The sequence below is a fragment of the Apteryx rowi genome, unplaced genomic scaffold (assembly GCF_003343035.1).
Source record: "Apteryx rowi isolate R43461 unplaced genomic scaffold, aptRow1 scaffold_839, whole genome shotgun sequence".
Taxonomy (NCBI): Eukaryota; Metazoa; Chordata; class Aves; order Apterygiformes; family Apterygidae; genus Apteryx; species Apteryx rowi.
This window is the reverse complement of record NW_020451137.1, coordinates 216,708-273,825: the sequence shown is the minus strand read 5'-3', so window position 1 is coordinate 273,825 and position 57,118 is coordinate 216,708. Positions and strand designations below refer to the sequence as shown.

Below are 57,118 nucleotides of genomic sequence, written 5' to 3'. Positions count from 1 at the left end.
GGGCCCTGCGCCCCTCGGCCGCGGCTGCCGCGGGCTCCGCGGGGGCTGGTGCTGGCCGCCTCGCGTGGGCTGGGAGGTCCCGTGGTACTTGCTGCTCCCGTAGGAAATCAGGCGGAGTGAGGCCCTCCTCCCCCGAGAGAAGAAAAAACAGAAATTTCCACTGTGAGCAGGGGGCTGTCCTAGAGCTCGCGCTTCTTCTGGTGCAAGAGCACAACCCCTTTTCTCCGATATAAGTAATAACAACCTACAGCTATATCCAGAAACCCAAAGCAGAAGTTCTTGCTGCAGGATTCCTCGCTGCGCTGTGCGTGTTTATTCCACAGAAGGGAGGGTCGAAGCGTAGCTCTAAGACAAACTTCAGCCTTCGGGCACAATCGATACTGAAATGTTGTGGTTTAAGGTAGCAAAGGCAGCGAGTACCAGAACATGCTACAGACTAACATGAACCACACAGGGAACCTGAGATATCTCTCTTGTTTATTTTTTAAATAAAGCAGTGCTTAGTTAATGTTCAGAGTACTAATAGCTTGTACTTGCTTTCATATACTTGAATTTATTGTTTAGGTAGGGGACTAGAGATTGTCAGTGGCAGAATTGATGCTAACGTTCAGCTTTTTCAATAGTTTTTCGGTTTGTGAGCTAAGATAACACAGTTTATGATGGTTCTTAGTACTAATGAGTTAGATTGCAAGATTGTATATTTAGATGAGTTAGAGAGAAACTTTTACTCTTGAAGGTGCTGGCTAATTTGTGCTTGAAGGGACAAGTGTAAAATAGTGATTATCAGAAGGAAAAAGGTTGCAGTTTAACCTCTGCTTTTTTACCTGGCACAAATTGGCACTCCTACTAAAGGTACCCTTTTTGTCAGCACAGCTGCCTCTGGAGTTTTGTGACCATGACCTGGGAACTGATCTAATTGCAAGCTAGCCATCAAAAAACATTTTTCCTTTTTTTTTTTTGCCTAAAAAATAATAGTAATCATATTAGGATCCCACCAAAAATCTCTTTGCCTAGTATCTGGTCTCCAGAGGTGTCCATAAAGCAAATCCTGTAGAAGTTAAAAAAAAAAAAAAATAGACAAGCATATGCGATGCTGCCATAGAATATTTCTCACAGCTTCTTTCTGTTTCAGCTCGGGAGACTTGATGAGGCAGATGTGTGTTTTTTGGTGTGTTTTGTAGCTCTCAGCAATGTCTCTTCCGTGTATTTGTCCCGGTCTCTTGTTGAACACATGTAAACTTTCAGTAGCCATAACAATGATAGTATCTTGTGGGGCCAGAGTTAGGTTCCTAACTGAAGTTTCATTTTTTATTTCTATGGGCAGGATTGAAACAAAAGATACTGGGATACATTTTTTGTTTTTGCCTGAGCCCTTTCAGGTAAAAGGGAAGTATTGATTAAGATTTTTTTTGTGATGAGAAGTAGCAGGAGGGTGAGAGGAAAAAGTTGAAGATGTCAAAGAAAGCGTTACTAAGTTGTGAATTTAATACAGATAGGATTCAAAATTATGACTGAAATTGTCAAACCAAGGGTGTTTTCTTTCCAGCAGATTCTGGGGCTTGATTGGGAAACAGTCTAATTCATGTGACTGGTGATTGTACAAGGAACAGAATAAACTTATGAATACAAAGCATGTAGATTTTATTGTCAGTCATAATGTGGCTTTGCAAGTTCATAGTAATGTTCTGAAGAATTTAAAATGAGCAAATGAAATACCAGTAATGCAGGTTTTTCTTCTTTCACCCCCCTGTATATTTATTTTGCTATTAAAAGAAAAGTAGTATTGTCATTCCTACACACTTGCAAATGTAAGATAATTCTCTTCTACAAGCTGGAAATTGGTCTGTGTTGAATGACTCAATTTTTAAGAAAAATAATCAATAAATTAAACCCGTTGACTACTTGTAATAACTTGGATAGTTTTGCAGTTTAGAAGACTAATTCAGCTGCATTTGCTGGAGTAGTATTCACTGTGACTGATGGAATAGTGAAAATAGCGTGGAAAGAGAAGAGGCTAATTCTCAGATAGATATATTTCCACTCTGGTACTATTATTTCCCTCTGCAGATTAATAAGGCAAACAGATCCTTTATTCTTTGGACTTCTCTGTGATAAAAAGTAAATGTATCATTGTATTGGACTGTGTAATCTCACTTCTCTGTTTTGTATTTTTTTAATGTCCAGGATTGTGTTGAAGGTTCAGTTTCTGTCACAAAACAGAGAACAGGATCCRTTGGAGACCGCCCAGCAAGACCTACTCTTTTAGAACAAGTATTAAATCAAAAGAGGCTGGTAAGTTCTGTTTTCTTAGAGGTTTTGAACTCAAACCAATAAAGGCAGCATAAGAGCATTTCAGGCAGTTTAATGTCTGTACATTACATGTGCAAATTTTCAAATCTAAAATACACTGCACAACAGATGTGTCTCAGCCTCTACACAGAGAATACTAAGATGACCGAATTTCTTGATCGCTGCCATGTTAACTGAAGTTAAATGGGCAAAGTTGATTCTTTAAGGTAAATAGTGTTTATAGTATAACTGAGATGTTTTTAACTTATTAATGAAACTTTTCTGTAAAGTTTCAGATAAAACAGTCATGGTCTTTAGGTCTGATGTAAGCTTTACTGTAGTGTGTTTTAAAAGTCCTGCATTTGTTATCATACTTAGAATTGGATGTATGTATATTGGCAAAACCATCTGCCTGTAAAAAGCTTACTTTTCATGTTTGTAGATGGCATGAATGGCATGTGCCTCAAGTTTTTAAATGTTTCTGTCGCTCCTGTAAGTAACTTTGAAGAATTCAGCCAAATGAAGGGAAGTAATTTGGTGCTTATTGTTGCTTTGGCTTCTTCATTGTAACTCTTTCTACTTTATCAATTTTTAAAACCTCCTTTCTCCAAAAGCTAATAGAACCATTTGCGTGTTCTTTCTGTTAGCTATGCAAAGCAATGTAACAATCTTCGTTAAAGTGCTGTAGTACTCTTCAGAAATTTGAAAATAAGTCTTTAAAGAAAAGTTACAGAAATCTTTAAGTAAACAGCAAAATTTTCTTGAATGCTTTCTCAGTAAAAGCACTTATTTAATGTTTATTTCTAAAACTTTGAGGGATATCTTCAGCTGTTCAATTTTAATAAGAAATTTTTTTTTAAAACTACATAGTTTATGTTTTTACATTATCTGTTGTTCTTCACGCCATGCTTACAAATTGTCCCCTTTCCTTGCTGATCATATTTATATGGCTTTTAATTAAATTTGAAAAGTTTCTTATTAATGAAATAATATTTTTGTAGAAATATTGCAGCCAGAAGCTCTTAAAATAAGTAGGTGTTGAGACTTTTTGAACAGAGTTATGTCAAGGCTCTTCAAGAATTGAGATTTCCTTGCAGTATTCTGGGAAGTGAGATTCAGATTCCTCTTGATCTGCTGCCTCCCCTGCCTCCTCTGACTTGGTTTCTGTTGTTCAGCATTATTCCTTCTAGAATTACTTCTTTGTTTTATGTATAGCTGCACAATGCAGGGCCTGGGGGATACATGATGACCTAGAAAGAATTTCCATAGCCTGTTTGCATCCACGGCTGTTCCATGCCTGGAAAGTTACTGAAAGTAACTTTTCAGTTAACTGAAAGTTACTGCATGTTGTTGGTAGCTGCCTGTAGGTTTATCACTTAGAAGTGCAAAGTACTTTGTACTTGCCACAAGGTTAAAATATGCACAGAAGAGACAGTTGCTAGCGTAATTAATATTTGTAACTTTTTTGTATGTTGTGTTAATCTCCATGAGGAGTGGCTTCTGTGTACGGCCCTTGTGTGCCTGGCTGTGCAACTGGGATAGCATTGCAACTTTTGCTGAATAAAAATGTAGAAAGCCAAGGCAAGGGGCACGAGAAGCAAGGATTTGTGGAGCTGTGGACAGGGAGGCTGCTGGTGAGAAGTGGCAGCTGCAGTAGGCAGTTTTGAGGGATTTGTGTTGAGAACTCTGAAGCCACCCTCTCGCTTCTGAGGCTACGACGGTTGATGGGAACAAATGGGGGAAGGTACACAGAAATGTCGTAAAACACCAGTAGATAAAGAGCTACTTAGCACAGAACTATCCTGTGCAGTGATGGGTCCGAGAAAGCTTAGTGTAAGCTATGGAAAAAAAAAACTGCACATCTGTTCGGTAAGCCTGTTTGTTAGTAACTGTTTTCAGTGGTCCTTGCTTATCATACCTATTCAGTGCTGCTGGAAGCTTAAGTTATATGCAGAATTTTTGTTTTCACTTGTAATCTCTGCAGAGTTGTCTCCTGATAGCTTGCAGTTCTAGACCCTGCCCTAGAATTTGCTGGTTCTTTTGAATGTGAATCTGGATTTCAGAGTTGCAATACTGTAAACTCTTTGGTTGCATTAATGAAATGACTGTGCACAATGAACAACCAAACCAGAGAATTAATCTTTTTATGCATTAATTTTTGAATGGATAAATTCCCAATCCAATTTGCCATATGGCCTCACAAACACATGTGCTGCCACTGTGCAGGACTGAGAAYGACCAATCAGAGCTGGACTACAGACTACAAGTGCTCAGGCCAGTTTCAGCAGTACTGCTGGCAAATATCCATCCACAGCTTTCAGCTTGTTTCTCTGGTTCCGCTTTTTGTTTTAAGAATTTTCTGTTCATTCAGTTTCATCTAAGCTGGCTTAAGAGGAGTGTACTTTTAAAAGGTCATACGCAGTGATAGTTGCTTCCATTGTCTCTGAGCAGTGGAACTTCTCAGCTGTATTTGTCTAATCAGTTTTAATCATCTTTTCCATTATAGGCTAGACAATGAGATGCAAATAGCTTTAGATACTTTTGTCTTTTGATTGAAGTCAAAAAGTTTTTAACTCATTCCTTTTGGCTGGACTAGTGTTCTGAAAGGTTGGGAAATTRTGGAATGCTCAGTGAACATAAGCTTTGTTATTATAGTATTTTTGAAACATCTGCAATGGAGAATATAGAAGTCAGCTCCAAACTGAAGCATAATTGAAAGGTGTTTGTTTTCTGTATGTCAGTAGATTACTTCTATTTGCTACTTAGTATGTTTTTTGTAATGTGTATTCTTTAAGTTCTGAATCTGCTTTCAGAATGTGCATGAATGCTGCTTCTGGTTACCTCCTGATGTCATGAAACAGTTTTTGGTTTTAGACTTCTGACTTTGACATGTTTTTGTGAGCATGTTTTGTCATTTTTCAGCATTTCATTGAACTCTCCTATTGGCAATGTGYGAATTGATTTAATGGAAAGATATTATAATACAATCAATGTGGTATGTACTTAAAGTGTCTGAGTTCTTTAATGTAAAATCTGCTTTTTCTTTCTTCAAGTCCCTTCTAAGAAGTCCAGAAGTGGTGCAGTTTCTACAGAAACAACAGCAACTGCTAAGTCAACAGGCTTTGGAACAAAGGCAGCCACAGTTTCAAGGAGCATCTGTGTAATCAGAGCAGATCGATGACCTACTGATGAGTTTTGTGCCGAAGGAGAAATAAGATATGTATTTTTTAGAAATATAAAGAATATCAATGTTAAAAAGGAAGATTAAAGTTGCTGCTGCTACGTATTTTACTTGTTTCTTGTTTGCACTTTCGAGGTTTTGAGCTGCTTGGGTGTCTGCAAATTTGTGAGCAAATTTGGAGGAGTCTAATTTTCCATTCTTTTAAAAACTTCATTTTAATGTTTTTTATATAGAACTGTGTTTATATTAGTAATGTTTAGCTGTACACCCTTTTCCTACCAAAGTCTTCCACTAAATGAACATTTTTCTATATAATGATTTACTCTCAAGTCACCCTTTGATGACAATCACTGAAGAAAGTCAGTTACTTTCTGTGGAACTTGTGAAATACTCCTAGATTTAAGCCAGTCCAGTGGCATGACCTAATAGCAATTGCTCAGGGATATGAGAAACTTAAGTTCACTAAGAATCTTGCACTAAAGTTTAAAGACAAAATGCCATCCAGAAATTGAACCAGTGACTCTGAAAAGTGCACATCAGGTGATCCCACTGCTGTATATTCGTTAGCTGCCAGTTGAGTAGGTTTGAAATGTTTCACCATTCTGCATAAAAATTTGCAGAGGGCAGTCTGTGCAGAGCATGTAAAGGAATTTGTGTTAAAAAGCCTCAAAAGGGTTAAATGGAAAAAATGCTTTTGAGAAGAATTAGAGGTGGAAAAAATATGCAACTGAGAGTTGGACCTTGCTTTGTGGAATTACTGCTAAGGACCAACCTCTTATGCATGAAATTATGTAATATAGCCTGTTTGTTTAAAAATGAGTGTCATTTTCATTTGTAAGTGGATAAGTTAAATTTTAAAACTTTTGAATGGAAAATAGCAAATGTATCCAAAAAGCAAAATGTAATTTATGTTTTTTTCCTTTATGTAGTCTTTCTCTTCTAAAAAGTATAATTAAGACTTTTTTATTAAAACAGCTGTTATCTGATCAACTCAAGTGCTGGACTTTTCAGATTTTCAGCCGGTTAAGATAAACTTGCAATTGATTTGGTTAAGAATCCAAACATATTATGTAGGATTTGAATCCCAAGGGTTTTTTTGGGGGGAGAGGGGGGATATTAAAACACATTTCCGAATAGGGGCTATTTGAATGATTGAGGTGGTTATTAAAGTACTACTTTGCTATTGCAATAGTTTGGTCCACTGGGGAATATCTGTTGAGGAGTATTTGCTAGTCTTATTATTTTTTATAAGGTGTGCTTTGCGTATGTATAGAAATTGTTCAGTAGGGATTTATTGTATTTAGCATTGTGCAGGTTGTTCCTTTAAAAAAAATTCCAAAAACTTTTTGTATCAACACTTTTGGACCAATAAGTGTTTAAGTAAAATTGTTGTGTTTTTAAAAAAAATCCTTTTTCTGTTACATTTGTTACTTGTTACACATTACTTTTTTTTTTTCTATACTAAAATGGCCAGCTCTGATAAGGTGCCATTAAAACTTTTGTGTTCCCAGGCTGTTACGATACAGGAAAATTTATTTCAGCTTTAAGTAAAATCAAGTTAGTATTTTCAGCATGTCTGAATATATGTGAAAAATTAAGWGGCTCAAATTACAGAAAGAAGTATTTTCTGTTGTTTTAAATGGTCAGCTTATGAAAGCGTGTAGGCAAACAGCTCTGATTTAACTTAGTTTAAAAAATGAAGTAATTTTAGGTACACAATTTGGTTCTTTTAGGAGTTTCACTGATTATTATTTTTATTCTGTAGCTTTCCCAGTTTTGATTTTTTTTTTAACATAACGCCATTATTAAAGTTACTTTTTAAGGAACAGATGTGGAAGTGTAGAACGAAGTGTGCTTCAAAGTAAAGTAAACTATAAAAGATAGTGTTCGATCTTATCAAATGAACAGGACTAATTGTAGTGAAACACTCTCAGAAATTTAAGTGGATGATATACCTTTCAGCATATCTATTCAACACCTTTTAGATCTTCATGATACATCTATCACTACATTTTTTGGAGGCACTGTACTTTCAACTTTCTAAATATTGTTTTTACATGTAATTTTGTATTTGGAGTCCTCACCTGTGATTTGTTGTTCTAATTATTGTAGTTGCACTCTATTTAAGTGTTTTCCATTTTCTAGCATTTTCTCTGAAGCATTTTGTATACTTTTTTTAAGTAGTCCTTTTTAACAATTTCCTTTTCACTAACAGAATGGTAAAACATATACCCTTTGCATTTTATACAATATGCTTGCTTTAGTTATGAACTATGAGAATAGAAACAGCTGGATCTGGTTCTCTATATAGTGGGGTGTATGTCCAGCATGTATACGCTGGAATTGTTAGTTTTCCCTATTTCTCACTAGTTTAAACTCAAGTCAGTTCATCTGCATCCAGATCAGTTGCCTGCATCAGGTGTGAATGTGGCCACAAAGCTTCTCAAGCATGTTAAGGACCTGGAAGGACCTGCCATTTATGAAAATATGATTTTTTTGAATGCATATACTATTACGGTGTTTTGGGGAAGTAGTACATGACAGCGTGAGAGAAGATGTTCTCTTGTCTGAATCATTTGTGTGTATGTTTTTTTTATCCAGAGGAAGAGACTTGATAAATTAATTATGTTAAAGCAACATATACAGAAAATGGAAGGCTAGAGCTGATGGAGCACTTGGGGAATTCAGAGATGTGTGCTCATAATTATCCAAAAAATCAATATTCTGGTATTGCCTAATCCTGAAGGCACCTTGACTCACCAGACACCTCCCTCTTTCACCAGAGGTTTTTGTGTCCTGCAGTGTTAGCAGTGCTCTTGTGCCCTGCCCCAGTCTGAATCAGTTAACCTGTGTCTGTTTTGAGCCCAGTTGTGGTGAAGGAATGAAAGTCTGGCTGCACAGAAGGAAGCCAAATGCAAGCATCATCTATTTTGCTAGGTGTGGCAGCGTCTTAACGGTTTTAGAAGTCTAATCATTGGATGGAAATCCAAAGCCTAGAGCTAAGGCTCTGTGCTGTTTATGCAGAGTAGTGGAAGAGTTGGAAGACTTAGAAAAGTGATCCCCCATAACTGCATGTTAAGTGTGGAACTGTCCTTTCCACAGCTGAGGAAGCTCTGGGGAGCTGTTTCTGTTTTTTTTCTGGGTTGAAAAACAGGGGTCTATGGCAATTCTTTGCAAAGAACAAAAAGCGCATGAGGGGGAGGTAACACCGCCCCTCTTTTGTATAAGGGCTGTGAGAACATTTTTGTATAAAATGGGCCTTAATGTTATCTGCAGTCTTGGGTATTTGCTTCCCTGGGGAGAGGTGAGGATATTCTCCATTCCTTTTAAAGCTGGCCTGTGCAGTAGATCTGGAGGGGAGGGGATGTACCCAGATGCCTCTGATAGATATACCCTGATGTACCCATACATAAAGCCTGATATACCACTGATGTCAAGCTTTTGCTGAAGAAAGGAGAATGACTCTTCCTTGCATCTAAACCAATTTAAAGTTAATAGCCTGAGCTGAGGGGACACCCAAGGTGTAATTTGTTTCTTTTATATAAATAAATAAATATATAAAAGAAACAAAAAATATATGTATATTTACCTTTGTTGAACTTCATGCGGTTCCTGTCAGCCCATTTCTCCAGGCTGTTGAGGTCCCTCTGAATGGCAGCCCTATCCTCCATTGTCTCAGTGCTGTCATCTGCAAACTTGCTGGGAGCGCACTCCATCTTATCACCCGTGTCATTAATGAAAACTTTAAACAGGACTGGCCCCAGTATTGATCCCTGAGGGATGCCACTGGTAGCTAGCTTCCAGTTGGACTTTTCCTACTGATCACTATCCTTTCAGCCTGATGGTCCAGCCAGTCTTTAACTTGCTTTATCACCCACTTATCCAGTCCATATGTCACCAATTTCAGTATAAGGATGTTATAGGGGGGTTGTGTCAAAGACCTTGCAAAAGTCAAGATATATACCATCCACTGCTCTCTCCTTGTTCACAGACCCAGTCATTGCATTGTAGAAGGCAGTCAGGTTGGTCAGCTCTGGTTTGTCCTTGGTTAATCCTTGCTGGCTGTTCCCAGTTACCTTCTCGTCCTTAATGTTCCTGGAAATACGTTTGAGGAGGATTTGCTCTATAACCTTCCCAGGGACTGAGGCCGTAGTTGCCTGGGTTCTCCTTGCCCTTCTTGAAAATGGATGTGATGTTTCTGTTTTCCAGTCATTAGGAACCTCCTCTGATTATAAGAACCTTTCAGAGATGATAGAGTGAGGCCTTGCAGCGACATTGGTCAGCTCCAGCAGCACCCTGGAGTGCACCCCATGCAGTCCCATGGACTTTTGTATATCCAACTGGTGTAAGTACTCCCTGTGTCTTCCTTTCCTGTGGGTACTGCTTCACTCCCACAGGTTCTGCTAGCAGGCTTGGGAAACTGAGGACACAGGGTAGGTCTTACCAGTGAAGACCAAGACACAAAAAACATTGAGTACCTCAGTCTTTTCCATGTCCTTTGTTATAAGGTACGCTGCCTCACTGAGTAGTGGGCCCAAATTCTCACTGGGAACATACGGGTGGAAAACAAAATGCAAGAGATGAAGATTGAATCTAATAGTCATGTTGGGACTAGTAGCTTTCTAGGATGAGATTTATCTTCGAGTGAATAGCTTGCTCTGGTATCTGTCACAGTTTATAGAAACAACATCTGGTGCTCGTTAGATTTCACAACAGTTGCTTTTGACAGTTTATCAAGGAAACTATTTTTCATATGCTTTCCTTAAACAATGAAGTGTACAAGCAACTGAAAATCAGAACTTTGATGAATTCCTGAACATTCTGTCAGCAGTAAGTTATATAGGCTCATTTTGCAAGCACTTTTACAGCTCAACTATTATCTGTTATACTGCAGATGTGCTGAAGTCAGAATTTTTTTGTATTAATTTCTTATCTCTCAGATCCAAGGTAAATTATAAATCGAAATGACAAGTAGATCTGATGGAAATCCTTATCTAGAGAAATTTTTGCTTAGCATTTGCCACTGAAATAAGCAACCCACAAAAAACATTGTATCCTCCATGTCCATCAAACTTTGATGTATTTTTGGAAGCTGTAATCAAATACAAGTTAGTTGGTTCAGTGCAGTAAAAACTGGTTGATATTCTGTCACCTGGATTAGTTCCAAATTTAGATTTAACCAAAGGTTCTGTGGTTTTTTTGGTTTTGTTTTGTTTTTGCTAAGCTTTCCCTGTAGGCAGTGACAGTCACAGTGCCACATCGACATATGCAGTTCCTAGCTTTGTGCTAGGCCATGTATTTGTTAGAAGGCAGATGAACCAGATGGATCTCAGGACCCAGGGAGACATGCCTATCCCAGCCCGATAGGAAGCTGCTTCAGTTTTGAGTTCTCTGGTTCAGCCAGTAGTGAGATGGAGAACCTATTCCTAATACGTGCATGCGCACACACACTACTGGCATGGCTGGCCACACAGTGCAACAAAGACAGTGCCTTTGCCAGCACCAAGATGATCACCCAGCACTCACAAGCATGACCAGCACAGATGGCCTGATCCTCTTTTTCCTCTTCCGATCTCTCCTCTCCGCTAGTGGAATACACACACATGCACTACAGGTCTCGCCAGCAGCTGATCTTGGACATGCAGGGAATCCAGTTGCTGGCCCCCAGCCCCTGGTCTGCACTGGAGCTGCAGGCCCCCCAGGCTGGCACCTGGCTCTAGACCTCTCCTCCTACTTGCCAGCTAGTCTGGCATGAAATTCACTAGCGTTCACACACACAGCCTCAGAATAGAGAGTGCAGCCAGACACAAGAGTCAGGAATAGGAAGACAGGACAGGCTTGAGTGAGCAAGCACAGGACAAGCAGACCTGTTTACATACCTAAACAGCAACCTGTTTACATGCAGCTGGCCTCTTTATCTCCTTTTCCCTCTATTTTCCATCTGTTTTTCCATGATTGTGGAACACTCCCTAATCCACCTTAATCTCTCCTTTTCCCTGCCATCTGTCCTTTYGCTATGTGGAATCAGGAGAGAATTCGGGAGGAAAGGGGGCACAAAGGAGAAACAGTCCCTGGCAGACAAGGCACACCACCCTTTTGCAACATGAGTAACGAATTAGCTGGTGAAGGCCAGACAGCTTGTTCCAGCTGCAGGGCAGAGGAGGGAGCGATATGGAGGTATCACCCTCCGCCGCTGACCACAAAGGGTTGCATCCCAAAAAATAATTGCTGCTCACAGACTAAGTGTTGACCTATAGTACCCCTAGCCTCCTTATCCCTGCTTACCCTATTAAAAAACACACCCCGTGCTGCATAGCGATATGTGAATAAGGGGGGGCATACCCCCAACAACCGCGCAAATGGCAATCTGGCCAATGAAGTGTGACTGCCGCACTTCCACATCCCACCTTCAGCAACTATAAAACAGAGGACAGYCCGCTAAAGTTTTTGGAAGGGAAGAAAACCGAACCCCCGACCTGTTCACCGGAGATTGCTGCCGAGCGAGCCTCCTTCTCCCTTCCCCCAAATGGGGACGCCTCTTTGGTAAGACTTGCGCCTCCGACAACGTCGGATGTTACCCAGGGAAATATATTATTATTGAAAGCGCTTAATTGTTAGTTTGAGCTCAAAGAAAGAAAATTTGTAGCAGCAAGTGCATTTATCAACGGCAATTCCGAACCTGTTGTATCTGTTGCTTTAATAAATTCTTATTCTYTTCTACTTTGCGAAGCTGACTCAGTGAAAGTCCTTGAACAAGGGGCTCTGGCAGGCAAACGTAAATTATAAAGATAAGGAAGGGCCTTCCTTCCTTCCCTCCCTTCATGCAACACCCTAAATATCCCATAATGTTTTGTACATCCCCCAAATCCTCTTAGAACACTCCATAATAAGTTTTACACAGTCCTAGCATTCTCTTCCCCCTGTATCCCATAAGAAGTCCTATTCCCCTGTAGGCATTAATGCCCTCTAGTTTGCATGGCTTTCTTGACTCCTCTGGGTGGGTTTCACATCGGAACAATGGTTGAGTCATTCCCCTCTGATGGTTTTTGGGAGCAGCTGGGTCAGGGTGCTCCCTTCTTACCAGGGGGTTGCTGGGGTTCCTCCACCTGACATGGTTCCTCTGATCCTCATGGTCTCCATGTTTACTGCGATTAGCCTTTAATCAGATAACCTAACAGTACTATTGCAGTGCACATGCCATAACTTGGGAATTCTTAGACCAAGGAATCAAGGAATTGTATTTTATCTAAATGGTTTCATCAGGGTGGGTTCTTTGACTAGTTTAAGAAAGATGAGCTTCAGTTTCTTTGAATTACTTACCATACATTAAACAGAAGTTCTCTGAAGGAGAAGGATGTGGCTAAACTGAAGTCGGTGTGCTTTGACAGTGGGGCAGCACAGGGAGTGTTTGTTAGGACACGTGTTAGTTTGAACTAACAAATGAAACAGAGATGTTCAGCACAGAGCAGCCAAGCTTCCCTGTGCTTCTGATGGTCTGTAGTATTAACCTTGTAGAGGCTGGCATGACATCAGGAGATGTGCTGGTAACACAGCTGTCCTGCTCAGGCAGTGTCAAATGTGCTTCCCAGGTTGTGTGTGGACCCAGCAGATGTCCAGGTGGTTCCAGGGCCATTATATGTATCCTACTTCCTTGCTTCCTCTATTACAGAACACAAATAATAAATTGTAGGAAGATTAAAACTTGACTTGCATAACAAAGACTGGTACTATACCTCCTTGAGCAGTTCTAGACCTGCATAGCTGCAAATCTGTCTTCCCACTAGTGCAAATCCACTGGTTCACCGCCAGTGCTTGTCACAGGGCAGCAGCAGTGCTCAGTGCTTTACAAGCAGTGCTAAGTGCCTGCTCAGATCAGTGCTGTCTCCTCTGGAAATAAGCCAAACATCCACTTGAATCTTCAAATCTACTACAGGAAATTAGATGAGGGATGCATATAAAGTATATATATAAAGTATTTATAACATGCGGATTTTATGTCACTATAATTTTCAATCCATTTTATAGTGTTTACCATCCCATTTTTCTCAAAATATTGTCTCATCCTGTGACCCTTACTGAGTGAAACCTTTGATTCCTCTTGCATAAGACTTACTTGTATGAATAAAGGCTTTCTAAATACTCTTGTTCCCAAAATCATTAGGAGTCAGACTAGGACCTAGAGCTTTTTCAAGGCCAATCTCTTTCAAAGAGAAAAAGGAGGAGGGAACAAGGAAAAGAGTTTTCTCAAATCAGAAATAACTTTATTAACAGTAAAACACAAGACATGAATAATCCCTTTTACAATAGATTAATTCCAGCCAAAGAAAATGGAGTGTGTTAAAAAGTGTATCGTTCAAACATCAGATTAATATATTGACTTCAGGATGCCTCAAATCAAATGCAACAGGAGGAATGTTTGTGAAAATGTCCACTTGAAAAGCAGTTGCTATATTTTTCTTTATATGAGAGGGCATGGGATTGAGTACTCTGGAGCTGCCCTGATCTCCCAGGCTCCTGAAACTAAGTACATCTCTGAGATTTTTCATTCTCAAGAGGCAAGAGTCCAAGGAGCATTATTTATACAGTGATCTACACTGTTTTACAGAATATCAGTAACTGTGAGTAATACTTACTTCCATCTTCCAGATGGCAAAGAAGTTTTGCCTTGGTTGTGATGGAAAACGAGAGGGCAGAATTGTTCATAGGCAGAAGCGATACTATTAAATCTTTATGTACTCTTATGGTTTTTCTTCCGCTCAACCAGATTGTGATAGCTAGTACTTAACACAAAAAAGCACTCCTTGCTCAAATCCACCATTTTGGCCCCTTGAATGCATACATCCTTGCAAGATTATGGCTTCATTGACCCCCACAAAAAAGGCCTGTTTCTTCACTTTGTTATCCCACTGCACAGGCAGTACCGAAATGAGGGAATAAATTGTTAACACTGCATTATCTGCAGAAAATATGTTGTGATACATTTAACTTGAACTTAGAAAGTATTATAAATAATTAAAAACTGAACTCCAATTGCCCGAATAAATGAAGAAAATTTATCTAGAGGTGCATTATTTCTGCTCGTCATTATGTTTGTTCCCTTGCTCTCTCATTTGCAAAGCATCACATGGATAAGACATAACACACACTGTAGCATCAAAAAATCACTTTGAAACAGATGATGTGCTCACTACTGTGAAAGTGCAAGGGGTTAGACTTTACCAAGTTTTCTTCTAGCTTTTCTTTGCTCATGAGGTCTGTATTTAAAATTATTTTACTGGTTGGTCTATTTCTTCCTATGCTATTCATATGCAATATCATTTGAGGACTAACATGGAATATAAAATAGCAGCATCCATGGATAATAAAAACACTATGACTGAAGATCTAAAAAATGTTCACAATTAGCTGCAAATGTTCACATTGGCTATAATGGAAGAGTAGCTGACTCTGGAGGACATAGTGGTTATGTTTACCTTGCATTTTGAGACGTGGCCTGCAAAGTAGATTCATTATCTGTACAGGCAYCAAGTTTGCAAGCATGGGCCAGGTGCAGCTGAGTGTGGCAACAGTATGGCAGCACACCAAAATGCACCCTCGGGCAAACCATTGGCAGGCTGTTTGGGAGGCTCCAGGGTGGGCAGGTAACAGGATCTGATGTTGCACTATGCTCCTGGCCACTCCTGGCCACCCTGGGGCTTCCTGTGAGTAGATGATTGATACAAACTAAAGGCTGTATTTTGTGCTGGTGCATGACACACAGAAGAGTCTGTCTGCACTAGAGACACAAGGCAATTTCTCTCTGCTGAACAAAGACTTATTGCCCACCCAGGCTTTCTATACCTTGCAGAAGGGTACAGAGAGAATGACTCCTGGAGCAGCAGTCAGGAAGAAGCCCTCTTTCAGTGACTGCAATGAAGCCTCCAAGCTGAGAAGTATTTTGTTTAGATTTAAAGACTCATATAATCTCTCCCGCTACTGCAAGATGGGACCAACTCTACCAGGCTCATTCTTGACTGATGGTTATCTAACGTCTTACAGACTCTCAGGGATGGACACTTTTCATTCTTAGTTCTTGTTATAAATATTATTCCTTAAGAGACCCAACTTTCTTGGGCTATGAGGGCTTCTGCTGATTCCATCTGATTCAGGGCACTACAATCTCCTGCCTATGGAGGAAGTGGGTTGTTTTTTTGCAATTCCCAGGTAGCCACTATATAATCCATGTCCTTTAGTCATGCAGTTGCTAGCCAGACTGCAATTGTATTTAGGGAGCATGCACCGGAAGTGCTTGTACTGCCCTTGAATGGATGCCCAAAGCTGAACTCAGCACCAGTCCTGCGGAGAGGCAGAGGGTGATCTTGCAAGACAGTCCCAGATGCAACCAGAGCCAACTCCCTGGATCACATGGGACACCATTTGCCTTAACATGCCTAATGGCTTATTGGGTGGCTCGCACACCCAGCCAGGCAGTGTGAATAGGAAGCACCAGATCAAGGCATATGGCACTCCACATGTTTAGGTGTGACTGTAACAAGCTCCAGGGAGCACAATGGTTGCCTAAGCACATATTGCCTTGATACTTCCAGGGTTGACTACTGAGCATATCTAGTCATATGCCACCCCCCACACCCCCCAGTCCCTTCACCCTCTCAGTGCATCTGTGGCTACAAAAAACAACCRTGAACTGTAAACCCTCTATAAAACCTTCTGAACCCCTTCAGTGGAGTTTCCACTCACCCAGAAGGGCTTGGGTTCAGATGTTCAAGTAGCAGCCTGTTTCCCAGGTCCTCCAAAGCAAGGAGCTCTCTCCTTATGCTTGGAGAGCACATCATGTTCAGTACCTTTCTAACTGATGGTACAAATCTATATTCTAGGCAGCACTTCTCAGCTTTGAAAATTATATTTAATTAATTTACCCTATGACTCATTAATCTTTCATTATTGTGTCTGTTTCTGGTTTTACTAAGCTAGGTTATGGTGTGTTGGGAGGAGAGGTGAGTAGTAAATAGGATGTAATCTTTCTTTCCTGCATTGGCTTCCATCGTGTAGTGCTCAAGCATTCATGAAAGCTTTAGCTGCAGCAGAGAAGTCTCTAATGAGACAAGAAAATTAGCTTGAGACCCTTCAAAGTCCACTAAATTTGATCATGCTTCTTTATAAATCATTCTATCCAACCAAGAAGCAGATGGGTTCTCTGCCTTAGTTGCCTCTGTAAATCCAGGGGGCTTAAGACCTCCTCAGTCACTGGTGAGACTTTCAGAACTCAAAGACAAAAAGATGAGTGTTACATGCCAGGAAGAACAAAGGCAGATTAGATAAAGCTACAGTCACAAACCCCTGACTTTCTCCATTTTAAGAGCTGGGCAGTGGAGATAATGTTTACCGTGAGAGATGTTTACATTGCTGATTTTATACTGAGAGAACACTAATATCTGGTAACTCTACCCTGCACTGAACTCATGTAGAAATAGCTGATGCTGTTTATGTTTCAGCCTGAAACTGTCTCTGCTAATAGACAGGTCCTCGTCTGTGGCAACCTGTTATTATTGAATCTCTGTGTAGAACCACAGAATAATGTAAGTTGGAAGGGACATCTGGAAGGCATCTAGTCTGATGCCCTACTCAAAGCAGGGAGCACTTAGAGAGGGCTGCTTGAGGCCTTGACAGTCTTGATATAGTACCTGCTGGAGAGACACTGAAGGAATTTCCTTGACACCAGTCGATGTTACTTGGGGCCATAGTTCCCCTTCACATAATCCTTCAGACTGAGCAAGGCAGAACATGAAATAATCATGAGGAGTAAAAATGTTTGTGGCTTTACAGTATAGCAAGTACACTGTAGAGCCCTTCTCCTTTTGTGAAAACTCAGCTCAACCTTTGCCTTCAAAGCACACAGGCCTGCCTGGACATGCTGTGGGTAAAAACACCATCAGATATAGCTAAGTGGGTTGTCTATGATGAAGGGTTTGACGGGGAGGCAAAACACATGCTCCACTCACACAAAAATACTAGTCATTGCTAATAACATACCTGGTTGTCTATTATAAGATTATGGGACTGAGAGTCAGAGCAACAGTACCACTGAATGTCTTCATGCAGTGTGCCAGATTTGCTTCAGACACCTCTGGATGCAAACGACACATTATCACTGCTGCTGCTGAAGAACTGGCAGCAATTAAGTAATCTTCTTCTCTGGACTGCTTAATAGGAAAACAAGTGATCTGAGTACCAAGATGAAATGTGCTTTATGCCACTGGCTGGTCAAACTCCTATCACTGCCTGCTGATGCATGGTACTTCTCCATAGACACCTTCAAGCAGGTTTGAATTGCTGATGGCTCAAAAAACATTAGCAAAAAAAGGTCTTCAGCTAAGAAGCATGTAAGTGGCTTTTAAATCTCCCAGGAAGCCCATCTCAAAAGCTTGAGTATTTATGAATGCATTTAAAGGCTTTAAATTTAATACAAGCTGATAGGTTGATGAAGACCCTTCAGCAGAAAGTCCTTCTAAAATGGGGGAGACATTACAGTGAAATACAAAATTCCTTACTAGAAAGTATGAGAAAACTGAATTTTTAATTGAGCTCAGTTCACATACTAAAGGAGCTTGTAAGAAAGACTTGTTCAAAAAGAAAGGACAACTAATCTTTCTTATCCTTACTTTTTATCATTTTATGTGGGCAGAGATCATCTTCCTATCTACTTCCACTAGTTACTACTTCTCTCTAACGCTGTAAGCTCTTCCCTTCTCTTGGGAAGGAACTGTCAGTTACTGTGTATCTATCTGCACAATGTCTCATAAAATGGTGCTGGCCTGGTTGAGACTAAAGCCTACAGAGGTCACCAAAACTGGAAGTAGTGCATACAGTGATGACAGCCCTCTTGCAGGTTAACAGCTCTAAGACGGCTGTTGGCTTTGATTGCTCAGACTCGGGTGCTTTGATCCAACTTTCAGCAAATAGCTGAATGATTCATCTCATCCTAATGCACACACTAGGTCAGAAGAATCATGTTTCAGAAACACCTGTCTCTTTACTTACTTTTAAGGGGAACTAAGGTGACTATCTTTAATGAGATGCATGCATAGAGTCATTTAAGCCAAAAGTGCTATTTGTATGAGGATTACCATAAGAGGAGAAATACAGAAAAGGAAAAGCTGCTCTGAATCTATCATCTCCTATTTAAACAACACTTACTGTGTAAGCGTCATTGCCAGGCTGTCAAAGCCACTACATCTCCCCTAGAACTCATCTCACCTATTTTTGAATATGTCCAATGTAGCAGTCAACATCTGAGCCAGTGACCCTGAGTTCCCCTTCTAGTTGATGGGAAGACATAAGCACGCTCAGAGTGCAGTATATTTTACCTATTTGAATTATCTACCTTATGATGAAATGAATGATGCCTTAGAAAGACCTCTTTCCCTTCACTGACTATCCATTTTTCCTCTGTAGCAACAACAGAAAACTGAGTTCTAGAGTTGCCAAAGAGCTGGTGCACCTTTGTTCTCTGTGAAGAAGATGAAAATATTGGAAATGTCTAAAATCAACCCCTAAGTTCCCTTATATAGTAGGAGGGAAGAAGGTTTCAATTTGTGTCTCTTAGGTGAAGCCTAGAAGGCAAGGAAGAGTCTAGGATAAAGGACAGAACTAGATCCTGGGTAGAGGAAGTGAGTTTTCTCTGTCCTCAGCTGCCAAGAAAGAAAAGGGAAAAGTAATATGGAAAGCACATGAGAAATTGCTGAAGTAAGTGCACAGTCAACATTCTAAAAAAAAACCACATTACCAACACCTCAGTAAGGTGACACTGAGGGAGCCGAGGAAAATGTCTGTTTCCAAACCAATATCCCTAAGTCTGCTAAGCAGTAAATGGCATGCCTGGAATTCTGTGTAACATTATTACCCGATTGCACTGCTGCAGGAGGCTGTAAAGCTTTTCCTATCCCACAGTGACACTGCTGATGTCAAATGGTGACAGAATAGGGCTCTTCATGTATACACATTTCCTATAAAACTTTCTATTACTGCTACAACTTAATGATCATTTATCATTCTGTGCCCTAACAATGCTAGAGGCAGCTGAAGGTGCATTCAAGGGAAGTATCCCTGCTAGTTTACTGATTCTTCTTTTCTATTTGTAATTACCACCTCATAACAGGTATTACATAGCTTCTAAAAGATATGAAAAGTCTTTCCAATGAATGTTGTATCTGGTTTGTATATATGATGTACCTGAAGATTTCAGGTATCCTCTTGTAATTATACAGTAAAATGTGTAGCACCAGGTATTGTGTGAGGAGAAAAGAAAAGAAAAAAAAGAAAGAAAAGAAAAGAAAAGAAAGAAAAAAAAGAAAAGAAAAGAAAAGAAAAGAAAAGAAAAGAAAAGAAAAGAAAAGAAAAGAAAAGAAAAGAAAATTCTGTTAAATATTTTTTTCTAGGTATACTTCTTGTGTGTTCTAAGAAAGAGTGAGATTTGAGAAGCTGTCATTCCTTCTGGCCCTTAAAGCAAAACAATTTTAGATGGCCTTCTGTTCCTGGAAAGAAATAATCCTCCTCTTTCAGCAAGGAAATGGAGACCATCAACACGTAATGGTGTTTCACCTGCCCCCTCAGAAAAGGTTATCAGGTGACCAGCATTTTGTAAGGTTGGTTCTGTGGCTGAGAGTATGGGCAACAGGCTCTCCTGCTTACTGAAGGACCACAGACAAGGAGCTTTTTAAAAGGTTTTGTGCACCAGTTCATTCTTCACTTGTTTGTGGCTTACACTGCCTCACCATCCTATACAGGCGAGGCAAAGACACTGTAAATGATGAAATCTATCTAAGATGAGAAACCATCCACGGGGATGTACAAAGTGACTGGCCAGGAACCCCTCTGTGTCAAATCTAAGTGTTGCACTCAGATCCTGAGAATTGGCACAGCTCAAGGCATAGATGAGACTGACTCCCACCTCCTTCTGCTTCCACCTTGTGAGCGTGGGGCTCCTTGTTCTGCCCTGTTCTCAATACAGAGACTCTCCCAAGATAGATGATAAACTAATTATTCAGTTCTTCAATGCACACTTCATTTCCCTTTTCTGAATCACAGTTCAAGTCCCTTTTAGACGTACCCTTGATATCAGCACAGTAGTCTAACTACAGATAGTCCTAACTTTAAAACAAACTACATCAATACTGTATAATGGATAAGATTAATTTTACATGCCAGATACCTATGCAAGAATGAATGTACTTTGCAAAAAAGCACTGGAAGTTAATTTTTAAACATACATGTATATATTTCAAATTTTCTTTTTTTTAGGAGCTTGTTGTATTTCAGTGCAGCAGTACCATACACTACTGTGTCAACAGTATTAGACTATTTGGATTTGTCCAGAATGCTCTGATAAGGCTCCAGTGCTGAATGCGTCCTGAGGGCTCTCTCCTCCTGCCAAATCCTATGGGAGACAGGGGTGTCTCAGTGCCTCAGAGGATCTGTTGTCCCATCATGCTTTGCAGTAGGGAAACAGACTGGAATTGCTGTTTAGTCTTTCAGTTCACTGGATAAAAGTCATCTCTATCCATGTCTTGTGCACCACATAAGGTTCTCTTTTAGACCTGAAATTAGGATGTAAAATGGATATGTGGTGCAGAGATCTGACTTTGGTTGCCTGCAGAGGGGTGAATTTCACCTACTAGGAACAGCTACAGCCAGGTTTCTGAATCTGCACAGAAGGGCTGAGAATTCTCACCTTTTACTGGCTTGACTGGCAAATGAAGATGCTCACAGGAAATGTTTGACACTTTTGCAGGAATTTGGCTTATTTTGTACTAGAGAACAGATACGCTATACCTAAATTTCTAAACTTATCGTACTGGCATCAGAGTAGCTAGAAACCACGAAACATAGCATGAAAAAAATAGGTGAGTAGACTATGTATAGATATATTTACATCTACATACATCTACATATAGAAGCTTCTGTTCACTGGAAATTCTATAAGCCACTGCCTGCAATAGCATCCATCCTAAGGGAGTTCAAGAGATGACTCTTAAGAGACTGAGGAGATGGGGTTGTGAGGTGAGCCCATCTGTGTCAGCACCTTGTCCAGCCATTGCAATGGTCCATGCAGGTGGATCTCAATCCAGCAGGGCGTGCTTGTAACATCTTGGCGATGATACTCTGCTCCCCAGCCCTACAAAAATATCAAAGGACCAAAGAGTGAGTCTTTTTAAAAAATGTTAAATCACAACACCAGTGCTGATGGCCTAACACTACTTCAGGTAACCCATCATCCAAGTTACCAAGATTTAATGCTTCGTCCTAAGGAGAATTTTTTCTCGAAATGTTGCTCTTTTTTAAGGTTATTGTTATGATAGTTATCAGGGACATTAAGGGTGAACCTACACTAGTAAATTAAATATGCTCAGCAACATTTCAAGGTGATGTTGAGACTCTTTCCTGCCTGGGGCCTTTGGTAACACTGAGACCAAATGGCATGGAATTGCCTGTTTCTGAGCTTGGAAAATTTCCTTGCTTCAAAAAGAGGGTGGCTGCCAGCAAACAGCCTATTGGGAATGGTCCCTACCATTTTAACCCCAGAGCCATCAGCAAATAAGTCTAGCACCAACCAAAAGCATGCTAGGCCCTGTCATAACACTGTAGCAGGAACTGGGACCGGTCCTGGGTACTACTTCATTCATTGGTAGAGATGTATCCTATGAGTCTGTGTCTCTAGAAGTTCTAGATATTTATCTGAGCCTTTGGAAACTTCAAGCAATATTCCCCATGTCCCCATTAACTTAAACTCAGCTTATATACAGACATTTTCCATGATTTTTCTATCTATCTTTGAACATGGCCTCTTTTCCCATAGGAGTTCCTGGATTTTGGATCTCTGCTGTGGGAAGTCCTGGAATAACTTCTCCAGCTCTTTCTGGGAGATAAGGGATATGGAGCTTCTGTCAGAAGATGGGCATGTGGTGCTGGCAGGGAAAAAAGAGAAACAGAAGCTCCCCCACCTCAAGGCAGCACAATGTCTGCTTGTTAAGCAGGCAGCCGCTCTGCCAGTTTTGGCCAGATATATTAATTCTAGCCACCCATGTAAATTCCCAGAATGGGAATGGGGGTAACAATGTGTGATGGGACTTCATCAGCCAGACAGCTGATATTTCTGTGAGCACAGAACTACAAAAAAGAAGTCATAACATTCACCATCAAACCCAGCAGAGTTACCACTCTCCTTACTTCAGCCCAAATACAGAAGCTCTGGATTCACAGTGTTTGCACACAGTATCACACTGTGAATAGCCAATTTCACAGCAATGCAAGAGATTCAATTAACAGCCTGAAGTCTCACAGCTAATTGACTGTCTCTCTTATAGAAAGAGAACTCACATTTCCACTGGGCGATGTGCAAAATATTGTCTAACTTCAGGATGAGGCTCATAATCTGTGGGCCACTGATCAGAGAAGCTGAACTTTACCTACCACTGTGCTAGTCAGAAGGGTTGACATTTTTGTCATGAAAAAGTACATGGAGATATATTAAAACTGATGCCTGCCAAAGGTACCTAAATTAGAGAGAGTGATGAACAGTTCAGAGTACTGAGGTTGCTAGAACTCAGTTCTCTAGAGAACCAGATGTAAAACTAGGAATGATACTAAAACTGGATGCCATAATAAATGAGCTGGATAAAATCCATTTAATAGGGAGCAGGGGGCAGAGAGCAGAAGACCAAGATATAGGCCCACCAAAGCCCAAACAGTGCTTTTAATCAGGCAACATTCTTCTGACCTGCAGAGCATTTATGAGGATAGAAAATGTCTGTATTTTTAGGCACCTTAATGTTCTGGAAATGTTTGCATAAAACCCCCAATCTTTAAATCAGTGTGACTGGGCTTCTGACTTTAAGGGTGATAATGCTCAGCTGCAGTGAAGATACATGGCCAGAAGGACAAGCATCAAAGGAAATGGTGCATCTCATCTGACTGGCAGGATGGAAAATCTGGTTGAAAAGGAATTACAGGTTACAAATGCAACCTGCACGATTTTGAGGAGTTTGGTGTAGGCAAAAGTCTGCAGTCATTGCAGCAAGTCATTTGACAGATTGCGAGCATCTTTAGGTGGCTGGCCATCTCCCTCTGCTGGCAGCTCCAAAACACGGCTAGCTGCCTTCCCCCAGCCCAGCTGCCCGTGTTGCCATCTCATGCACCAACTGCAGCTCCCCACAGTTAAAATGCCAATAGCGCAGGACTCACCTATGTCTTTGGCCTGTAAATTAAGGCCCTCCCTAGGCCGCAGGTAGAGTCCTTGATCCCTGCGGCTGAAATGAACTCAGAGGTGGAGCTCTCTTAATAAGGGAGTAAAATGAGAAAAATTTGCAGAGCTGTGTTGTTGTTTTGCACAGACAGTGGGAAGAGGATACCAGCAACCAAAGAGGAGTCCAGAAATGAACATTCTGGCATGAGGGAGATGATTTCAATAACCCTGCTGGTACTGCCAGCCTTTCCCACCTTGTGCAGGCAACAGCCCTCTCCAGCCGGGCGCTTAGCCATGTCCCAGAGCTGTGAGCATTCTCACACTGGGAAGCAGCCAAGCCTGCTGTATTGTCCCCTTAGCACTGAGATGGAAAGGAATGTGGCCTAATAGGAAGCAAATTGCTGTGGGAGTGAGGGTCTGGGTTCAGGGCTTGACTCTCGCTCTCTGCGCTGTGCTTTAGCTGCCTCACCTGCAGAGAAGGGGCAATAGCCAACCTGCTTGTTAGGTTTATCCACATCACTCTGTGGATCAAAATTGTTCCTTAGTGGCCTCTGCTGTCTCTGCTAATACATTCATGTTTGCCTGAATTCATGTTTGCTCCCCTCAGCTGTTCCATGGGCATACAAGGAGCATGGGAGTGAACAGAAGCATCTTTTCCCTCTGTCCTATAACCTGTCTCCAGAAAATGACACAGTCCTGGCAAGTTTCTCATGACTCTCTGTCCCTGCCCATTCTGCCTCCCTGGTGGTAGCTCATGCATTCGTAGCGCAGGCGGCAGGGTCTCCAGCACTTTGGCTGAGCCTGCCCTGTGGTCTGTAAGGGATTAGCAGCACCTGGTGTGTGGGGTCAAGAATCAGGGAGAAGCACAGGACTGCCCTGTGTCTGGGGACTCAGGGTGCATGGCACATACTGGGGCTCTGATGGGCAACACTGTCCTCTCTCTACTGCACACCCCAGCACCTCAGGGGCACTCCTGTCCCCACCAGGTCTCACACCTTTGGAGAGAAATAATTTGGGAAAACTGAGTACAGGAAAGGGTTTTTACAGGCCAGGAAGAAAGAACCTAGGTGAGATTTGGATAGCCCCTTTCCAAAGGTCATGGGAAAGGGTTTAAAATAGCTCCTTCTTGCACTGGTCTTCTGGTGCCCGCGGCACTATAGTGGCTGCCATTGTTTCAACAAAGTACGGTGATAAATACAGCAGTATTGTTACTTAGTGCATCAACACTACCACTTTTGCTGCCATGCTGGGCTTGGAGGTAGATAACACATCAAAGAGACTGCCCCTGAGTTGCTGAGATAATGAAAATATTGTGTAACTGGCTACACTGCCTTTACAAACAACATGCCCATTCATGTCTTCCATTAAAGAAAATGCTGTTTGTTGGGTTTCTTGTGTTCTTTTTTCCCCTAATGCTTGCATGTGAACAAGATGTCAGTTCCTTCCCAAGAACAAAACAATATGGGCAGGGAGATTTTGGCTTGGACTCCCGGGAAAAATTACAGAGCATTCTTAATGCTCTCAAATAGTTAAAAGGATGGGTCCCCAAGGGCACCCAGAAAGAGTCAGAGCCAGAAAGCTGCCCGGGTCTCAACTCTTCCTCTTTGTAAGATGTAGGGGAACTGGGCTTGAACCTCAAGCAGTTCTGTGGTATCTTAGATGTGAATTCAGTCAGCTTGGTTCAGTCATTTGTATACAACCAAATCAGCAAGACAAAAGGCCACACTAAAGCCACTTCTTATAGTACCTAAGCAGGACCAGTGTGCTTCTAATGATGCAACTTCTCTAGTATGCAGGCTGACTATTGCTGCCTAACTCTCTCCAGCAGCTCTGTAGGAAGTCAGTCTAGGGCATTTGTAGAGTAAGCAATCTTGAAATACTCACCATTCTCTTAGATGACACCAACGATACCAAAAGTACATTGTTAGTTCTAAAAGGAGTCAAGAAATGTCCTTCTGGAGAGAAGGGCATTCAGAAGATTTAAGAAACTCCCAYAAAGACTGATAGATTGCACAGCCAGCAGTCAGATTGCAAAGGGTCAAAAAGACATGGAAACAGTAATAGCTTTGGTGGCCTACTGTCTCTTTCAAGTAACAGAGGTCAGTGGTTCTTTTGAGTTTTGTATTCTGCTTGTAGGGACCCTTTCTGGCAGTGGGTCTGGCCAGTGTGAATGTCAACAGCAATTAAGACAATCTTTTGCCAGGGAGCAGAAAGGTGGCAAACAACATCCATCCCCAACAGGCTGAAGGAGGACTCAGTGTTTCTTGACTGAGCCCATACATGCCAGTCTATAGTAATGTTAAGACTGTAAATTGGCTAGTGGCATAAGGACATCCTTTTCAGATTTGTGACTGCACCAAGCTCTATTGCAAACCAATAACAATGGGATGGCTCACGACATGGCTAAGGTATGTGCTGCRACATTACATGCTAAGCCCATCTAAATTGAACTTTTTATGCAATCAATGGGGAAAACATCACCATTCAATCTCTGCTTGTTTTCCACATGAGCCTATGGAATACTTAAATTTTGGACTCTAGGAAATTTCCAGGTTGACCACAGAAGCATCTACTAATTTTAAGCACCTAAAAGTTTAAGACAATGTTGGAAAACAGGCAGTCTGAATTGCTATTTGCAGCTTGGGTGTCTAAATACCCACTTGGGAGGGATCTGATAAAGTCTAGTTTTGCATCAAAGTTAGCAAGTGACAGGATTCACCTTTTCAGAAATGCAAGAGAAGACAAAACATCCTTACTTTAACAAAGCTCATTCGAATAGTACACATCTTGGTCAGCTCATACACCACTTCAAAACCATGATTGACCGACTGGGCAAGCAGCTGGGCAAAGAGCTGGTTGTTGAAGATCTTGAGGCTGCAGCCACTGGGGATCTTGCAGACAGTGGCTGGATGGAAACCATGCTGATAGTTACAATTGCGGCTCTGCACAAAAATGCTGCTGTCACTCACACATTCAGCATAAACCTCTCCACCGACATAGTAAAGATGAACACCTCAAAAAGGAAAAAAATAGGTATTACTTCTCCATTGTTTGCAATATGCTTTATGCCAGTAATTCTTTGACTATTTTACTTGTGTGCACATACAAGCCCAGGATCATTCCAGGCATTCAGTGCTGTGCCTTTTAAAAGACAGTAAAATGTGTGTATATCCACCTATCTACAAAATGGACCCACAAACATTAAAAGCAAATTGTCAAAAATGTTATTTAAAAGTATTGGCATAAGAGAAAAAGGTCTTGGCACGCAATATTCTGCTTTGTTTCTCAGTGAAGGTTGACTTACTTTTTTAATACACCAGCATGGTACTTTTTGACACACACACATATGCACATACACATATATGTCAAACATATGTGAAACATATACAAAGCATGGATCAAAACTGTCAAATAAYTGGCAAATCTGTTATGCATTACACATCCAAATCTGCTTTCCTTGTTGAGCATGTCGAGCATGTACACTCTGACCGAGACCCAACTCATTGCACGCTATTTCCTAATACAGGATCCTATCTCATGCAGTTCAAACATGGTTTGGTGTGCACTTAAAAACAGCTTTTCTGTATTTTATTTTATCCACCACATCAGAACCATGTATCTGCATTTGCATGATCTAGACTTACTCACCAGATCCTGTTCAAAGCAACATTAACAAGAAAACGACTGATTTTCTTGTGGACCCTTCAGTGTCTGAGTGACTTACCAACACTAACTCTCCTATTTTTACCATGCCTTGGAGAAATAAAGATAGAAACACTTCTATCCATTCAAGGACTCAGATTCCCCTCTGGATGACGGCCTCCACAAAAATGTACATAAACTGGTGAGGGATTTACCTCAGCTAAATTCAGCAACCTTAAAATTAGGGGTATAGTGTAAGCTAAATATGTAGACTCCTTCTCTAACTGATAGATGACAAGAGGTACCGCCACCAGATGATTCACTCCATATACCATAGAGTGCAGGCTTACTGTCAGCTTAATCTGATCTAAGTCTGTGCTGGTGCTGAAAAAGCTCTCTTTTCCTGCCTCTGCTGCTTCCTTCCACACCTGCGCTCATGAAGGCAGCAATGCTTGAGGGCCAGGCAGCCACCCAGATAAGGCAGCTGAACTAAATGAAGACTAATATATTTGCAGTGAAATCTTCATCAGTGYGAGAGTGGCAATGGGGACCTAGACTGCTTAGAAGTGAGCATGAAACCACACCCTGAAGAGGGCCGAGTCATCCTCTGAAGATGCTTCCACATTTAACCTTCCCATGGTTAGAGTTAGGTGAGATGAACCCCTCCCATGGTCAAGAGAGGTGGAAGACTTCTGTTCTTTGTTCTCATACAAACCACCAATAAATAAAAATAAAATCCTCCTCTTTATTCCCAGGTACAGAGCTCAAAGCCTTACACATAAATGTACACATTCACAGAGTCTAAGTGGACTGCCTGCAAAGCTAGTGATAACTATGCTTTAATAATTCAGCGTTAATTTGTTTTTTTTCCTGTTGTCTTTCATACAAAAAAGAATGGCTACATATTCCCAGTCTCTGTTCATGCCTCTGTGGTCATAACAGCAAGGGGTAGCAGCATATCCTTGAAACAAAACCAGCCTCTCAACAGAAGTGGGAAAGGCTTGGGGAAAAGCAGGTTGAATGGGAAAGGGATCTGGGAAAAATATGCTCTCCCATAGACTTCCGGAATGACTCAGACAAGAACCTTAAAGTCTGTCTTCAAGCCATCACTTGACTTTTACTTCTGTGCACCCACGAGATCTCACATTAGATCTGAGTGACAGGGAGGTGTGGCTCACAGCCCAAGCTCGCATTGCACTGGGAACGTGGGTGAAACTACAGCTCAATTAGACCAGTCATCAGCAACAGTACAACTGCTCCAGAGAGTTACGTGGTGTTTCACATTGTGACTGCTATTACTTGACCTGTGTCTCCTTTTCCTTTTGTTAAAGGGGGATAAAAGGGAAGGAAAATACACTAAAAAAGTTAAGTTATCCTAGGTGACCTTGATGGAGTCCATATTAATTCCTGAAATAAGCAGGTTAAGTAAGAACGCAGAGTAGGAAGAGAAGAATAAGGACATAAATATTTGCCACATTTCAAATCTACAGATGTGACTAGTGATTTAGAGTGCTAAAGTGAGAAGCTTTAAGGTGCTGAATTTTCAGAACATATTGAGAATCCAACTTCTGAAAAAAACTGAAAGCTTTCAAAGGCATTACGCAAACTGTGCACCACAATAACAAAAGCACCAAAGTCTCTTCTGAAAGCACAGGTTACAATTTTCTTTTCCTTGTGGGCTTTTTAAAAGCAGCAGCAGTGAAATGTCAGCGTGGGTTTCCAGTCTTCTGCTATTCATTCACTGAAGACTAGCACTGTCAAGGAAACCAAGCAGCTGAATATTTGTAGAAGACCAGATCAAGGGTCCATATGTTTTAATGGGATTTCATCGCTCTCTACAGAATTTGGAGATTCAGCAATCTCCAAGTTTTCTCATCTTTTTGACACTCTGATCAGAAGTCCCCTTTTTGTCCTTGAAGTCTGACTGCTGAAACAGGTCCAATTGCTAGTAGAAGTTGCATTGTGTTCTGAATTGTTTTTAGCTTTGATGTGGTATTTCCAGGAAACCATTTCACGCTGATACACTAGATGACAATTCAATCGCATATCTTTTTCCTACTGAGCTAATCTTGTTTACTCACTCTTTTTTCCCCCCATTAACATGTGACAATTGTATCCGTTTCAGTAGCTTTCATCTGTCCAGCATGCCTTTGAACTACACAGTTTTGGAGCTGCTCTGCTCTCTTCTGCAGGCCTGTACTGGTGCCACTTCTATTTCACCTGAACATGTTTTTTTTAAGATTTGCATAAACAGGGAAGAGCAGTAAAATTAAGGATCTCAGATATTCCAAGCTCCTCTCTGGGCAACCTGCTCCCTTCCCTTGGGCAGATTCCTAGCATAAGACTTAAAAGGACTTTTAATCAATGAAGACAGATCTTCAGATTTGAATGGATGAGGACTATTAGCACGTACCTCATTTCTTCCTGTTCTGCCTCTTTCATTTTTGGGGCAGAAATTTACAGGATGTAACGTCCTCAGATGACAACTTTGACTGATATTTTTTCTCATTTAATGGAGGCTGGGCTCAGCTTTGGTCTACGCTCCTCTGAGAGCAAACACTGATAGGGAAACTTTGCCTTATTTTCTGCATAAGTCAGGACTAGCTGGATAATTTGTTTACACTGCTCACAACAAACTACTATGACAGACACTTGTAGCATCACACTCACTTCACACAGTACATTTGTACCAGAAGTGTTCTCCTGGAGAGCAAGGCAAGAGCTAAGTACAGCATCTGCTGTGAAGTGCAGCACCTCCTGCACTAGCCTTCAGGTTCACTGTTGTTTGTAAAAACCATGTCACATTTGTCTCAGACCTTCCTCATATTCAGTCATTCAACACTAGACTATCAAGAGCCAATTAAAATACTGCTCTAGGCCTGGGAAATGAGGTGAGGTTGACAAGATAATAGGAGTGGAACAATTAGAGTTAATTAGCCCAGTGGGAAATCCATTCCCAGGCAGCTACTGGTGAGAGGCTGGCTTGGCAAGATAATGAGTCTAGACTGGATATACCAGAATAGGCAACACTTCATCTGTACAGAGAAGTGGCCAGTACAGGGATTCTGACTCACTGCCATGAACAGTACAAAGTTCTGGGAGAAGATTGCGGCCTACACAGCCTTAATGAGCTGGGATGGAGTGTGTGCAGCCATGCATATTCAGGAGTGGTCTCAACATACTTGTTGCTGTAGCCTATGATCCTGTCTGCACAGTGCATGTAAATCAGACATGGAGCATACAAGGAGAACTGCTTGAAGGAGAATCCAAGATTTAGTTTTACTAGCTAGAAGCTGATGAGGCAGAGAATCAGACTGGACTGATTTTCATAAGTTGCTAGGGCAAAAAAGCTACAAAGGCAATTCTTGTAGCGTTCTTCAGCTAAATAACTCAACTACTGTTTCATCCATCTCCCTTTGTTATTTGGTGGTAGGAGAACCAGCCCTGAGGCACCAGCAATTATCCTTTTAGTGGCATTTCAATGGCAATATTCCCAGTTGCCAGAAGACCTAATAAATAAAATGAAAATACATACTGCTAAATTAGAACACACAACTATAAACAACATTTTTCTCTTCACTGGCCAAGTAAATAGCTTTTGTAAGAAGCTACTCTGCTGATTCTTATCCAGTCAGAAAAGAATCAGCTGCTTTTCTTCTATTTCAGAAGTAATCTCAGAGCTTTGTTTTTAAGACATGCACATCTGACAAATTGGCTAGACCTATTAATGTAATGCAAACTTCTTTCAAGCTCTGAATATTCCCAAGAAGGAGGGATTTCTTCTTACCTTTTCCTATGTGTCTCCTGGTGTTTTCTATAGTAGAGTTGCGGTTTACGTTTGAGAGCAGTCCTAGGCAGAACCTGTTTCTGTTATTTGAGGGGTCTGTAAATCCATCTATAAGGATACTTCGAGAGGAAGCTTGGAAAGTCTCCCCTACCCGATTGTTGAGTTCATAGTAGGCAACTGAGCACCAGTGCTGGGGTTCCTCATAGCAAACAGGGCGAAAGTCTGTAGGAAATAAAATTAATCAGCTGTTTATGTCTCAGTAATTCTTTTTTGAACAGTCATTCTCTKTTTCTGTCTCCTTTCCTCCCTCCCTTCCTCCCTCCTCCCTGGGGATCTTCATCTAAAACAGTCACTTCTGTCAGGCTTTATCTTGACAGCAGCTTCTGCCTTTTCTTTATTTTATGACTGGAGCCCCAAATGTGCAAAAGGCTGGTGCATCAGCTTAACTTTAARCCTCTAAGGAGTCCCACTTGTTCTTAAAAGTGGTAACTCTAACGCATTAAATTAAGCACATGCTGACATTCTTTGCTGAACTAGAGCCCAATCACTACAATAAAAATAGTAAGGGATACATCTGCTCTGCACACCAGAAGGAGCTAGGGATGACAGATGGGCTCAAAGCAAGTCAAAATCGACCCAAGTCTTCAGCCTGATACCAAATGCTGAAGTTCAGAAGTAATCAATCACTCCCCTCCCTCCCTCCATTTTTTGCATGCTTCTGGGCTTTCTGCTTCCATGTGGGACTGTAGGCAGCAATGTCAGCAAATGTGAGCAAGGCCATTTCTTTTGGAACTACCCTACCCAGGTTTTGTAACTCAAAGACAAAGAAAGACTCTGAGCCTCATTTGTCCTACAGGAATTAGTGGGGAACCTTATCTTGCCTGCCTACCACAGATGTGTGAGACCCCCTGCCCCCAGAGCACCTCTGTGAGTAACTTCTAATAAACTTCCAGCTAAGATTCACTAGGCCAGTGATAAGGGATGGTAAAAGCTGGTAAAGAGATTAAAGTCTCTGGACTATTTATTTAAAAATATTGGTGCCTGAAAACTAATTAATATCTGGCCRTTCTATGTATCCATCTGTTATTAGCACCTTTATCCTCATCTTTCTTCTCCAGTTCTCTGATACATAGATGTTCACCACTCTTTCAGAAGACTGGCATTATTTTTTAATGTGCATATGTGTGTGTGGTGTTCAATCCCAGTCCCTTCTATTCTGGCCATCCATGCCATATCTCCCTAAAGCATGCTTATATGAGGACAAAGAGTTTGGCCTTCTGTAAAGATCTCTTTGTGCTTCACTACAACATATCCTTTTATCTTCTAGCCAGCCAGTAATGTAACATTAAAACAAATCTGGAAATAAGAAAGGTTCTAAACATAAAGCTTTAAAGTGCATGAAACCCAGAACTGAAGGTGATAAAGAAATCATTTCTGATATTGATAGTACTCTTTTGCATTATATAGCCTCCCCAACCTTGATTTGATATCTTTGCCTTTACAACCTAGAAAATAGTATTTGCTTTAATTATCAGTTTTCTAACTGTCGTAGCTAATACATGCAAGTAGGGTCTAAACTCTGTAACTCCCCACTTAAGTCACTGAATTCTTAAATCATCCTATTTTGCTAGCCAACTGATGGGTCTAGTACACAGCCTTAGCCTTAAAATGTCTGAAACCTATTGCTATAGATTACTGGATATTTAATTGATAATTTTTGCTTAACAAATTCTCTTTGAAAAATAGTACAAATAGTTATTTACTTTCAGTTTCTCCATCGGCAGATTTACCTCCATGGGGCAAAGACAGCACTAGTTGACTTTCAGCTATTGCATCCATTGACCTCCCATTTTGGTTTCCTGAAGTTTCTCTTGCATGGTAAGGTGGAGGTGGAGTTTCCACTATTAGAAAGAAGGAAAGAAAGAAAGGAAGAAAGAAAAGAAAAGAAAGAAAAGACATCAAAATCAGTAATTCGGTAAATTCTCCCCACCTCTTCTTGGAAAATATGCAACACTCCTTCAGCATTGTTTAGCCAGAGAAGGATTTGAAATAGAGTGCAGATGTGAACCTGACCTCCCTTCAATTCCCAGATTAAGACCATTTTGTGTCCAGGAAGAATGGAAAGGAAGGGCAGTCATGTTGGACTCAGTACACTTGAACAAGGGAGGGATGATCRATCACAGCAGTGCCTCAGGTCTAGGCTGGTCAAAAAGGCCTCGAAGTAGAGGGGACAGGCAGGATTCAGAAGGCTTCATGCTTTGTCCTTAAGAGCAAATGAAAGCCACAGAACCAATCAGGAATGAATTACAGCAGCAGAGCATACAGGTGATAAAGGTGTGCATAACTGTTGTGAATTCCAAGTGACAGAGAAGAGGCGCTTCCCTAGCGATCATTACTAGCGAACTAGTGATAATTACTGCCAAGTACTCTGGTAACATGAGCTTTTTACACAAGGAAGTAATGCAGGTTGATCCTTCAGTTTCAAACTTCTCTCCCAAATGGAAAAAACTTGCAGAGGATGATTTAAGAGCAGAAGCTAACTTTAATTGCTCCTCTGGGAGAAAGCTCTCCTTCTTCACAGGCTGTAAAGAAAGCCTATAGAGAGCCTTTACAGTCTGAAGTGAGATTTAGCAAAACTCCCCCCAGATTTTTCTTTTTTACCTCTGTCCGGCAAGGGAGGGCCAGCTCTTTTCTGATTTTTTCAGTCTTTCCATCAAAGAGCAATAGATGTGACGGAAAAATATGAAGAAAAAGTATCAGCTCACAGCCTGCCCAGCTCCTGATTTGTTTCTTTTATAGCACAGTAAGCTAGAAAAAGGAAGGTGGTTCTCTGTAGTGGGGATTCACAAGAAAGGCAGGAGGCTTTAGAAAGCCAGAGAAGAAGGGACTTCATTTTCATATTAGAAAACTCAGACATTCCCTGCACAAGCACTAAATGTATGTAGCTTTACTCACTTAAACAGAAGCTCAATAGGCCTGTGAATAACTTACAGTCATGTATAAGTCTGCAGGACTAAGGGTCTGTTTAAGAAGCCCACAGTTTAACTTAGGTCCAGGCTGAAATTCCCTCCTGTGTATGTGGTTTGTTGGCTGACCCCCAAAACAGAGCCACTTCACCCAAAGTCGATAAATGTGGACTGTCTCATAAGATGACTATTGAATCTTCCAAGTATTGCACGGGAACATTATTAATTCTATTTAAGCAGTGTCCAGGATTTGGGAATCCTACTAAATGATATTCCTAACATATGGAAGACATAACCCTTCCACAGAAAATACAAGTCAGAATGATAAAAAACATCAAGAAACAGTGGAAGAGAATAAAAGTTACAGAAAGGATTATAATATGGTTATACATGTATCTGTGATGTCTACACCTAAGCTAGTCACCATAAGCTCTTCTTATACTCATTAAAGAAAAATGGGCACTTTGTGGCRCGGTGCATCTCAGCTACTTTAGACATATATCTTAAGATGAAATGCATATTGTTCTAAGAATGCCTATTTTTCTCCACTGATCATAAAGACAGTGTAGACAATTAAAGCACATGTAGAAATTTACATTGTTGACATCTATATTTGGTCACACCAATCCCACTTGGAGTTCTTGAAGTAACTTCTGACTGTTGCATTAGATAGTCAGCCATCCCCAGCTGTTACACAGGCAAATTATGCTTATCAGCATTCAGTATGCTTTGATACACCGAAGCTCAGGTTGAGCCACTTCCATTTTTAAGTGGCTTTGCAAGGTCTCAAGTTCAGGTAAATACATGACTCAGTCATATAGCTTGGAATGGGCCTGATTTACCTGTCAAGACCAGCTCTGCTGAATCGAGCTCAGTTACACAGAGGTGAAAGAAAAGGATGGGAGAAGACAAACAAGTCCTACTACTTGCTAGAGTGTTTGGATGTTGCTAAATGAGTTAATCTGACTACAGATCTAGAGTAGAAATGAACAAAAATTCAGTGAATGGACAGGAAATGAAAAAAATTATGCTATGTTGAAAATGTCCAGCTTAAAAGGAAGTTCAAGCACTACAAATCATGTAAAAATAAGCATCTTTCCTGCACTTAAAATCAAAATAGACACTGAGGATATGAATTTAAATGCTTTATAGTTGAGATATTAAGACATTAAGCTACAAGATTCTGATCTGCATTCATCCTTGTAAAAAAGCTGAGATTGCTGGAATTACTTTGGAGTTTTAACAAAGTGCAGAAGTGAGTTTTCACATTAAAGCTAGCCCTCAGTTGTGTTGCATGACACCTTCTTGATGTATTTAATAACAATAGCATAGTTAAATTCTTAGGAAACCAGAACACTACCAAGTAAGGAGTTCACACTACAAACAATCTGAGTGAGTTAACCCTGCTGAACTTGGAACTGTGGAGCTGATGAAACACGCTCTGAAAGCACAGGAATTTGCCTGGTGACTTCACTGAGTGTTCGGCCAGATTGGAAAACACCTTAATTTCCTGAAGTTTCTACAATCAAAGGGATCATTATACATTAACAAATATTTCTGCATACTGATTTCACCATTTTTGCATGTCTCTCTTGATGGAGCTTCTAAAGGTCACTGTTCTGACTACCTCCATTAGAGGTGCCTAACACAGGTGTTGCAAACACTCTTCTCCATGGATTGTATCAGAAGCTTGGATGTACAGGTCTGGACAGAAGGTGGTCTGGCTCATCTGCTGCTGTCCTGAATTTTCTCCTTATAGTAATCATGAGAGCTCATTCAGACACTTGTAGGAGTGGTATGACTATGGCTTTTAGTCCACTGAGCATCCATCAGAAAGACTGGCAGACAATACAGAGAAACAGAGGCAAGAAACCTCATTCCAAGTCCATCCTGTCCAACACTTCAGAGCACAGCTACAGCCTGTAGGGAGCACACAGAATTGCTCCTGACCCCAGGCTCTTGCAAGAACCTCTACTGCCTCAGGGGGACATCTGGAAACTTCTTACCTGTGAGCTGATAGGGGCTTCCTGGTCCAGAGGAGCTTCCTGGTGAATTGGGGTAGCTGATGCTGTTAGGTGACTGGGAGAACATGTGACTGGGTGAGGATGGAAAAGGGGTGCACGGAGGATGCTGGAAAGAGTCAGGGTAGGTGGCATTGTGCGGCATCAGTGGCTCGCTGTGAAGAGAAGTGTTTCTGAACTTGGCCAGCAGGCTGAGGTGAGGGTTAAACTCACTGTGCCTTGGAACTAGTACAGGAGGTAGCACTGAAAGGAAAAACAGAATGGAAAAAATATGGTTACAACTGCACTCGTGCAAATACATCTCTTTGTAAGTAAGGCAGAGGTATATTCTGTACTACATAAATATTTTTCTCTATATACTACTCATTGAAGTGCAACAAATCTGTCCCACAATAAGAATCTTGTTCTTTGGCTTTTTTTCCAGTTTTGCAGCCAGTTGCAGCAGTTCCATGTGCAAAAAAGGGACTCACTCCTGACTTGGGCTAGGTACCATATAATTTACATGTACAGTATGCACACATAGCCATATTACAGAAATGCAAGTGGCACTTTTCTCTCTCTCAAAATTACCTATTCCTTATCCTGAAAGGCTGAAAAATTCAGGGGTTGCTAAATATTATGATTAGGTTTTGTCAAATTCAGAGCCAAATTTAATTATAATTAACAGTGCTCAGCAAGTACACTGCATTATTTTATACCAGCATTTTACAGATGGGCAAAAGGAAACATAGACCAGAAGCTATAGACCAGATTTAAAAGGTTTTCAGGTGCCTGGAAATGCTGCCAACCAGACAGCGGAATCTTTAAAAGGAAATGTAAATAGCAATTCAAATATTGCAGCAATATACATTTAGCTCTTGCAATATAGTTAAAAAAGATCTAGCATGAGGAGACAAATGTCAATGCTTGGTAGTCAAGACATGAAAAATACAGGTCAGAAAACTGAAATGCAAATTCATCCATGTAAAAGTTGGTCTAAAGGAAGATATCTTCCCTCCTCACAAATCCTCTTCACATATATCTCATATTGTCATGGCTGTAACAGCATTACTGCATTGAAGAACCCAAAGCTGACCTGAAAACTTTTGGATTCTGACATAACAGGAGCAACAGTAGAATCAGAGTCAAAATGTTTTAGAGTTTATTAGGTKAGTTATCTATAAAGATGTAGCCCATAGGTTAGAAGACAAAGAGGCTTGCTAAATATTTCTGAATATGGGACTTCAACTTCAGGCCTTAGCTGGAGCCTTCTGTAGTCCTTAGGGAGAGAACAGCACCTACAATGGGCAATTCTTGTACCCCAAGATTTCTTTACTAGCTATAGAGAAAAGGATAATTAAGCACCTAAGTGTCTTAGTTAAAGCCTTAAACACAAGTAGGGGAAATGAATCCCCTCTTGTTAGCACAGAGATCTAAAAAACTCAAGAGAAGATAAGGAGGCAAGTTGGGTTATTGTGACAAGGATGAGTTGTCTCAACATCAGAACAATTCCACAGGCTTATACAGATTGACTTAGTGTCTAGAGTTGCTTTGGCCTAAAACCCAGCAGTACATAATCTTTCAGTCTGTCTTTACCAGCTCATGGAAACAAACAGCAATGGGCATTCTTGGTTATAAACGCTGACAGGAACATGTCGTTTGAACATGTTTTAACATATTGTTTGGACCCAAAAGCTCTGTCTAGGTAAGGCTAATTCTTCTTAGGTAGGTTAGGGAACACCTTTTAATTACAGTGAACTCTCATTTATCCAGCATAATGAAAGAGTGGAATAATTGCTATAAAGCAAATATACAGATAATGCAAAACACGTGCATGAGAAGAGGCTGTAGGAATACCATGAATACACTCTCCTTGGATGTCACTGCACACTGACTACTCAGAGCAGGGGCAGCTTTAATCAGGAGGCAGAACAGTGCCTGGTACAGATGACATGTTTACAGCTTCCAGCTTGTTGTGGCACTATGCTGCAGCTGGGGCAGTGGTTAAACCGCTCTCCTGCCAAGGCACTGGAATATACCATTTGGGAATTTGCCAGTCTCCTAAGGACTGAAGATCTGAGTGCTAAAGACATACAAAGGATTGGACTGATGACAGGGGATCCACTGTAAAAGTTGTCTTATTATCTGCCCAGAAATGCAGGCACTGGGATTCCTGTTAAGGGACTACATGTAGACCCTTCTCTGGCCTACTGCATTTCTAATTAGTTTCTGGCCAGCACAGCACTGGTACTTTGAAAGCCTACTTTCTTCCCTTCAGCCTCTGATATTTCCCTACCTGTGGGATGACAATTTTGTAGCCACCCTCTGAAGCCCTTCGGTGGAGGAAAGAATTTTTGCTTTTTACCTCTTCCTTAGGTTTCTGGATTTCCTAGACTCCCCAGGTAGGACTCATATTGGCAATGCAGGCATTCACATCTGAGCTGCATTACCTGATCCCCCTAAGCTCTCCTTACAGGCAGTGGAGAGAAACAAGACTCTCTTAGTGCTCAGTTCATCTGCTCTATTTTGGGAGAAGGCCAGTACCACCACAAAAGTGATTACACTGCAGATGTGTTTTTGGTCAACTGAATCCCACCCATCCCATGCTCCTGTAAGCAGCTCCAGGCTGCAAGCTACTGCTCCTTCTGGAGTTTTCCCCACTGCCACACGAAAATGGTATGATTTTTGCCAGGTTCACTGCTAACCAGCAGTTTCTGACCAGCAGCCCTGGAAAATGGGGAAGCAGTGATCTCTGTGCACCCAGCAGTGAGCAGAGGTACTGAGCAAGGCACAGCTGGGCTACAGCAATGCTGTGCAGGGTTGGGAGGCTGGCACCAATCACTGCGTGTACCATTCACATTGAAGCAGCTTTCTTTAGCCCTGTAAGAACTCAGAACAACTCCTTTTTAAATGAAAGCTGAGAATCTGGATGTGTGAACAGCACTTCCCAGGGAAAACCTTTGACTCACCCTGAGTGAGTCAGCAAGAGGAATTTTCAAGCTTTGCAATGCCTTGAACTCATTCCCAGCTCTATCCAGGATACTCTTACTGTTGTCCGTTTTTGCCACCTCACTCAATCTTTCCACTGATTGCTCTGTGGATGCCTAGAGGGCTAAAGCCTCTGTGGAGGAGAGGAATTTGGAGATTTTGTTGTTTGTGGCTAAAAAATCCCCAGAGGGCCTTGTTCTCCTTGCTCTTTTGGTAACAGATGTCACTCTCTAAGCCTCAATCATTCTGAAGGAAGTGTGACCAGAGGCATGAAGCTGAAACACTGACTGAGTACATCAGGGCCAATCTGCACTCATAATTTATCTGAACTGTCTCCACTCAGTGCGGCACTTTCTTATACCTGCTATTCTCCATCTAAAACTAGGGACGGATCCTTCCTTCTTTGCATGCCTCTGCTGATGATTGTTCCTCAGCTGAAGACAAATGTGGTTATGTCCCAAGTCCTGCTACTGCCTTTCCCACACTAGGCTCTCTCCTATGCTCTTTAGCTGCAGTAGTTCTTGCTGGAAACCTGGCTGTGCCCATGCTTTCTGAGCCTGTGACCTCATGTGCTAGCAAGCAAACTATCTGCTCCATCTTTTTATTCCAGGTAAAACATCCATACTGCTATTTCTGACACATCAGCCCCTCTCTGAGGAGTTTACTGCCCTAGGAGGTTCACCCTCTGGTGAGATCCACCTGTTCTCTATATCCATAACCATTCAGAAATATCATACACATCGCTTATAGTAAGATCATCAGGTGGTCTTCCAACTGGGAAATTACCTCTTCTTCCTCCCACTCAGGCTTGACAAGAGCAATCATTTAGTCTAAGTCAAAAGTTCACTTAGGCTCCTGCTGTCTACAGCAACAGTGCACATTAGAACTTCCATTATCTACAAATGAATGATCTCATTTAAAAATAATAGGGTAAATGCTTAGGCAGCTTTTATATTTTCTGAAACTGCAGCTTCTGCTGACAATGAACCATTCAGACTTCTGACCTGCTCTCCAGAATGGGAAGGGGGGGAAGCAAAGTCTAAGCATCATGCCTATCTTCCTTAAACTAGGTAGACTAATCCCTGTCTGCAGTGAGATGTTACACAAAATGGAAGAAATATTTGCTGTGCTTTTTTTAAATGGCACCTGTTGCTCAGCAGGCCTGGAAAGAAGAGATCTACTGGGGATATTGGTAGCAACAATGAAAGCTACATCCTTCTGTCTTCAACACAACTCATTCATTCATTCTGAATAAAAGTAAATGGATCTGGTCACAAAGTGGTTGACTCAGCAAGACAGACTACAGTGACGGAAAGGAAAGTGAGCCAAAAATGATGGACTTTTGTATGAAAATAATGCAGGCCTCTGGATTATAAAGAAATGCACTGCTAAATAACTTCAATGGGTGGATTCCTTAGCTTCAGAGGCTAAGATTCAGAGAATCTCACATAAGCCTAAGATCACCAAGAGCCTAGATACAGAGGGTTTCCTGTAGTTAAAACAGAATGGTTGCTTAAAAAGACTAGCACCTAGATCAGACGCTCCCATCCGTTTCTGCAGTGACCTCACTGCTATCACTTTCTCCTCACTCCCATTTCTTCTGTTCCCTCACCACCATCTCTTCCCAGCACTGTTATCTAACTGCCTCTGGCCCAGAGCTGCACTGCTGCCACTTGCAGTGGTCTAGGCTCTCTCTCCAGTTGCTGCTCCAGCAGATCTGATTAGGTTGCACTTATTGCTGCACCTCATCTTCCGTAGGGAGGTGACTCAATTGTGAGCAGCAGCTTCTAAGCTGTCSCAGCGAGAACATCAGCACTGGTGAACGTAACAGCCCAAGAACAATTCCTGGGTCCTGCGGTGAATGGCACAGCACAGCCTGTATCTACGCAGCCGCACTCTTTTCCCTCCCAAACTAGGTGGTCACATCCAAAATGCCCAAAGTCCCTTGGGTGGGCTAACGTCTGCACCCTAAGCATTGTCTGGGGGAATGCTAGTCTGCATGGGTCAAAGCCATGGCAGGGAGCATGCTAACAGTTCAGCAGGCCTGCACCTTGGCCCTGTTTCATTTACTAGTATAGATGTAGCCAGCCTTCTTCACAGACTAACAACAAGCTTTGGAAGTCATTTAGCAGCTGCTGGATTATCCCAGAACTAGCATTTGTTAGCAGGCACCAAGCAGATCAGACGACCTGGATTTAAAACAGCACTTTGCAGTGCTGTCAGCTACCACACTGAGGAGACTCCATTAACTACACTGGAGTTACACCAGAAGGAATGAGAAGACACTAAAGGCTACAGCTTTCAAAGAGAAAGATACACAAAATGGGATATTTTATGAGCATCTTTTCTTAGATTCTTGAGGAGTTTATTTTAGCAAGCCAGGAGACCAGCTCTTTGCAGTGAAAACTGTTGACAACATGCACCACTCGCTGCAGCTGTAAAATTTTAGTTGTGACAATGTTTACAGCAGTTCAGATACAATTTCAAAATGACTGCTCCACTGCAGTAGAAGAACTACGAGGGAGGGGAACAGTCCCTGTTGTTTAACAGATGTTAACAAATGTCTTTCCCTTATTTCATCTGTGTGAAAAAAAACATCCCATAGTTCACTTATCTGATCCTAATGTCACCTCAGAGTAAAGTTCATGCCAGACAAAGAGTAATCACAGAATAATAAGTATGCACTTATCAACTGTATCCATTAGTAAATTAAATTATTGTGATTTTTGGCAGCAAGGGAAAGCTAGGTTAGACACTAGAAATATTTCTGAACTGTAACAATAGCAAAACAATAGATTTGTTTGCCTGGGGAGGCTGTGGAGACTCTATCACCAAGGATTTTCAGACTTTATTAGAAAAACATCTGTCAGGAATGTACCAGGTAATTTATTTTGTTTTGGGAGTAGGGACAGAGGGGAATAGGATGACCACTCAAGATGTCTGCCAGCCCTGCTTTCTAAGATCCCTATAGAAGTCAATACTGAACACTATAATTTTATAACAACTGTTCAGCTGTTTCATTGATACAGTCCAATTAAATGACCTTTCAGTTATGGCATGAGTTTTCAATGCTGACTATGTCTAGTCTAAAGAGGATCATCAGTGGAAAATTCAAAGTTCTATGAGAACTTGGGGGAGTGCTTTCACATAAACTATCCATCTGGATACATAAATCTCACTGAAGGCAGGCCATGAGGCATTTTAGGAAGAATTCACTGACTACAACTCTTAATTTCTAAAGAGAGAGTTGGTGAGACATTTTTCCTGTGGATTGATGAGCCAATTTTTGGTTTTCAGAGAATGAGGCATAAATCCAGCCAAGGTCAAAAGAATTGCTGGTGCCTACATTTCAAGGAAATGGCCATCCCAGCAACACCAGTCTACAGAAGGAGGGTTCGCAGGGCAGCCGGCACCCCCATCTGCGGAGAAAAAGGCTGTTTTCAGCACCCTGGACAAGATCTGGCACTGCTGGGGGCTCCACTGCTCTGGGCTGGGAGTGAGGACCCCGGGCACAGAACTGCTCCCGGCCCTTGATCCAGGATGGCACTGGGCAGAAAAGACTCAGGGTCTTTCCATCACACAGAGCCAGACTTTTCCGATTCCAGCGTAGGCCTCATTATGACACACCAAGTATAGACCTGCCAGTGCAAAACCTAATAGAGAGTTGTGAATCATTTGCAGGTGATATAATTACCTGGGGTTTCCACCCGCCGGTAATGGTAGGGGTTAATGCACACTTCTTTCTGTTTTGAGCCAAATGGGAACTCACAACATTCCAGTGGTTTCAATTCATGGTGAGACTGTAAATCAGGCCAGCGCCACACTCTGCAGTATATGACGTGGGGGAGCCCCTTGCGGTGAGACACCTGCAGCCGCCCATCCAAGGAACGTGGGATCGTGACACATTTACTGGGCTGACCAGGGCAGCTCAGAGCCCTTTCCAGTTCTTCCATGGCACCTTTTTTCTTCTTTAATTTCTTCACCAAGGAATCGACAGCTTTTTCTGCCCACTTTTCCTCTTCATCTCCTTGTTTCCAGCCCAGCAGCCTTTTCACTGCAGGGCTGGTGAAGGAGAACAAGGAGCTGATAGGGGTGCTGGAGTGCATAAGAAGCAGAGATTACACACCAGTGTCAACAGAAGCACAATTTGCTTTCCTGCCTTCCAAGGCCTGGATGGAGTTTTCACAACACTCAGATAGCAGCTTCCTTCAAAGAGAGATTCTTCTACACATAAGTTTTTGTAATCTCAGGCACTGGTCACAAGTTCTCCAGCAGGGTACATCTCAGAACTTTACAAACATCAAGAAACTGCTGATGAAGCCTGGAATAACAACACAATATATAGTTAGGCTTCACACACTCCTGTCATTGTTCTTTTATTAAAAACTCATTTGAAAGAGAAATTATTCAAAATGTGTATTTAATTTTCAATGGTTTTCTGTTTGTTTTCTGCTGTTTATTTTGGGTCCAAGTCTCTCCTCCCCACTGCCCTTCACACCCATTTTAGAGTTGGACCTCAGAAAGCGTTAAGTGTCTATTCACTTTCATTTGTATTTAGAGTTTAATGCACTAAGCAAAATGTTGCAAGGTTGGGGTTATATTCACTGCAAAAGAAAATGAGCTTTTTTTTTTTTTTTAAGTTGATGGGTGTAGGTTCAGCTAAAGCATCTTTTATAAAATTAAACCTGTAATATCAAATCTGATGGAACTAATGAGTAGAATATTCTTCTGAATTCACCTCCCCCTCTGCCCCTCAAATCTCATTCTACTGTCAACAGTTGTGTAACATTAACTGCAAAACTCATTTAAAATTCAACTATTCCCAATTTTCATTTAGTACCTCTGAAAGATCTATTGCTATTCTCTAAGATTATTTACATTCTCTCACATGCAAGAGAAAGACTTGTTTGCCTAGCCAGTGTGCTTGGCTGTCTCCAACAGTTCAAAACTTTTTGGATGAAAATCACAAACTTTTGGATACGGTTCATGCTGAATGGATCTTGAGTTATTTCTGCTAGGAGTTGCTACATCTGAGGAAGTCCAACAGAAAGAGTTTAGCTCTTGAGGTTTTTTTTCCCCCTTTTTTTTAATGTAGCTGGAGCCAGTCTAATTTTAGCTGAAAATGACATATTTCCCCTGACTGGAACTCTGAGGAAAAAATGTCCTCGTATGTCAAGCTATTTACTGCTTTAAATAAACTTCACAGACCCTCCTCACATATCAAGTCCAAAGGACTGAACAACACAGATGGCACTTAAACTAGGAGATGGGGACAGCTTCTCAAATGGGTACCTCCAAAGAAGCAGCTCCATGACTGCTCTACTCCATCCTTGTGGGAGGAGGTGGGCCCTGCTCACCTCCCACCAGCAAAGGCCTGGCCATAGTCCCCAACACTACTTACATGCAGTCACTGAGAAGACACTGGGAGATAGCACCCTGTGTTGGGAACAGCAGGGCTTCAGAAACCATATTATTCTGACGTTCCCTTAAATGCACAGCTCTTTTAAAAGTCCAGGGGACACTTGGGGACACTGATTGCACACACAGGTACAACATATTGAGACAGCTGGGCAAGGACAATGCCAAAGGCTGGTTGTTTGGCTTAATCTGGTGCCCTCACAAGTCTGGAGCACGCTGCAGGATGAGCCCACATGGCCAGGGCATCAGAGAGCCTCCTAAGCAACATGGTATGTCTGCTGGGAACCAGTGATTCACTAGAGCTGATTTCCTCCTAGCCTTTCTGTTTTGTTCACATACCCAGTCCCAAGCCCCTCTGTGTTACCCCATAAGATGCCCTGCACTTTGAGAAATGTAGACATATATGAACTTATTGAGCTTTCTCCCTTCTTCCATGACAGAAGCAATTGTGAGAGCAGGGGCTCAAATTCCCCAAATCCTTCCACAGTGCAAGGGAAAAGGAAGCACTTAGTCCCACATAAGACGAGAAAGCACAAAAGCAACTCTTTGGCCTGTCACAAGTCCCAGCAGCAGCTGGTGTTCACCCAAGAGATTCACATTCCAAGCAGCAGGGGATGGGAGATAGCATGAAAATAGGAACATGGTGACTACAAAACTGGAAGGAAGAACAGGCACCCATTGCTTAATGCATCCACTACAGAGCATTAAGCTCTAGGTTATGCAATTTCTACATCGCTAATCTGTGTATATGGCAATTGTCTACAAGTGTCAGGAGAGGCTCATGACAGAGTGAGGCAGAAATCACCTCATTTGGTTTGTCTAACAGTCAGTAGTCAGTTCCTATGGAAGGACCAAATTTGCCCTGGCAAGCAAAAAGAAGCTCTAAATTCAAGACTTTTATTCTGTTTATTTATAAAATTACAATGACCTGGAGTATTTAATTGGATAGTTACTAACACTTTTTAGTCAAAACTGAAGTTTATTCCAAACATTTAGAAAGTACATGTGGGAACGAAATAAATTAGTTCAGAATGATTTGTCACAGGGAAAAACCATCAAGCTGCTTGTAAAACATAATGCAGAGAAAATTTAGGCAGACAGTCTCCAGCCTTTATGAGAGCAGGGTCAACCTACAAAGCCCAGAGCCAGCTCCTTCCAGGTAGCCTTTACAGTGGAGCTGTATATTCCTCAGCCAGTATCAAAACATCAGAAAACTCTGTCAGCTTCCAAATGCCTCTGCACCGCCGTCATTACGTGGCTGCACTAAACCCCATCCCCACGCGAGAAAGCAGAACAATGCTGGGATCACTGTGGGTCAGTGCTGAAAGCAGGAACAGGAAGCAGAGAGAGCCTGGGATGAAAGCCCACAGTACCAGTAGTGGTGTAAAAATCTCTGCTCCAGGCTGACAGGGAAAATGTCTCACACTTCTTATCTGAGGGGGTCTCCCGGGCGTTAGTGTGTGTAAACAACTGCTCCGATAAGTTAATGTAACATTACAACCATCAGATATGAAAACATACATGTTCACATAAAAGTATTGTCCTGAGATTTTCTTTTCCATTTTGACCAAGGTTTTAAATAAACACATTAATCTCGTTCAGTCAAATTAAATAACTCAACAGTGACATCAGCATGAGTCTGAGCACTATTGTTGCTAGTGGGAGAGTTGCCAAGGGTATGTGTATAAAAGCAAAAGCAGTGCTTTGCAGACCATGTGATGTAGTCTCAGATAAGTATATTGMGCAATTTCCTATCGCGCGCCCTCTAGTTCAGATTCTAAAATCCTTTTTTTCCCCAAAATCCAAGTGACACACAAAATATAAATGGTATTAAATATAGTAAACAGATTTCAAATAATATTATTATCAGGACATCCTACTTTAATATTATTAAATTACATAATACTGCACACTATCCAGCAGACTAAGCCATGTGTTGCTAGGCTTAGATACTCCATTATGAAATACCTAGGCAGCCACTCTGCTCCAGGGCTGTAGAGATAGAGATGTTAATTTACAATTTAATTTAAATGATCTTTTAGGACAGCAGTTGCTTAAAAAGTATGCCTTTTGTATCAGGCAACTTGCCTACTGCACTGGAAAGTTCCAACTCTGAAATGTTTTAAAACCACATTTGACATATCGGCAGTGCTGATGATCCATCATGTTTCTTGATGCTAATCGCTTGAGAATGGAGGGTGGGAAGGGAAGCATTGCATTTTTTTCCATACCCCAACAAATGTATCAAGCCCAGGGCCATACCATTATGAAAGTTCTGGTCTGGCCACCTCTATCTCTCTCAGTGACAGAATGATGTACTATCACGGGTATGAGTCATGCATCATTCAGGTTACATCCTTAACACACTTTCCTTCTCTGGGACTACATGGAATAGCCACCCTGTTTTGGAGATTGAAAGAGTTAATAGCACAGAAGCAGGCCACTCCATGCCAGTTGGCCTCCAGGCCAAGAACAGCCCCAGCCACATTTAATTTATTAGTATAAAAGCAGCTTTGGGTGGGATTTACTTGGCCAAACAAATATGGCCACATTGTTAATACTCGTATCTGATGTAGTCACCCTGAACTCCCTAAACACGTACTTCAGAAAAACATGCATGTAGGAAAAACATGCATGTAGAAAAAACATGCATGTACAGGACATGGAACATTCCACCCCAAAGTGAACACCTAAAAAAAATGTGTTCCTCTAGGAACTCTACTGCAGTAACTTTTGTTGTGCTATTAAAGAGCCTGACACAGCAAGAACAGAGAAAAGCAGATGAAAGACAATCATGGTGAGCCGGGTACTCACTTACAGTCCTTACAGGTACTTACTRCTGAAGTCAGTAAGAGGAGTTCCAGAGTTCATGGAAATTAAACATACTGCATAATGCAGCAGCGTACTGACACCTCCACTATGGAAAGACTTCTGGAAACGTAGATTTGGGATAATGAAAAAGAATCCACTGGGATGGGAAAGACTCTCATCCTCCCTCAGCAGAATGTCTGTGCAGGCCAATGAGCTACTGAAGTTCCCTTCTAATTCAGTTTTGAGGGGCTTAGTAGCGGAATTGTATCAATCCTAGTTAAATTTCACATTAAGCTTTATGTTAAAGTCAAAAAGGGAAAATGCATTTATGTTAGTGAAAACAGGCTTAAAAAACAGCTGTATAAAAAGCACAAGGCCCAGCCTCCCTGCAGAGTGTGCCTGTGCATATGCATGTGCATGCATGTGTGTGCAGGCACCTTGTCCCAAAATAAAACTCCAAGGCTCTGCCCCCACTCTCAGAGCCCACCTCAGCTAACTGAGCTGTGAGAGGCACGGCTATCAGTCTAGCAAATGGCTGACATCATCAGTCTTGGTGTCACTGCAACAGCTAAGTAAGGCCACAGAGGGAGATTTCTCAGAGGGTCGTCTAGACATAAGCTGTGCAGTTCTTGGAGATTGCACATGGCTGGAAAATGGAACAGTGAGACAGCTATAGCTAGAAGCCTGCAGCTCAGCAGCTAAATCATAACAGAATTGGGAGAAGGTGATTCCAGTCAAACAATGTAAAACGGCCAGCTGTGAACATGCATCTATTTATTTTTACCTAGCACTGATTTAGTTACTTCTAGTTACTATGAAAAAGAAAAGCATGTGGGTTTTCTCAGAGCTAGTATTGTTGCAATCAAGTCTTGTGGTTTCAAATGTGTCCAAYAGACAGCAGTCAATGTAAACCTGGGAGTGCAGGTCAGCAAAAAACTTTCTGGGTCACCATGTCACTGCTGTTTGCTGTGTGGATCTTCTGCACCTTAGCATGAGAAAGAGATTTTTTTAAAAAAAGGGAATGCTTACACATATTCAGGCCTCAAATGAGTGAGAAACTTCACCAACCTTGTCCTGGGCCTGCTCCCACACCCTGAGTCTGAAGCATAAATCCTGGTACTAGCTTAGACTTTTGCAAGCACCRCAGATCGGAGCTGGGCAGACAAGGCTTTCACACGTGTTTATTCCTGAAGAGTGGCATGGAAATGCGTACCTGAGCTGAATATGCACAGTTACTGCTGCTCTAGTGACCCTCTTATGGCTCAGGACCAGTGGTGATATGTTACCCTTGACACATGTGAATCACCTTGAAAAGGCTCCTGTTCCACTCATGGCACCCAGGACATAGTTTGGGATCCCCTGGACTTCCTGTTGTGATTGGGACTAGCAAGACAAGGGTGTTGTTATGAACCTATCTGAAACCTCTGCCTTTTGCACCCAACAAAATACAGTGAATGAATTATTCATCACAGTGTTACCAAGTTCTTCCACAACCACAGAACCTGACACCCAGGATTTTAATTAAATGGGATGTAAAGAAGGCTTTTTTTTAATTAAGAAACTAAATTTCTTCCTGGTTTGACCCTGAACTGCTCCAATTGAAAACAGCTGCAATGATATGAGGTAAAGCATTTGAGACTCAAACTTATCCGTGTTTCACACAGCCCTGGCAATATCTCATTGTTTATTCTTATAAGCTTAAATGAATAATGCAAACTCCTGAAACTCATTTTCTTGTTATTTCAAGTTTGTTCTGAAAGCCTTTCTAGGCTGAACTTTACGTGAAGCCATCAATATCAAAGAACAAATCCCTCAGCACTTCATGCTTCTTTGGCCACTCTTCTAGACTGTGGAGTCTTCACTGAATTCACTGCCTCCAGGATAAAATGAGGACAAAGTTTGATGCCAGTGTCTAAATATGTATGACTTCCTAATAACTTCTCTGAGCTTGTGGAATCACTCAAATATTACCTCATCTACTCAGCATCGTCCAGCTTCTCTTGAAAGGAATAACATTCTCATTTGGTCTAAAGAAGGACTGATCCAGGTATATAAGCTGCACACCTTAACACGTCCACACAAATTTCCATAGGCTATAAACTTACAGCCTTGTGCAAGAGGTGTAAATTCAGACACAAAACATAATTAGGCACCCAGCTCACATTTGGTACATCCATGCTGCCTAATTGGGAAGGGATGTACAAATTCCTGTGGTGGGACTGATCTGAGCTAGCACATCTACACGACAGCATGGCAGCATGAAGACTTAATCATTCCAGTCCCCAAATCAGCAGCACTGTGTTAACGTGCCTTAAACTGGGGAGAAGGGAGGGGAATGGACATGGGAACAATATTCAAATGTGTGAAAGGCTGCTACAAGTAGGAAAGGAACAATCTGTCTTTCATGTCCACATCCATGGACAGGACAAGAAATAATGGGCTTAAACTACAGCAAGGGGCAGCAGGCAAAATATATTAATAGCAGAGCGCTAAGCATTAGGATAGGTTACCTGGGAGGCTATAGAGGCTCCACTGTTGGAGGTCAGAGAGAACAGATTACACATATCCATTAGGAATAGCTATGCTGCCTCGGGGAAGGAGAATGGACCAGAAGACTCCTTGAGATCCCGTCCAGCCCTAGGACCCTCTGCTATGGCCAAGCAAAAGAGCCCCTTTCTTCAGGTGCAGCACTGCACTAACATGGCTATGCTGGTTTCAGCCCTAGGGCTTGCTCAGGCAGTGCTACTTGCATCACACTGTTCAGCATAAACATGCTTACAGAGAACAGAGGACTGCAACATCTCCCTGATTCGTCCCTTTGAAAATCTCCCACAATATTTGAAGGCATCACATGCCACACAAAATACCACAGCCAAAACCTGTACAAAAATATGAAATTGGGCCAATTTATCACTGTGATCTCTCTTTGACTGCACTTTCTTCCTCAGTATTAATTTTTAAAGGAAACCAGTGACTGTGATGTTTATATGGAGTGAACCACACGGTGTTTCCTGGCTGGGCCACACTGATGTTTTGGAGATGCAAACCCACAGGGATACATCCCCTTCTCAGCCCTGTACCCCACTCCCCACAGGCACAAGGAAGAATGATTCACCCAGTCCCTGTGTTAGCCCTCACCATGGCTGGTTTGCTCAGACCAGCAGCTCTGACGAAGCAGCTAGCTCTCAAGTGCCTTCACCCAAGAGAGACAGAGACTAAGGAGCAAACATGCCACAGAGGAACTCTGAGGAGGTATTTGTAGAAGGAAGGGACAGTGGGATATGACAGGGAGGTGCATCAACCTGCCCTGGGGAGCCCAAATGCCTTCTTATGGCTTTGGTTATCCCCATTTTATAGACAGTCAGAGTCCTGCATTCCTCACATACCCACCATTCCCAGAGAAAGTTTAGCAAAGCCCATCGGTGTTTCTAAAAATGGAACAGTTGGAAATACGCAAAAAATAGAGTTCCTGCTTTTAAAATAAACGCTGACTCGTCTCTCATACAAAGCATGTAGCCAAGTGCCTCCAGAATAAACACTTCACAAAGGAAGAAGAGGACTAGAAAAGAATTCCAGCTTCATTGCTAGCCTGAAGTTTATATCCACACTAATCGGATCCTGTAATCCTTGTTATCAATCACTGGCATTCTTGGAGCAATTCCCAAATACCCATTTTAGGAAAAGGATTTGCTTAGACATAGATGTGCAGAATGTTGTGAATAAGAATACATCTAAAGAACAATTACTTCACCTAGGATGTGGCATGCAAGCCTGATGGGGAGGCAATCCTGAAAGTTTGGTGTATTAAGTTGTTAGAAAGGAATGCACTTTCTGAGCTGTGGTGGTACTTGCACAGTGCTAGCAAAGGAAACGGGTAAAGCAAATGTTCTCTTCTGGTTGTATGATAAGACATCCTATCTGCCTAACAGCAGATCTGAGGCCCAGTTCTGTGAAGTTCAGTCAGGCGCCTAATATCTTCAGTTCCTGCTGGAATACACAGAAATGAAGGGAGGCTGGCTCCTTTTGGGGAGATCTGCAAGGTCTCATCCTGGCAATGAGGCTTTGGTGACTGGTACTCCCAAAGCTGGGACTGTATCTCATGCTTCTGAGATCTGTTGACTGGTTGTGCCAGGTGTCTAATGTCACAAAGCCAGAGATAAGCTGCAACACTGGGAGTTAGCTGGGGAGTCTGTTGCCTATCAACCCCTCATCTCCACAGGAGCACTCCTATAAGACCCACTCCTAGCTATGGCCTAGCACAGAGGTCCCATGCCTAACACCCAGTCCCAGAGAGAGCGAGTCATCCAGGAGCTCTGCCTGAAAGGTTACTCATTGCAGTGTTAACATAGCAGGCACCTTTTGCAGAAGACATGATTTGGCATCACTGAATGCAACACACTGCTTGGCTTACAAAATATAGATGGAGCTTGTCAATAAAATACTCCAAAGAAAGAACTTCCAGAAGTGTTTCCAGCTGGACTGACTGGGCCTAGAGAGGAAGCAGCTATACTGCTGTCCTCCTTCCCTTCCTCCCAGGTGAGAAAGCCTAGGCAAGTACATATAGGGGGTAAATTTCACGCACAAAGGCTTTCCATATATATCATGTTAGCAGTTTTCCATGGAATCACATTAGCATTTCATTGTGTTCAAACCATATTGCATTCAAATCTGTTTTTCCTAAAAGGTTTTCATTGTGCATCACTGTGGGAAATTGCTAATGCAATAAGATTGACATATAGGCTCTCCTGCAGGAACATCCGCAGTAATCTGTGCTAATTGAGCCCCCGGTGGCTTGTGAAACCCTGCAGGGGGGAGGAAGGGTGGAGTATCCACAGGGCTTACCTCTTGGAGAACTGCAAGAAAGAGAGTGTGGAGGACAGATGAGCACCAAGATTACTGGGGTTTGCCTACGTGAAGATGGGATTTGTCGGCATGGATTGCCTTGGTCAATACCCCCAAGCAATAGCATTGGGGCATTTTCCATGAAGAACATCTGGATATGCTCAGACTCTCTATGGAAGTTATTTCACAAGAACAGGACTAAGAACAACAGAAGCAAGAACTTGTCTATCTAGTTCCCTCCTGTGGGGGGAAAGGAGGTGATGGCTGGCTATTCCCAGGGACTTAAACTGAAACTGTAGGTGCTCAGCTTCTCTACAAACCAGAACATTTCTGCTTATGAGATCAAACAGGCTTCATGTCTAGATTTGAGCCTGTGAGTATAAAATGAGGGCTGGATTCACTTTAGCATGTAAGATGGCATGCTGTGGTAACATATAGCTTCAGAAAACCCAAGATGCAAAGCAAGAGTCAAAAATAGGGCCCCAAGTCTTTAAAAGAAATGGGAAGAGAGAATCCTTCTTCCCATCTCTCCAAGTCTGTTTCTCTCCTTTCTCTCCCCTCCTTCCCCTCAGCTCTGCCTCATCCAGCCTTTGGGTGCCACACAGGTTCCCACCAAGAAATGTAGGTCCCAGCATAAGTCTTGTAGGAAAAGCAGCAGGGCAAGCAGGGGAGCCACAGGCTGCTGCCTCACACAGGAATGAACTTCTGCTTCTCTACTCTAGATGTCCCTGTAGAGGCCCCATGCTCTGCRTGAAGTAATTCAAGATCTCTTGATGAAAGAGAGAGAAATTAGCTACCTCATATGTGCTGCAGGGTAAGAAACTGCATGTTGGCAGCTGGGCCACAGTAATTTGATGGAGACAAGTAGGTTTGGGTAGGCCAGGCCAACAAGAAGCCATAAGGGAGGTCTTGAAAAATCAAGTGAACTGCTTGTGTCTTTGGTCAGTCTGAGCCTACAGGGCAGCATGTGGGATCAGGAGAATGTTGTTTCTGTTCCTGTTACAGGCCTCTGGGTAAAAGATTTTCCCTCAGGTGCCTCAATTTCTCCATCCGTCATACAGGTATCCTGACAATGTTTCCTTTGTAAAGCACTCTGAACTCTGTGGATGAGGAATGCTATGTAGGAATGCATTAAAAAAAGGAATTTTCATTAAAGAAACACATGTTAAAAATGCAAAAAATGATTAGGCTTTGTTGAAATGTATTGACTTCAGTAGCACAATTATTTGCATTATAAAGTGTTCTTAATTACATGGAACTTTGCTATTAGCAAACACCACTTTATGGAAAGGGTACCACCACCAAWAGCTCTCTGCCTTGTTTTGTTTACTGCACAGCTGCATGATCAAGTACAATATAAGACAGAACAAACACAAAATAACAATTACCAAGAAATGCCCAATCTTGCTCCTATTGTAGCCAGGTAATGAGGGTGAAAGGAAGCCTGAAGCAGAACAAACTGTAATGACCCGTGGGTCTGTTTTTTTTTTTTTTCCCTTCCTCATTTATGTCTTCCAGTGGACCGCAAGTTTGAGGCCAACAGTTCTGGAGAACTCTGGAAATGAGGAAAATTTTCAAAACTTAAAACAAAGACCAGGAGTAGTACAGAGATTCCAGAATGGGAGACTGCATGGAGACATTTCAGAAAGAAAAGCAAAAGATACAGGATTTTGGCAGGGGTCGTGCTGACTGGGAACAGAACGTAGGTGGGAGAAAAGAGCTTGTTGGGAAACGGGAGGTTGCAGTATCAAGCTGGAACATTGCCACAGTGGGGACTAATGCTTTGGCAGCTGCAAACAAAAGGAAGGAGGAATGTAAGAAGTAACATGAAGGAAAAGTGTCAAGAGACATTTGGAAGTATCAAGACCTCTGAGGAAACAGAACAGTCAAAGATGATGCTAAGTTTGGCAGACATAAGGATGGTAGTGTTACTGACAATGAAAGAGAGAGTGGGAAGGAAACAAGTTCTGGAGAGAAGGATATAAGGCATTTCTCCTTCCAGCGAGAAACACACTAGATCTTAAAGCTGTCTTTCCAAAAATGGGAGATCAATTACCGGATTTTTTTTTTCTTTTTTGTTTTTATGTAGCTGGAACAGTGTAAACTAGAAAATTGACTCCAGTCAGTGTCCACCTCCCCAGTGTCCTTGCTGTGCCCTTGTCCAGGGGAGCTGTACCTCAAAGAAAACTGCTCAACCCTATTTTTGTCTAAGATATTGCAATAGTTCTTGCAGAAACCTGCAAGTGGTCCTGTGGAACAACCTCATCTAAAAATCACAGATATCTGCCACAAAACTCTGGCAGATACTGTTTCACCTGTTTTGATTTGAATGCATATATGTACTCATCAGGATCTCAGTCTGGGTTCTGATCCTGCAGTGTATTAGATCCACTCATTTGCAAMAGCACAACAAGGTTTTCAGCTAATATAGTAAACACACAGGGCCCTAGACTCTTCAGTTCACCTTCTCATCTGCAAAATTCCCACACTATTATCATCCAAACATTATAAAAAATATAAGATGGGAAATAATTTGGGATATTTTTGAAAAATTAATTTTATTATACAGTATTTAGTCTAATGTTTCCTTACAACAAATGTTCTCAAAGACAGTAATAGAAAAGCAATGATTCTCTCAAATTGTCATTGTTATTATTATCTTTTGCTGTTAATGTACAATAACATTAATGATTCTTTATACCCGCCTGCAGCAGGAAACCAGGCAGTCTACCATAACAACCTTTTGTATGTATGTTTTTGCTATGCTGTTTTTAGTTAAAATATTTATGATTTTTTTTTCATTTCTTCTCCATCCCTGTAATTATTATTTGTAATGGGTATACGGCACAGCAAATGGAATCTATAGGCACTTTCATTACACTGTTTGCAATGGACAAATTACACAGAGCATATATATATTTTTCCCCTTTTGGTTCTCCTTATTCTGTTAAGTTTCTTTGAAACAGAGTGCCTAGTACAGCTGATGCTGGAATTGCTGTTAGTGAGTATCAGCACCAGCGATAAACTCGAGCTAGTGTTTTGGTTAGAGGTCACTTGTAATTAGTAGTCATTGTCCTTTGAATTTAACAATGGAAAAATAAATCTTTATCAAGGGAGATTAGCCTGGCCATCAAAATTACAGCACTTTAGCATTCAGGAGGGAGGATTACATGACACACTATCTCTCTCACTGATAACAGCAGATAGCTAGGGATTCAAATGTGAGATGCAGAAAGACTGTAAAAGAATAAAAGGAGAGAAAGGAGAACTAACTGTCTTGATATTATGTGATATGTTATACTGACACTTCTACACTCTCATTGCAGTGGGTTAGGCCTTGTCTTTACCCAGTGAAGACAACACAGGGTACTACTAGCGAGTCCTGTTGGAGCAGCTTCCAAACCTGCTCTCTGATTCCTCTAAACATGTCTCCGCCTTCTACATGTATTTGGCACATATGTATGTGCCTCTTAGCTTTGGATAAGTGTGTCAATAAAATATTAATAATTAACTTCTTCACGAAGTTGTGAAGATGACAGCTCAAGTAAATCTTTGCGTGCATCCTTATCAGTTGCTGTATGTAAATAAAAGCATCCATCTCCAGCTCCTGCCATTTTACGAACTCTGCTTATCATAATGATACATGATACACTTCATCTGTATTTCAGCCATTTTTGTCAAATTATTATCATTTTAAATGACGATAACAAAGTTAAGATGAAAACACAACTCCATCACAGAGCCAGATCAGAATGGGAAACTACTGTAGAACTCAGTAAATATAATACAATGTATATTTCTTGATACAAATCACTTAGAAATATTTGTGGGCATGTTTATTTTAGCTACTATGGCAAATGAACTCAATATTTAAAATAAAAAGAATACACCCCCAGACTCTTCTTAAAAATCTAACAGGAAACAAACATGAATCAGCCAGGCACTGGTACTTATCAAATCTGAAAGAAGGGAGTTGTCTGGCTGGATTAGAAGGGATGAGGTTTGTTTGAGTGATGACATTTGTCCTACCATTGCTGAGGGGAAGAATTTTACAGCACTTTCTTGAGCTTATGCTCCTGAAGATGAGACGGTTATTCCTACCGCATAAAAGCATGCATATATAAAAACGAACATTTTTACATCTGAGATACAAAGTACAGAAACTTGTATTGTCTGCAGTGTCCTTGCTGAACAGCCACAAACTTGAATACATTCCAAAGACTTGCACATCATTTCCTACTTCTATGAGACTAAGGGAGAACTAATTCACTGACAAGTTGACCATTCTGAGCTGAAATTCTTTTAATTGGTCTATTAAATGTAAATAATTAACAGTGTGTGCATGTGTGTCATTTATTTTTACTCCCAGTAATGCCTCTTTGAAAGCAGACCTGGCTAGTATCAAATAAATTTACCTATAAAATCAAAGCAGAAAAAACAGAAAGTTACCATACAATATCTCAATTGTTACAAATTAACCAAACTTTGCATTCCCTCCACTTAGAGCTGCCTGCGCATGGAGATAAAATTATACTAATTCATAATTTGCCATATCTAGGGCTATTGTTTTTGGAAATGTTGGTTACTTACTAGTAACTAATGTTTTAACTTTGTAGCCAAAAAAAGAAAAGGTCGAGGTTTGTAACTGGAATACAAAACAAAATCTGAGAAATTCTGCTCTGTTTTATTTGGGAGCGTGTCCAGGAGCAGGATTTCTTGAACAGAAAATAACCTCTGAAAGGAAAAGTATTTCCAAACGTGTCATGTGGTTTTTTTCTACTTACACGAGAAGGAAAGAAATCATAACAGTGGGAAGACTTGTCAGCGTTTAACCATCCATAAAACGTTTTTTTTCCCCTCGCGCTCCTCCTTTCGCTCGCAGCCCTGGCGTCAGTTTGTCTCCTGTATCTGGTCCCCCTGCCCCAGCCCCCTCCCGCCCGCACGCAGCCGCCGCGG

General features: G+C 41.5%; 2 protein-coding genes across 7 annotated transcripts; one reads left to right on the top strand and one right to left on the bottom strand.

Moving 5' to 3' along the window:
• Window positions 1-143: 143 nt before the first annotated feature.
• On the top strand, window positions 144-5,575 carry RFXAP (regulatory factor X associated protein). Of its 4 annotated transcripts, none has more exons than XR_003257531.1 (3): window positions 144-162; window positions 2,185-2,292; window positions 5,343-5,575. XR_003257531.1 is itself a non-coding variant. In XM_026089964.1 (3 exons), exons 1-3 carry the CDS (start codon window positions 386-388, stop codon window positions 5,451-5,453), a joined length of 234 nt encoding a protein of 77 aa, XP_025945749.1. In that variant the 5' UTR covers window positions 371-385; the 3' UTR covers window positions 5,454-5,575. The 4 variants fall into 4 exon arrangements, 1 of the variants encoding a protein (XP_025945749.1); XR_003257532.1 differs by lacking the exon at window positions 144-162 and adding an exon at window positions 216-233; XR_003257530.1 differs by lacking the exon at window positions 144-162 and adding an exon at window positions 243-304.
• A 15,911-nt stretch (window positions 5,576-21,486) lies between these two features.
• Window positions 21,487-43,202, bottom strand: SMAD9 (SMAD family member 9). Of its 3 annotated transcripts, none has more exons than XM_026089965.1 (6): window positions 42,786-43,202; window positions 36,110-36,367; window positions 32,901-33,038; window positions 31,138-31,359; window positions 26,465-26,721; window positions 21,487-21,641 (listed from the first exon to the last, which is right to left on the bottom strand). In XM_026089965.1, exons 1-6 carry the CDS (start codon window positions 43,195-43,197, stop codon window positions 21,498-21,500), a joined length of 1,431 nt encoding a protein of 476 aa, XP_025945750.1. In that variant the 5' UTR covers window positions 43,198-43,202; the 3' UTR covers window positions 21,487-21,497. The 3 variants fall into 3 exon arrangements, with proteins under 3 accessions (XP_025945750.1, XP_025945751.1, XP_025945752.1); XM_026089966.1 differs by having other exon boundaries at window positions 32,928-33,038; window positions 42,786-43,197; XM_026089967.1 differs by lacking the exon at window positions 32,901-33,038 and having other exon boundaries at window positions 42,786-43,197.
• Between the last annotated feature and the right edge of the window lie 13,916 nt (window positions 43,203-57,118).

Coding starts and splice junctions, on each gene's coding strand:
- SMAD9 (XM_026089965.1), bottom strand. CDS start 43,197: ATGCACTCCAGCACCCCTATCAGCTCCTTGTTCTCCTTCACCAGCCCT. Junction 26,722..31,137: donor CAGGAGACACATAGGAAAAG/GTAAGAAGAAAT, acceptor TTCCTTTTTGAG/GTGTTCATCTTTACTATGTC. Junction 21,642..26,464: donor TTCGAATGAGCTTTGTTAAA/GTAAGGATGTTT, acceptor ATATTTTTGTAG/GGCTGGGGAGCAGAGTATCA.